The 72,089-nt window shown below is 32.4% G+C and overlaps 6 protein-coding genes across 7 annotated transcripts; 2 read left to right on the top strand and 4 right to left on the bottom strand.

Moving 5' to 3' along the window:
• Nucleotides 1-8,173: 8,173 nt before the first annotated feature.
• On the bottom strand, nucleotides 8,174-11,984 carry LOC114409297 (TPR repeat-containing thioredoxin TTL1-like). The gene is made up of 7 exons (XM_028372705.1): nucleotides 10,818-11,984; nucleotides 10,493-10,685; nucleotides 10,081-10,253; nucleotides 9,282-9,615; nucleotides 9,000-9,204; nucleotides 8,811-8,911; nucleotides 8,174-8,732 (listed from the first exon to the last, which is right to left on the bottom strand). Exons 1-7 carry the CDS (start codon nucleotides 11,621-11,623, stop codon nucleotides 8,580-8,582), a joined length of 1,965 nt encoding a protein of 654 aa, XP_028228506.1. The 5' UTR covers nucleotides 11,624-11,984; the 3' UTR covers nucleotides 8,174-8,579.
• A 10,639-nt stretch (nucleotides 11,985-22,623) lies between these two features.
• LOC114409296 (beta-glucosidase 13-like) lies at nucleotides 22,624-25,337 on the bottom strand. 2 transcript variants are annotated; one of them, XR_003666018.1, is made up of 4 exons: nucleotides 24,984-25,337; nucleotides 24,050-24,279; nucleotides 23,816-23,931; nucleotides 22,624-22,977 (listed from the first exon to the last, which is right to left on the bottom strand). XR_003666018.1 is itself a non-coding variant. In XM_028372703.1 (4 exons), the coding sequence occupies exons 2-4, from the start codon at nucleotides 24,173-24,175 to the stop codon at nucleotides 22,997-22,999; spliced, it is 312 nt and encodes a 103-aa protein (XP_028228504.1). In that variant the 5' UTR covers nucleotides 24,176-24,279; nucleotides 24,984-25,337; the 3' UTR covers nucleotides 22,624-22,996. The 2 variants fall into 2 exon arrangements, 1 of the variants encoding a protein (XP_028228504.1); XM_028372703.1 differs by having other exon boundaries at nucleotides 22,624-23,066.
• A 2,965-nt stretch (nucleotides 25,338-28,302) lies between these two features.
• On the top strand, nucleotides 28,303-28,966 carry LOC114410528 (protein MAIN-LIKE 1-like). The gene is made up of 2 exons (XM_028374513.1): nucleotides 28,303-28,479; nucleotides 28,574-28,966. Exons 1-2 carry the CDS (start codon nucleotides 28,303-28,305, stop codon nucleotides 28,964-28,966), a joined length of 570 nt encoding a protein of 189 aa, XP_028230314.1.
• A 22,466-nt stretch (nucleotides 28,967-51,432) lies between these two features.
• LOC114410527 lies at nucleotides 51,433-52,491 on the top strand. The gene has a single exon (XM_028374512.1). The coding sequence runs from the start codon at nucleotides 51,433-51,435 to the stop codon at nucleotides 52,489-52,491; it is 1,059 nt and encodes a 352-aa protein (XP_028230313.1).
• Nucleotides 52,492-53,996: 1,505 nt separating this feature from the next.
• LOC114409295 lies at nucleotides 53,997-55,779 on the bottom strand. Its single transcript, XM_028372702.1, has one exon. The coding sequence runs from the start codon at nucleotides 55,345-55,347 to the stop codon at nucleotides 54,439-54,441; it is 909 nt and encodes a 302-aa protein (XP_028228503.1). The 5' UTR covers nucleotides 55,348-55,779; the 3' UTR covers nucleotides 53,997-54,438.
• Nucleotides 55,780-63,675: 7,896 nt separating this feature from the next.
• On the bottom strand, nucleotides 63,676-67,368 carry LOC114409294 (uncharacterized methyltransferase At1g78140, chloroplastic-like). The gene is made up of 8 exons (XM_028372701.1): nucleotides 67,093-67,368; nucleotides 66,874-66,986; nucleotides 66,625-66,765; nucleotides 66,294-66,378; nucleotides 65,481-65,674; nucleotides 65,233-65,344; nucleotides 64,754-64,861; nucleotides 63,676-64,169 (listed from the first exon to the last, which is right to left on the bottom strand). Exons 1-8 carry the CDS (start codon nucleotides 67,255-67,257, stop codon nucleotides 64,029-64,031), a joined length of 1,059 nt encoding a protein of 352 aa, XP_028228502.1. The 5' UTR covers nucleotides 67,258-67,368; the 3' UTR covers nucleotides 63,676-64,028.
• Nucleotides 67,369-72,089: the final 4,721 nt, after the last annotated feature.

Raw genomic sequence — 72,089 nt, 5'->3', positions numbered from 1 at the left:
CTTTCTCATAGTTTTGCGGTTCATTAATAATAAAGAGACTGGAAAATCGGGATTCTGCATATGCTAATGGAAGGTCCAGTCATCTTGATGAGTCGACTTGAATGAAGATCCTCGATTTACAAAAGAGTCAAGACAAATTGACTGATGTGGGTACATGACATCTTTGAATGTCCAATTTCCATATCCATTTTCAATAGATATAGACATGAGACAGTTAACTACTTAATTATTTCTTTTACTACTACTAAATATTAAGACTGGAAGAGTATAGCATTGAAAATACACTCACTCAAAATAAAAGACAACATGGTTTAATATATTAGGTAGACATAGACATTTAAAACAATGTGAGGCAACTGCTGAGTGTTAGTATCATTTAGAAACTGCTATTTATGAGTGTTCAATGTATGTGGCTGTTGAAGTGTGTGTATACTAAAAAAAGAAAAGAAAAAAGAAGGGGGATTACTGATTCATGTGTGGGGTGGCCCCGGTTCTGAATGTTGTGGTGATGCTTTTAATTATGAGGCAGGAGGGCCTATTAACAACATCTTTCTTTCTTTCTACATGCAAAAAGAGGTGTCAGCTGGAGAATATTTGTTGGACACTTGAGACTCCTCTCAAATGTGTTGAAGCCTGACACTAGTGTCAATGTTATCTAATTCCAAACCATTCCTGCAAACACAAATCCCCTGACCTTTTCAGTAACCTTCTCTAATGGCTTAGGCACATGTGATATATGAAGCTGGCAGGGTATTTTTGTCTCTCTAGTGTACCCTTTGTCTTTTCCTTTGTATCTCAGTGTGTGTTTGAATACCACAAGTAATCGATTTTGAGTGCAAAAATTATAGTGTCACCGTGAATTTTTAGAAGTAACGTGTTGCTTTAGTTCCACCGTGGAATTGGTCACGATTTTGCTTCACTCAATCCTCTGACTCTACATTGTGAATGGCCAAGGGTTTATTTACTTCTTTTTCTCCACTGAAAGAGGCCTAAGGATCATTGTAGTTTCAATTAAAAATATCCATGGTCACATTTCATCTATCGTAGTGAAACAAAGAAAGAGAAGAGAGAAAAATACAAGTGTTTGAAGCGAAAAACAATTCCATATATTATATTTTTTTGACAAAAAAAAGATGAATAGAGGAGTTACCTCCGCAAAATCTTGTAGTCTTTACTCCTCTCTTCCTGCCTCAAGTGATATATATGGTTGCTGACAAGTCACTACAATCACAAAATGGAATCACTGCATTTGTAAATTTGTCTGCTATATAAAAACCTAGCCCGTGGCTGTCTTAAAACTGTTTAAAAATTGATTTTAAATTAAATTGTTTTTTTATTTATTAAAATTGATTTAAAGTGAACCGATTTATATTTGAATTGAAAGAAGTTCGCAATATAACTTGGTGTAATTTTTTAACATGCAAAAATTACTTTTTATTACTTTTAGCAAACCAAGATTTAGTTTCAAAATCAATTTTACCTAACAATAACTAAACATTTCTCTGGATTTTTACAAAGACAAATTATCTTTGGTACGAATTTTAGTACACAAATGTTATGCACGAAGAACATGGGATATTTTTGTCAACTTTCCTAATTTTATTTATGTTTTAAATTGCATATATAATTATCCAATAAAATCAAGATAAGTAGGATTCCTACAGAATTTCGCAAAATACTTTGGTACAGAATATCAATACTCTTTTACAAAACCATGTTTGACTGAAGTTAAAATTAATTCTCATAATTCCCACCATGAAACAAAATTAAACGCGTTCCAAAACATACTACTAGCATGCTTAGTTTGCCTTTACATTTTATTAAAATTAATTCAGACTTTTTTTTATGTTGAAGGCAAAATAATACAGATTACTTCCAATTTTGGATTTTCATCATGTCACCACATGATATGATTTTAAGTCTTTTACCACCAATCCAAATACACAATACATTAAAGTAATTGAAGTGAACAATTTTGTTAAATTAATATCATATATCATATTTGTAAGTTTAAGGAATCAATAATATATAATTTAATTATTTAGCAATATGATGTGATAAATTTTTGGACTTATGTTTTTAGTCTTTTAAATAGGGGATATATTTTTTTTAGTCCCTAAAATTAAATTATTTTTAGTCCCTCAATCAATGTATTTTTTAGTCTTTTCCTTAAAGTGTCTTAATGGAATCTATAATATTTTGTAATTTAATCTTTAAATACAATTTTTTACTGTGTTTAATTGTTAGAAGACGTCAAAATTAAATGAAAAAAATTGAGTGTTTCTAAACATCAAAACTCATTATTCAAAAATCCTCATGTCCAAAACAATTAGATTAAAAGAACAACTCTCCCTCCTCAAAATAATAAGATACATTGAATTCAAGAACAAGGCACATATGTTTTGCCAACATTTGAACCCTTACAACTTACATTCAAAGCTCTCCTTCCTCAAAACAATTGAACACAAAACAAATCATAACAACACTAGCATAAAAAAACCAGTCAACATGATCCAAACCACAACATGCACATTAGCCCCTTCCCCTAAATCAACATTTTCCTCAGATTCAAAAGATAAACCAAGCAAAAGCTGATAAAATGATGTGAAGGGATTATCTAAAATGATTTTCACTGACAAGATTTAATCTTGATGAATGCAATGAAATATGTATTTCCTAAAGCTAGTAGTTTATTGTGTCAATTTCACATTGGAAAAAATATGAAAGCGAAATGCAAGACTTACGTTGCTCCTAAAGAGGCATGTTATTAACTCATTGGCAAGTACACCAATTTATCCCAAGTAGTAAAGTAAAATGGAAGTCCGAGTCGAGTCCACAGGAACTTTGTTTGTACTCAGAGTTATGCCTATCCAATTTCCAAGCAATTAATGAATTGGTTCACTTAATTTATGCTATGGAACATTAAAAATAAGTTGACATAAAATTAAACTAATTATCTAACACATGCAAGAAAAGAAAAACAAACACTCAGAGCGAAGAAGCGACGATTGATTCAGAATATAGATATGTTGGAATTTAGCCTACCAAAACTACGTTTGATGCACTATTAATGATTTTTCTCTATTTAATATTAGTCCAATTATCACCCACATCAACTCATATACTCTAGTTATAATTCCTCACATGAAAAAACCTAATTTACCTAATTTCTCTCCTAATCACTTAAGAGATAAACTCGTTAAACTACATTATTAATGGAGATGCGTATAACAGGCTAAATAACACCATTCTATCCTTAAAGATGAATTATTTAGATGTCATTTTCCAGTTCTTAAGAGATAAACATTTTTCAATGTCTAAACCCTAAAACACATACATGAATATGGGTGATCAAACCACAAACATGAAATTAAGTACATAAAATAGACAATAAAATTGAAATAACATTAAATAGATAGTAAGGGTCTTTACATCAAGAGTATTTGGTTTCTAAACTCCCAATAATGGGTGATTTAGCCTTTCATTGTTATGAAAGACTTTACAATTGCAAGAGGGTGATGGGGAGTGAAGAAGAATGGAGATGGAGGGACAGAATGGATCCTAATGGTTAATTTCCCTTATTCCTGCACGAACCCTAGTCTTTGCTCTCTTTGGGATGCTCTATAATTTCTTAAAATACTGAATCAATGAATAAATTATCAATTCCCCCTTCCTTTTTTTTCTTTAAAACACAAGTTTGTTCTATTATTTTTCACGATCTCGTGCTAAGCGCGTCTTCACGTGATATAAGGTTTTCCATGTGACTTCTTCGTGCTAAGAGAGTGTTGTTCGCTGAGCGACTGCGTTGTGCTAGGCATGTATGGCGTGCTGAGCGAGAGTCTTCAGACTTGCAATTTCTCTTCCAAGCTTTATTTTATGTTTCTGCAATAAATACACCACCAAAATAGTATAACTTTACCAGTTTAATCACCTACTGGGCAGAAATTCAAATGGTGTCAAATTCCTAACAATTTACACAAAAAGAAGCAATAAAAGAGACAAAATCTGACACTTTTTCTATAACTTAATTACAAATTATACCTATGCACAACAGTTATCACATTCACATAGGACCAAATCATGGATGCATGGGGTAATGTGAAAGATTGTCGTACTCAATTTGAGTATAAGGGGCAAGTCAAGATGTTTGAAATCGTATGTTCACCATAAGAATACTTGGTCAAGAATGTAAAGAATACATGGTTGATCCCTCAAGAGGAATGTTTCGTAAAAGCATGAACATATAAAGTTATGCACTTAGGGAACAAAACAAGCAACATGTATCTTTAACATAAATTAACTTATTTTGAAAAAGTGTAATATATTGAAAATAATGTTTGGGAGTTGGTTGATTAACAGGGTTGAGTCTGCGCATTGGAGCTTAAAGAGATTGATTCAGAATAGCAAGGGGGAATTGTGTAAATGTTGGGATGCCATGAACAACTTGATCACATTGCAGCATACTGAAATTAAAGTCTCATTTGGGAAGAGTATTCATTTTGTGGGTCACAGTCATAATGTAACATTGTATAAGAGATTGCGTGAATTTGTTTCAAGGTTTGCTCTTAATCATATTGAAGATGAATTGGATCGAGTTAAGTTTGTTGATGTTGACAACAATCGTTGTGGATGCATCATAAGATATACACATGGTCTCCTTTGTGCATGTGAACTAGCTAGGTATATCATGGGTAGCATAACACTTGATGCAATGAATGTTTTTTTTGGACTAGATTAAGCTTTTCCATATATGGGTTCAAACGAGCCATATGCAGATATGTCCGTGCAACAAGAGTTTGATGTTATATTAAAATGCTTTGCAAAGGTTGACATAGCTGGGAAAGTTACTATAAAAAGTAAACTTCATGAAATAGAATACCCTGACATGACTTCCATGTGTCTACCGTTTGATAAGGTAAAAACTAAGGGATCACAAAAAGGGCGTACTAGTAAATTGGAAAGGTTAACTAAATGTGATTCTTCATACTTTGAACATGTTGATGCATTATATTCTGTGAATGACAACTCACCAAGTTGGAAGTCATCCAAGGCATTAGGTCAAAATGTGAAGTTGACAAAGATTCACAAAAGAAATATTCTCATGCTAGATCAATTTCATGTTAACCTTCACACATATATTTTGGACATTGCTGATATAAAGGTCGATGGCCATTGTGGATATCGTGCAATTGCTGCCTTACTAGTTATGGGTGAAGACACTTGACCTATAGTGCATAACAATTTTCTTAAAGAACTTGGTCAGTGGCGGGATGAGTATGTCATTAATTTGGTAGTTATGAGCGTTACGATGTCATAAAGAGATTTTTACTAGTCTATAATGTCAACTTGTTATTTGTATGTGTTAAATTTTATATAATTATGCTTACTAACTTCATTCTTTATCAGGCATCTATGGATGAATGGATGGCAATATCAAACACGGGATATGTTATTGCGTCTAGATACAATGTCATATTTGTATGTTTATCAGCAAAACAATGTTTAACCATGTTTCCATTTAGATCCCAAGCTCCTGCTAATACATCAGTTCACCGTTTGATTTGTGTGGGTCATGTCAATGACAATTATTTTGTTTAGGAATAACACATTCTTCCCAATCACAATTACATTTTTTATTATAATCTTTAATTGGTTATTAAAATTTCTATGCAAGTGTTCTTAAAGGATCGTTGTACAATACCAAATCTCAATGTGATATGGTCTACACACTGTCATCTTGTAGCAAAACAGTGGCTGATTCCCTACATTGACAGAATGCAAGAATTTTCACAATTAATTGGTGTCACACGCAGTTTTGTCACCTTGTAGAAGACTGATTAGACTAATTGTGATATTTTTCTATTTTTAGCATATACTTTTCTAATTGTGTTTGTGAGACCCTAAGTGTGATATTTGTTATTTTAGTATGGTTACAATTTTCTAACAAAATTTTGGCATAACCTTCACTAATTTATTGTAATGTTACAAATTAGTCAATTTGGAATATATTTCTGGATTGATTTACATTATTTTGGAATAATCAATCCGTAATTGGACAAGACAATTTGGAAATGTATTTTGGGTTGCATGATCCGTAAAATTCCAAATGTTACGAATCATGCAATCTGGAATACATTTATGGATTGCTTTGTCCAAATATGGATAGCTTCATTTGAACACCACCAAACAACAATTTGGATCAAGCTATCAAATGTATTACAAAAAATATACAAAAAGAGGAAAAATGAAGATTCTTGTTACAGATAGCTCGATCGGGATACAACAAATCACAATCTGAATCAAGCTATCCAAAAATATTACAAAAATAAAAAAAAGGGAAAAACGATCTTGAACTTACCCCTTGGATCCTTGTCGAAGTGGGTGAATATTCACTCCTTCTACTCATGAACACAGAAGAAAATGGAAATCAAGAAGCCAATGGAGGGGGGAAAAGGAGGTGTCGCATGGCACAGAAGAAATCTAGAAAAGAAAGAAGAAGCCCTGGTTAAGTTAAAAGGGTGAGGGGCAAATTTATCTGTCCACCTATTTTTTTTTTCAAATAATGCGAGGTGCAGGAAGCAACATGGGGGACAGGAAGCAATATCCTTGTACAATTGGACCCTTAGCTCAAATGTTCTGGTCCAAGATCCAAATGGAACAAATAAATATCGAGAAAAATTTAGGTAATTACCATTTATACCCCTTGTTTTCTTAATACAACCCTCTCGTATTTTTATAATATATGTTTTTCAAAATTATCCCGCTTTGAAAATTAGCTTCCATTAAATTTTTCACACTTTCTAGAATTAAATTCCAAAAAGCGTTACACTTCCTTCAACATAAAAACAAAGTATTAACGTCACCCGCTTTTATCAATCAATATTTCAAAAGTAGGCCAGACTCCCACACACGAGGCGTTAATTAGAATAATCACGGTATAATATCATATCCACGGCGCAATCTGTGATCAATCTTTCACTCATCTTTTTCATACGTCCCCCACCCACACTCATCATGTTACTTTGACTCTCATTTTTTTTTTTGGTAGATTTCTGTCTCACCCTTCTTACCGATTAAGGGTATCCGAATTTGGATTAAAGTTTCTTTAAAATTAGTCTAACATGAAATTATATTACTTAAAAGTGAGTCAGTAAAAATATTTTATATTTGAACATTTTAATTTTGAAATTGAGCATATAATAACTTTCAATACACTGTCAAAATGAAAAAAAAAAAATCAATACGGAAATCCGAAATTTTGTTATCAAGTATATCTACTCTTAGAAACAAAATAATTTTTCCTAAAAGCAATCAAGCATTAAGATAATTTTCATAATGACGATTCTTTTAATTAAACGGGAATTTGGATGTGATAACGAAAATACAGACATGCTATTTTGTTCTCAGACCCAAGAGAATAATAAGTTGTCCGCAAACTTGACAAACTTTAGGTTAAACTGTAAAACAAATGCTCCTTTCCCTTCTTCCAAAATAGATTTCATCTCTGGTCCGTAATAGATTTCTCGATTTGCAAGAGTGCTTAACAGTGAAAGAAATAGAAAAAATAATCATAAAAACAAGCATTTGACCGCTTCAACAATAAATATTATATACTGCATAGATTGGCTATTTTGGCTGAGACATACACTTCCCTAATTTACACAATCGGCTAAGAATGGCTTTGAAACCATTAGTCCATAAAGCATGGAAGAAACCTACTCCTAAGCACGCTCTGGGTGGTGCCCTGTTTATGTGGAAAAACTCAAACACTCGAAGAGTTACATAATACTACACACTAATCAATTTTACTCCATAAACTTACCTGATACCATGAAACAGTATAGATAATTATTTGTTACTTTACTTTTAACACAAAAAAAATGATTATTTCTCCAAAGCTAATCCAAAACGCATTAGAAGAATGTTTCAACTTCTTTCTTTGTTCAAGCAAATAATCCGTGCCGGCAAAAAAGAAAGCAAATAATCAGTAATTTAGGGTTAATTACCCTGGCGGAGTGGACACTGGACAGTCTCTTTTATACCACTAACCGTTTTGAAGTTTGAACCAACTTCCACTCGATTTTAAAGTTGGCTTGACTTAAAGCAATATATATCTTTGAACTTTGAACCATGAAGCTTGAAAGATCTAATAGAAAACAGAGTTTTTGTAATGTAAAACAATCGTGTTTCTTTGACTATATTGCTCATAACTTAGAATGACAGCCTAAATAATCACTCCTGTAAAGAATATATAACTTATCAACCAAAAAAAAAAAGTTTAGGTTTTTCCAAACCAATATGCACTGAATATGAAGAATTAAAGACTGCTCAAACATCCAAAGTATCAAAAAAAATCAATTACTAACACAAAGAATCACTTTTCTATACATTTTTCTACAGGTTTTAACAATGGTATGCTTCGTCTTTGGTTTCCTCTGCCTTGTAATTCAGGTGACTAAATTTATGAAGGAAATATAATCAGCTTGATTTATTTTGGGCATCTTCATTTCCATTCTGAAAAATCTAATCTTCATCATTTCTTGCGCCATATGTTGTGATTCGAAGAAGTGCGATCACCATCAGTTGCTATATAATTTAACTAATTTTTCCAACAAGTCGTGGTTGCTGCCTGGAATTTCTTTAACCCTTGATCCATTCTTGTATATTTTAAAAGCTGGGATGCAGTTCACACCTTCTGATTTTGCCAAGTAAGGGTGGTCTTCAATCTCAACCTAATATTGTAAATCAATTATAAGAGACAGTGTAACTAGTTTTTATTAAGAATATTATGGCACTTCAAAATTGCTAACCTTAAGAAAATTAACTGATGGAAATCTCTTGCAGGTTTGCTCCAACACCAATAACACTTGTTTGTGGGTTGCCTTGTTACAGAAAAGCACCACAGACATCCCTGTTCAAATTGTTCACAACTGGTCAGTGTTTGTTATTTTGTAATACCAAATAGAATAGCATAAAAGACACAATCAAATGTGACTTACCAGGTGATGTTACATAATGTCTAAACCGATCATTGCTTGAGATGAAAAACAAATTTGAGCCAAATTTCAAGTCCTTAATATCTTCACCACGCAACGTCTTGAGTTGGAGCTGGGTCTCAAACAGGGCCCTGGCCACCTCCTCATCTCCTGGCTTTTCTCTTAACAGCATTTCATAATCTTGAATCGCAGCTTCCCATCTTTCCAACTATTATATGTTCAAAAAAATAATTATTAACTGAAAAAACAAGTATAATAATAGTATGGAAGTAGAAATTAAAGCACCTTGGCATTGCAATCTGCCCTCCTCAACCTTGCCTTGCTATAACTTGGCTGAACTATAAGTGCCACATTACAATCTTCAATTGCTTTCTCGAATTGACCTAGCTTAGAACGACATGCTGCTCTATTGCATAGCAGAACTGAGTTGTATGGATCATGCTCTAGTCCTTCATTGTATACAGCATATGCTTCCGTGAATTTTGATGCCTTGAAGAGTAAGTTACCACTCATTCTGGCTGATGCCACTGCTCTGGCCCTCCTTACCACTGCATTCACCTCAAAGCTACTTGGATCTAACTTAGATGCTTGCTGAGATGCTATCACTGCATCCTCAAACCTGGCAGCACACAAAAAAGCAGAGTAAACTTAGGGTCATTCATTTATTACTAATTAGACTCAGGTAATATATCACCTTCCATCATTGAATACAAACCAACAATAGCAGGGGGAAGATATAATTTACTTTGCTTGTTTGGTGAACAATATATAAAATTTGGTCAAGTGAGACAGCAATATAAATACTAAGTACCAACTGATACAATATCTATGCCCCATTGTTATCACCCTTAAGTTTATAAAATGAATTATAGAGTGGGAAACCCGATTGCTGGCACTTCTCATTATTTATACTGCTTTAAACCCGAAGCAAAAAAAAAAAAACAAATAAATAAACTGCTTTAAACATATCTATAGGTCCCATTTTAACTAAATCGGTGGTCTTCGTTTGCAAATCATACAAAATAGAGAAACCATGTTTGAATAATTTGTTAAACATCATAAAAAAAAAAGCATTTTCACCTACCTGCCGGTTGCCAAGTAAATGTGTGTGCCTATCATCAATAGGTAAGCACTACGAACCGGGCCAAATAATTTGTTAGAATAATCAAGGTCAAATTTTGGCATTTTCTCGTAGGTAGCGTGTGCCTCTTGATGTCTTAGGAGCTTCAGCAAGGCTTCAGTATGTAAACAATAGACCTGGTATATACAAAATCTTTTTTTAATCAGCGAAAGGCATACCATAGCCGCTTATTCATCAATCAATCACTATGGCACTTATATTATATAAAAACAAAGTGGAATAATAGGATTCCCATTTGGGAGTGTTATCTATTATGGAACATTAGGTGAAATTCAATGCAAAAATGATAAAAAAAAATGTTGGAGTACAAAAAGTTTAGGCGTAGGAAAGAAACCGTTAAACCAAGGAAACTAACCAGTGGAGCTGAATCAGCACCCAAGGATATTGCAGCCTGTGATTCCTTTAATATAACTTTCCAATCTTTGACTTTCCGAGCTTCAGTGCATTTGCTAAGGTGATTTTGAAGAGCCTGAGCTTGGAAAGCAAGTACGGAATCAACACATGGGCTTGTTTCATTGCAATTCAGTGCCTTTTCAGCCTCTCCCAATCTACAATCAAAAAATTATCAATTTTGTAATAAATAACAAAACAAACATCACAGCATATAGTCCCCTTTTGTTTATACTAGTCCATGGCAAATTGAATGAAGCATACACATGATAATTATTATTGTTGAGTACCTGAAATAAATTGTTGCTAAACGGGTGTGGGCTCTGCCATACGAAGGCTCCAACCTGATAGCTTCCTCACACTCAACAATTGCCTGCAGAAACCTTCCCAAGCTTATCAAAGCCGCGCTCTTGTTGCAATGATATGTTGCTTTCTTGGAGTCAACAGCAATGGCTCGGTCATACAAAGCCAAAGCCTCTTCAAATCTTCCCTGCTTGTACGCTTCATTCCCCATGGACTTCAACACCTCAGGGTCCACTCTGCTGTTCCTCAGACTCCGAAATTGCCCAAGCTCATCGCTGTTCTTCCTCATGATGTTCCCCATCATGCCTTTGTTAGTACTATTACTGTTGTAAGAACAGGAACCGGACAAAGAGTTCAACTCTTTGCTCTTTGTGACACTAGTTCTTGGGCTGCTATTCACAAGCAAATTCCCAGTGATTGGTAACACAAATTCTTTGGCCGGGGATTTCGTCCCGTAGTTTTGATGATGACTGGTACTAGTACTTATCCTGGCAAGTTCCAGAGAGTTAACAACAGGGTGATCTTTCTGTTGTTGTCTACTCTTTCTTGCTGGATTCTGCTCCCCTTTCAGTGTAGGAATGGTTTCAATGGAGCTATCTTTTGGTTCATGGTTTGGAGGGGCTTTGGATTCGTTTTTGCCCTGATCCCTCTGTTGTGCAGTGTTGCAAGGCTTCAGGGGTAGTGAATGAACAGAGGATTTTCTAGGCCTATTATTGGTTTTGAGATGGAAAATTCTCCCCACCAAACCGCAACCCAATTGAACCTCCACTTTGTTCTTGGTTTTCCCTGCCATGCTTCAAGATCAGTGTAATAGAGAAACAACTAGAAGTGTGTTTTTATTTGTTGAAGCCACTATGACACAAACTGGGTGTACTTGGAGAGAAAAGTAAAATAAAAGAAACTCAGCCAAGGAAGAATATGCAAAGAAGCTGAGGGAATTTTGAGAATTTATGAAAATGAAACCTTCAAGTGGTGGCTTCAATGTGATGGAGTTTATGTAAGAAGTGTCGTTTGTGTGTGGATATATATAAAAGGTCGCAGTAGTCTTCAAGAGTGGCTTCCAAGAAACCTACTTGAGCTCTTTTTGAGGCTTTAGAAAGACACTGCCAAGTGTCGACGATTCAAATGAATAGTAACACGCATGAATTTGTATCATTACAATTTTGTTGATGGTATGTTGAAGTGCTATAAAAAATATATAAAGGCACAAATTCGTGCTTAGATCTCCGGCCTGTTGTTAATAGGATATGATCCTGCTAGGAAAAGAGACAAATTTTTTTTTTTTTAACTATAACTAGTTTGCCTCATGATTAATTATTGTGGTTCTTTATATGATAAAATTGAGCTTTAAAGTGAGTTCTATTAACAAAATTCATAACGGCTTGTTTAAGGGCTTTTTTTAATAAAAAAAACAATGTTTAATATATTTAAATTTAAATACACTTTTTGTTTAATATAGTATTTTTATTTTTGAACTTTTAATTCGTTAACATTTACCTTTAAAAATGAGAGATCATAGAAATTCCTAAAATTTTCTTATATGAAAAAAATACTATTCTTTTATTTATTTATTTGTTGAAAAAAAGGTAATAAAATAGGAAGGTATCCTCAATACTATTAGCCAGATTGTTCATGACATGTTGAGACCGTTAGCATACACTTATTCAAGTAGTTATTGTATAGATAAGAGGGTTATCCACTAAATAAAATTTTAGAAACATTATAAATTGAACTTATGTTTATAAATAAATAAAAAAGAGAGAAAATATATTATTTACTCACAGTACAAAATTTTTACACGATTATTCGATCACAATTTATCATGTATAATAAATTTGTTAATTTTTAAAACAATTATCTTTAAAGTAATTCAAATAATAATTTATGATTAAATAAAAATATAAAATTATTCTAAGTGCATAGATATTAAACTCTAAAAATTATTTCTTCTATCCCTAATTATAAGACTCTTTAAACTAATTTACTTCCTTAAGAAAAATATTTAATTTAGTTAATCTTATTAAATCTATTAATTATTTGTATTATTATTCTTAAATTATCATTTTTTTTATTTTTTTACACATTTAATTATTTCTTATTAATGTCTAGAGAGAGAATAATTAAAAATATGTAAAGCAAACATTAATATTAATACACCTAAATATTAAAAAAAAATCTTAAAATCTTATAATTAGAGACTGAGGAAATAAGAGTCAATTCTACTTTTTATTTAACAAGTTTTAGCCGTTATAAATTCATAATGCACATTTTTTTAATATATGCATATTTTCAAACAGGATTAAAATAGAAAAGGAAAGTCCAATCAGACGTGCCCGAAAGTTAAACAGCTTAAAAATTTACAGCTCATAGTATTGCATCGCAGGATTTAAATGCTGTCTTTGGTCCATGACAATCCATAATTACTTGTCTATTTTAACACAAAGCAGATAACTTTTAATCACCACGTAAGTATGTGTCTGTGATGTCACTAATATAGAAAATTATTATTTCAAGAGTTGATTTGGGCTTCTATTATCTATTAGAATCAATCGGTTAAAATGTACCCTCAATCCATCTCAAGGGCCCAAGCTAACTTAATTTAATTCAAAATTAAGAGAAATGTTTATTGGATGATAATAATCGAGTCTAATACCGCTATCATTAGGGACCAAATAGAAGCGTATTTGACGTTTTATACAAAGGTTCATAAAAAATATGAACAGAGTATAATTAATCGTTTTGTCAAGTGGCAGTGGCAGTGGCAGCTAGTTTTCTCGGAACATTCTTTTATATAAAAGAAATAGCAAGTATTTCGTGCGTGTATTTGTAATAAATTTGGATAAAATGTAAAAAAATTCTTTTATATAAAACTCAATTAATTAAATAATTAATACAGTTAATTAAGATTTAGTGGGTAAAATTTAAAAGAGAATATATTTTTTAAAAAGGAATTTTTGATTAAAAAATATATAGCATTCATTTGAAATGAAAAGAACATTTAATATAAATATAAAAAAATAAAAATAGTTAAAATTGATATTTGAGTGGAAGAAAGAAATCTTTATATTAAATGAAATTGAAAAAAAATATTTTGATGATTAAAAATATATAAGAGATTGAACAATATGTAAGAAGTTGCATATTAATTTAACTTCCCCGACACCTTTTTGGATGACCTAAATATTAGTTGCTTTTAATAAAGTTATATATATATATATATATATATATATATATATATATATATATGCTTGGAGTTAAAAAAAAGTTTTAATTTATGATATATATCATTTTTATCCTAAAAATTAATTAAAAAATATTTAAATTTATAATATAGAGTTGACACACCAAGCATTTTTAGAAGTATTTAACTTAATTAATTTATTGACATCTCACAACAAGCAGGAATATTCCTTAAAAATGCTGTGGTTTAAGTAGTTTGCTAGTTCCTCTCTCATGGAAGAAAAACCATATTAAAAAAACCACATTAAAAAACCACGAGATATATATAGGACTTGTTTGCTTTGAAATTGAATAAATTAATTTTGATAGAATTAATTTTAAATTACTAAATATGATTGATGGTTGGTATGTGTATTAATTTCAATATATTAAAAATATCTTTTTATTAAAAAGTGCAAGAAATTAATTAATTTTCTAACGATTAAGAAAGGCAATCTTAGGCGCCTCACCACAATTGAAAATTTAGACGTGTTTGCTTTATTGAAAGGATAATCTCTCCCCCCTGGATTACAAGTTTCGAATCTTAAAACATCCACTATTTTAATTATCTTTTATAAAATAATACTTAAAACATGCTGATTAAATAAATTGCAGTATGTGGTTTCGTTTTAGTTATATATGCTAGAACCATGCTGATTTTTTAAAACATCTGTTAATGATTAATGATTTGTCCTAACGTTGAAATAGAAAGAACCTTACTTTAATAACCATAAACTATGGACATAAAAAAAAAGGAGAACCTCACGTTGGTTCCTTAATAAACAATTATAGCTATCACGGTTTCTTTAATTACTAAATGCTTTTGTGTGTTGGGTTTTTGACGTTGTGAAACAATTGGTCCAATTAGAAGCTACTACATGTAATTTTTGTGTTTTTCAATTAATTTGACATGAAAAATAAAAAATAAAAAATATGTATACTGCATGAAAACGTGAATCCAGACACACGGTCAATTTAGAGGAAGAGTAATCAGTTGTGACCATACATTTTTCAATATTAGTTACGCTAATTTAAAATTTCTTGTGTGCTTAATCGATCATCTTTCTCTAAGTCCTTGTTAAGTTGATTAAAATAAATTAAAGTGGTGAAAAACTAATGTGTGGTATACGTTTGGTAGGTATATATATATCCACTGACTTTGAAACAGTCATATATAGTAGATGCTAGGTATGAAACTTCAATTTGAAGCATGAAGAACTTGGGTGTGATCTGTTGCATAATTCTGTGCATTTGACAAAGCTTTGTTCTTTTCTTTAGTATACTCTTACTTAACACACATATAAGTAATTATGTATTATATGTATTAATACATGGATTAAAAAAATAGGTTTACGTGTAAGTTAGGAGACAACACTTTTTGACCAAAAATAAAGCATCGAAAAGCAAATATATGATTCTCCTAATCACGGAAAACAATTAATTAGTTAACATACTAAAGTGACCTCTTTTCATTTTGTTGTGAAAAATAGCAGAGCCATCCATTTCGAAAATCTGGGTTAGTTGTGGGAAGAATATTGAATTGATATAATGAACACGTTGGCCGAACCATCATATATAAGAATTGATGACAAACTTTGTTATAATAGCTGGTAACAACTTCCCCATATTGAAAAAAGCTCAAGGGTTTGGTAACATCGCTGAATATGATGGCTCTATTGATTTGTTGCCAAGGCACAACTACAGTACCCTTTTTTCAAATTCAACTTTTACATACATTCTTTCTTAATCTATTTGCGCAACAACTTTGTTTTTTGTTTTTTTGTTTTTTTTACTTTTCTTTTCATTCCACTGAATTTGGCAAGCAAATAATTTTTGTTTGGCCCTGAAGACCCCACCAAAATTGGAAGAGGGTCTAAAGGTGCATCCACATATTAATTCAAATACAAAACCATATTAGTAACTTTTTGCCACCTTCCTATCTATTCCAATATTTGGGAGGTTGGTAAGGATTCTTTCTTTGTTAGTTCATTCGTTTTCATTAGTTAGAAAGTAGTATTTGGGACCAACCAATTAGAGACAATTGAGATCTTATCTGAAGGGATTGTTATAGGGTTTACCCACATCCTGTCTCGTTTATTGTTCGTCGGTGCCGGCTTCTAAATGCTTGGCACCACCCCGCAACAGACGGCACACCATATATTATCAAGATTTTTCCTACACTGCACTATGACTAAAATCCAACCATGCATTATTCCTTTGGTTCACCAAATTTCAGAGTGTAATGATAAAAAGGTTACAAACTTCTTCAAATTATGAAATGCTGAACGGATGTTACACTAGCTAGTAACTATTAGTTATTACTTTAAGAGAAAAAATATTATAAATCGATGTAAAAAATTTTATATAATTATTTCATCATAGTTTATTATATATGATAAATTTATTAACTTTTAAAATAATTATTTTAAAATAATTCAAAAAATAATTTATAATTAAATAATAATATAAAATAATTTTACATTTTATATATATATATATATATATGAGGGCGAGCCCTGATACAGCGGTAAAGTTGTGCCTTAGTGACTTATTGGTCATGGGTTCGAATCCGGAAACAGCCTCTTTGCATATGCAAGGGTAAGGTTGCGTACAACATTCCTCCCCCATACCTTCGCATAGCGAAGAGCCTCTGGACAATGGGGTACGAAGTTTATATATATATATATAAAAGAGAATGGACCTGGGAAAGGGGGAAGTGAGATTTGAGTTCTCTAATTGAATTATGACGTGTAGGTACGTTTTGGTGGCTCATTATTCATGTTGAATTTAGGGATGGATTTAACAAGAACGGACAATATTATTATACCAAAAATGTGTCAAAATTGTGTTCACGTTGATTGATTGAAGTGGCTGCATTTTTATCCTTTTTTATGATTTAACTAAATGAGTTATGGTTAAAATCAATTATAAGACGTACCAAACGTACTCCTGAGAATCTGATAGTGCTTCTCATTTATAACGCGGCTTGAATTTAAATATTTGTTGAAACTCTTGGGTTGTACGAGATGAAAGCCAGAATTGAATGCTTGAAGACCTTATGCTTCTCAGAATCTTGATTTTAAATTAGTTCTTCTGATGATATTGGGGGGGAATATAGAGACACAATGGGACAAACTGATTCAGTGAACAATACGTATCCACATAAGGATCACGTGTGCATACACTCCGATCCCTTCAACAGAGTAATTAAGTAGTCAAAGTTCTACGACGATCGTATATATGTCCATCTTCAAGATTTTGTCATTTGTTTAAAGGAAAATGTTTTGTGAAATGATAAAAATGACAAAGTTATCTATTATTTGATTTTTAGATATACTTTTTTATGTGTATATGAAAAACATAAAATAAATAAAAATATACAATATCACATGAAGTGTTAATTTTATATATTCAAATTAACTATAGGATATGTTTGTTTAAAATAAGAGAAATATTAATAGTAGTAATTAACATTATACTCAATATTTTACACAATTTAATTAACAAACAGAATTATATAGTGATTATACGTATAATATAAAATTTCACTTAATGAAAAAATAAAACCTATATGTTATAATATCGTTCTTGAAGCAAAAACAAAGTGAGAAATTTATGGATAAATTTTAGGGCAGTTCCTTGTTCAAACCTAACATATACACGGTAAGCAACAAAACGACACAAGAATATTGCAGTGTCGTCGGTGGCCATCATAATAATTGTGGTGGGTCTATTTGTAAACAGAAAGGGGTGGGGGAGGAAAAGACACGAGTGATTAGAATATATGAAGGTGAAGGTTTTGTTTCTATTTGTTTAGTCTAATACACAAAGTCATTGAACTAATCAACAACTCACTTAATGCATTTGCTGAGACCCTCTAAACCTCTTAATTCTTCTTCCTATCTCTTTCTATAAATCAATTCTGTTGAGGTGTCCAACACCAAAGTCCTATTATACAGAGAGTTAGCAGTGCAATCACAACGCTCAATTGCAATATAATCATAAAAACTGGATATCGATTTCTGAACCATATAAACTATAAAGACGTTCAGTCGATCTCTCCTTTGCGTTATCATCATATATAATTACAAATAAATAAATAAAATGCACGTGTCAATATTCACTAACTAAATAATTAATCAAGACCTGAGACATCAAGACGTCATTAAGGTGTTTCGATTAAAAATCGCTATTAAATTCAAAACTCCTTATGTTTATAGTAACTAAATATGTTAACCTTTCGTCACTCTGAGTTTATTACGTGGACTAGCTAGCAGCTAGCTAATATTAAAATATGTGTGTTTTCATGAAATTCCACATGTTATACACATCAATTCGCTATTCCCAATCACGTATTCGTGCCAGTATACATCAAATTAATCTTTATGATTATCATACACCTCACAATTTGGTTTATTATCATATACATCAATTTTTTATTTATCATTTTATTCATGACTACAAAATATCATGTCTCACTTGATATTTGGTTTTAAAAAATTTTGTATGACTAAAAAAAATAATAAATTAGTAATCAAATTTAGTGATTGAATTTTTTTCAGTCGCTAATTTGTGTGTGTGTTTTTCAAACCAAACAGGTCTTTTAATTTTCAAAATAAATTAATTCTTGACATGCATTGTCTGTGTCATGTGTGTGTATGTAGTACGTATGATGATATTGATTAATTTAATTAAGACATATAAAACAATTTTGTGAAATCAATTATGTTATTTTTCTTTTGGTGAACGTGGAATGCGATGCTCCACGAAAAAAAAGAGGGTAAAATATGTATATAACGTGATCGTCATTTGAGTGGAATTTCTCAATACAATGTAAATTTTAAATTTAATTAGAATGCACTAATAATATAAATAATTTTTACAATTTAAATTATTTATTATAAATCTAAAATATAGTTTATATAATCAAATATATTTTTTTATTATAATTTATATTTATAATATAATTTGTATATTAAAATATTTATTTATCATAAACTTTTATTATGCAAAAATAAACATTTATCAAGTACAATTCGAGAAACTAAAATACAAAAGTCGTATAAAAGCAAAGTAAAAATTTAACAAACAGCAAACATATATGAACCTAAGTATAACAGATAAATTTTGTTTGCTTTCAATTCGATATTAGAAGATTACATTCAAATTGAAACAAATCCACATATATTATTTTTATATTTTATTTGGACGACATTTTGTCCAAAATTGAAGAGAACCAAATAATGATGAAGATTTTAAGATTTCAATCTATATATACATGCATTTTTAACGAAATGACAAATTTTGCAGGTAAAGATTTATCTTTTCACTTCTATGTATGCGTTGAATTAATTTATTTTCTATATAAAATAACCTAGAATTTAAATTTTATTTAAAATTAAATAAATGATCTATTTGAATCGATGTAATCCAAGCATGTATTACTTAATAAGGAAATGCGAAATTGTATTACTACAAAAAAGTTTATATAAAAAATCATACAACTATTTCTAAAGCGAAAATTAATAGAAAGAGAAGAGAAGATGTTTATGATATAACTATTTATGTTCAATGCCAGTTCAAGAGGGTGGAATATTCGAATTCTATTGATGTAAACCCCAACATTCAAGTCAGCGTATGCAAGAGGAGAATAATAATATGTAAAAGTTAGAGAATGTACCTATATATCCTATAGGCGGATCCATGTTGAAGGCTATGGGGGCAATTGACCCCACAACATTTTCTTTTTCACATAAATATATATAATAATTTATATATTTGTTCCCATAAAAAATTAGTATTACCCTCATAAGTTAATTTTTCTTTAAATGAATATAAAATATTATAAGAGATAAAAGAGAAAAAAAATATTAACTTCTTTACCATTTTATTTTTCTAAATTTTTATTGGATTGACGATAAAAAAATCATACAACAATTTTAAAATATGAAAATGTGTAAAAGATAATTATAATTTAATTATAAAAGTTTAATTATTCTAGTTTTTTTGTCTTGACATTATTTATTTTGTAAAAATTTATGGTATTTTTTTATAAAAATATTATAAATTATTTTTTTACTCCCACTAAATAAAATTCATGGATCCACCACAATATATTTATATTATTCACCAACATGTTATAGTAGTAACTCTTACGTGATGATGAGGTATAAGAAACACCTATAGGCGATGAATCGTGTGGTTTTTATTGTGTTTGGTTAATGAATTTTGACATCATATTCAATGATTGATAACTGTGTTGAGATTGGTGTAGTATCAAAAGATTCTTGTTCTTGGTTCTTATGGTTCTTATGAATTAATTGTTGAATTTGATATAAGTAAGAATTGAAGATGATATCAAGAGATTTATAATAATTCATGCACGTTATTCAATTAATTAAGCTTGATGCTATTAAGCTTAAGGTATTATGAATGTGTTATTATATAAATAAGTAATCTAAGAAAAATACATCCAAAGAATCCGAATAACCAGGAGATATCCTTTCGAGATCTTAAAAAAAGCCTAAACTTTTGGCTAATGATTAATGAAAATTGGATTTGTTTGCAATACACGTTGGAATCCCATAAAGAAGTAGATGGTTACATTGGGCTGACACTTGTTACCCTGGGAGCATAGCATAGCTTGAGATCCAAGTTACGCTCGAACTTTGGAGGGTATGAAAAGAAGCAAGGTAAGGCTTTGGATTGAAGTCTTATAACTTTATTACATAGTGTACGGGTTGCAGAGACGCACATGCAATATTTTACGTAAAGAAAACCAAGGTGGTCACGTGATCCAAGGCCACTGGAAAAATGCTCATGCTTCCAGACTTCCACTTTAAGCTTTAGGTAGGTGTGTATTTCAGTTCATATTTGGATAAATATCTCAATTTTTTCTAGCTAGTTACACTTATATATTTTTCTTATCAGCAATAATAGATATTATATTAAAAATAAGACAACCAGGTACCAGCAGTAGCAGGAAGCAAGGACAAAGTTAAATACTCACAAAAGAGTCATGAATTTGACTGTAGAGAATGGTCACTGATTGTTTATGATAAGTTGCACTTATATATGACATCCTTCTCGAGGTAATTCCATCTTATATTATTAAGTATTCCTAATCAACAACTATTGTCAAATGAAATGAATTTCTTTTAATACAGAAATAAGAACAATTTTATCAGACAGACTTGATTCTGCAGCTAATCAGATTACTTTATTTTTTATGTTTTACGCTCGATTTCTGCTCACCAGCATTTCCTTTTTTTATTGACCATGTGTTTTATTATTTACGTCTTTGTTAAGTTAAAGTTAGTATCATGTTTGATCTTGGAATGAGTAATTACTTTCTCTCTATACTATTACATTGATCCAAACACTTGCATGAATTCGTTATCTTTCGATCACCATTAGATCACTAGATCAGTGTGGAAGAAAGCTTATGAGATATCCCTGAAAAAGAATTTTTAAAAGAAACGTAATTCTATTTTAAGCAGAAAAAGTAAAACATATGATCAAGATGAAGCAAATGGAAATATGTAGAAAAAAAATGCATTAAACGTTGATACATATGCAGCTAGCCATGACCTTGTTTTATTATACATTGTACAGTCCCAAAATAAATGTTATATTTTAAAATATGTATTATGTTAGTTTTTAACGTAATATTAATTTGTTTTATTAATATTTTTAATAAATATCATTTTAGTTTTTCAATGTAATATTAATATTAAAGTTAATTTTATAAAATTATTTTTTTAGTTATTAGTTTTTTTTTGTGTAAAATAGCCTAATAGATAGATTTAAGCGGTTCTGTGAAAAATAGACTTAAGCTGCATTCCAAAATATAAATGATATTTATGAAATTGTGTACCCTAAATGCTAAAATTAGTTACAGGGGTAATGAGAAAGCGGTACGGAAAGAGCAAACAAACCTTCGTGACACTATCCGAATAACAGACAATAATGATTGAGCTATAGTATATACTGGTTTTTGTTTCTATTTATTTCTGCGTCATTAACTGATGTAATGCCGCGTCTCATGTATCACATGCAGAGGATTACATATGAAGCCTTTTACGATATTTTTGCAAAGTTGTGCTGCGGCTGAGGGGCGTTATTCAGTGTAAATATTGGTCTCTTACTGTTTCGGGTTAACATAAATGTCATGTATAAATATCAAGTAAGCAGAACTTAAAAAACTATAGAAAAAACATCAATAAAAGAATAGTGTTGACACCACTAAAGTAAAGATTTTTTTTAGAACGGTTAAAAATAACTTTTAAAAACAACTGTACGGATATTCATAAAAAGTCATAATTTCTTAAAATAGTTGAAAATCGTTTTAAAAAATTATTTTTAGAACGGTTTTTATGGCAACTGTTCTAAAATATTGTCGTTTTAGATTTATTTGTTTAAATAACCGCTCTAAAAAATATCTTTTTAGAATGGTGATTGAGATAATTATTCAGAAAAGTTAATCTTCTGGATGGGTTAATTTTTTTTAATAAAAAACAAACCATTGAAACTTTATAAGGAAGTTTATTACACGGTGATCATCTCCATTTGCAATTTATCAAACACGACAAGCAAATTACTATATTAACAGAACAGTCAAATTAAGTTGGACAAAAAAGAATAGAGCTAAAGAACTTTCTCCTCTATACACATTTTAAAAGAAAGTTAATAACAGAGAACACTTATAATACATCAAAGATGCTAATTCATCCTCACTGCCAATTCTCAACTGACCCCATTGCTCGAGGAGAATATTTGCGAGGCAATTAAGAGGCTGTCCGTATATTTGCTTCATGGATCTGCTTAATCCCATCCATGAGGTAAATGGGATCATAGTGCCTCAATGATTTGGGATTGGGATCTGCTTCATGTAATCCTGATATATTTCTGCCCGTCTGATGAGTGCATCTGCGTGCAAGCACGACCCTTAAAGTAAGTGCATCCATAAGAAAGGCAAGCAACCTAAGATTAAGAAAGACCCATACTGGCCATACAAGCTATCCACAAACCAAAGTACAAACGAGTTCAGGGTGAATGCCACAATATTAATAATTTATCAAAATGATAACAGCAATAAGAATCCTAAAACAGAATGACACAGGCATCCCATTTCCCATGTGACTAGAAATAAAATAATTCAAATAGTTTTTTCTTATTCAAGGTTAAATACATCATACTACATGCTATTGACATTATAAAGCAAAATTGACCTCTCACTAACAATTAACATCGAATAAGAACAAAACAATATGCTTTAAGACAGAACTATAAATCACAGATAGTGTTCAACATTCTGACCATTTACCGCTTTAACATCACACCTCTGACTACACTGATCTAAGCATGGAAAAAAAAATGCAATAAGAAGCCATAAAACAGAAGCACTAATACTGGATTCCTATTCCCACTAAAATAAAATATGAAAAAAATAAAGAAATATGATATCTAAAAACCACTCCTTTTAGGATAAGGCAAAGGAAATAGAGAAAAGAGAAGAATGATTTTATTGTTTGATTGAAAAATGAAAATGAACAGAATAGGAGAAAGATTTCTCCTTCCAAGGGATTCTCCTTTTTCACAATTGAACCACTGCTCTGTTTTCCCAGACTAATGTAAATGAATGCCTCTACCTTATAAATTTTGGAAAAGATAATTACTCTGGTTCTCTGCTCATTTCACAATTGAAGCTTCATGTCTTATAAATGAAGTGGAAAATAGAGTGTTTCTAAGAGGCAAAGACACTTACCAGTCATACATAAAAGCAAGACCTCGATATGCAGCTTCTCTGTCCTCTTTTGATTGAACAAGTGGCACAACCCAGGCAGAATTCAGTGTTACCCCAATTTGACCTTTCTGAGAAGCCTATTAAAAAATCATTCACTGTCAATTAATTCTGTACTGACCTTATATTGCATGATTTGTCTTAAATGCTAACCAATTTTGTATGCTGTTATATTTAAAATAATATTACTGCATTAACCTGGAACTTCTCCCTGTATACTTTTACTACTGCAACATGAGCAAGAATGAGGTGGTGTGTAACTACATAGGGTTCGGTAGTAGAATCACCAGCAGTGCAGTTAGCAAAACACTTGGAGCATCTCATAACCTCCGGAGTTATATAGCACTGGCTCGTTTAATGTAATCCAGTGCTTAAGCCTGTCACCAAATTCCCTGAAGCATACTTCTGCATAATTTGCCAAATCTTGCCTGTTTGCAAAATCAAAGGACCAATTCTTCATCAGTTGGGAGTGAATAATAAGGACAAGTCCAATTCAATCTATTCTAGATAACATATTTCACTATTGCTTACTCAATTTTGGGACTTAAAACCACCATATTCACCTTAGTTGCATTATGGACACACACCAATATCTATGTGCAATTCAAAGTGCTAATAATTCCCTTAAAATCATGCAAACTAATGATCCAAAAATCTAAAGAATAATTAACTATTTATCAAACAACTAATCCACTCATTTCACAATTACATCTATGGAGAAATGAATTAACTAAGATGCAGAGAGTTGCCCGGAAAATAGAGGCCAGTTTAAAGAGCAATACATTCTACTCCAAAGCCCTTCCCTCCTTAACTAGATTTAATTGGAGACTATGATATGTCATATTATCTCGGTTCTTTGGAGATATGAATAACAATGTTATTGCTCCCTAAGATATATAGAGCCTGTACTATGAAATTTAACATGAGAATATGTTGTCTAATATGAACCATACCTCTACCAAGTGGTTCCAACTGAACAATTTGCTACGCAGAATAACCTAGCTAATCTTACGGAGTATCAATAAAACTAACTGGAATTGATTCTACTACACTTTCGCAAGATTAAAAAAGAAAATTAAAGCCACGCGAATTTGTGCATTATTAAGAGCTACAGCAAGAGAAGCGAATGTACCTGATTGAGCGCAAGTCAAAATCAAAATGGAAGCTCCAAAATCGTTACGTTCGAAACCCTAATCCTGTGCGTGCGCGCTCTTTTGCTTATGATGGCCATGCGAATTTGTTTATTATTAAGAGGGATTTGATTCAGACGTTCGCTGAGGGACGAAGGCGGAGCCGCTGCCGCGGAGGAGTGGACTCGCGCCGCCATGGAGAAAGGGAAACGCCGCCGCCGTGGAAGATTCAGAAGCGCGGCAACGAGTTCTGCAACGATGTTGAAGTCGCGAGGGAGCTTGAGGGTTTTGGAGTCTGATAGTGCTAGAGAGGGTTCTGGGTTTTGTGGAGCAGAGTTTTTACACAACAGTTGTAAGTACAAGGGATTTAAAAAGTTAATCTTTAAGTGTCATTTAATTTACAATTGTTCTAAATAAAAAATTTTAGAACTGTTTAAATTAAAATCATTATTCTAAAAGATCATTTTTATAATGGTTTTTTATGATATTTTAAAAACTTTGACTTTATTTATAAAAATGTCGTTGTACTTTTTTTTAATCGGATATTTTTACAACTGTTCTGAAAAACTGTTCAAAAAAGTAAAAAAAAAAAAAAATTCACTTGTCTGAGGAAAAAAGAAGCATAAGCATGTGAGCTTTATTATTTTCATTCAAAAGCTATTGTAATGACTGGATTGGTTGCAGAACTCTGATACAACTAAACACGTAAATGAATAGGTGTGTAGTTATTTTAATTTAACTCATAGTTTCAAGTTTAAGTTTTAAACATGTTTTATTATTCATAGTGATTAAAATCCCGTTTGAATAATATTACTTTTTAATAAATATATTTTTGATTTGTAAAAAAAAAAAAGAAAAAAAACTCCCACAAGCATATGAATTTGAATTGAGATTTAAATAAAATACGTTCAAATTTTAGTTAACCACTATAAAAAAAATTATATACCAAAAACTATTAATGGTTAGGTTCAATTTGGTTGGTATAAACTTTATCATAGTAAAATTTCAAACATTGTAAACTCTTGCTACATTATTATATTGGTATACCAAATGTCATTGGAACCACCATAACTGCTATCTAGGTAATATAATGTTGGGTTCTTTTGTAATATGAGGCACTTATGTTGAGTTGGGACTTATTGTCACATCTAGTGAGATAAATCACATCATGTTATTAATAAATAAAAAATTCTGTGAAAAAAAATAATATTAGTGTGTCATTGGTTATGGTTATAGTGTAGTTGATTTTGAATAAATAAAATTTTAAATAATTTTTAGAAAATAAAAAAAATGATTAAGAGAATAGACCTTATTTATTCGTTTGATTTTCAAATAAAAGTTAATTATCAATAAAATTAATCAACAGCATTAATAATTAATATAGTATTAAAAAACCATATAACAAATTTAGTATGATAAAAAGAAAAGTATCGTACTAAAAAATAATATTTATTTGCCATATGAAATTGATATTATATTGTTTACTTCGATTCCTAATACATTTCCATTAGTATAAGTGACGCTTTTTGTAATGAACAAATAGCTTTATCTGTGATATCGATACATTTCCCTCGATGTGTGTTAGGAAACAAGTTTAGCTTGGTCCAAAGCTAGCAAAATATTGGTCTAAAAAATAAAACTTTTGCCGAAAAAATCAGTAACCCAAACACATCGATGCTGCTCGACCACCAATAAACTGATCGCATACGAATGGATGCGATGAATTTGACCTATGGAATAAAAATAATAACTATGATCTTTGCCTTGGTGAAATGAATATCGTTCATATATGGACGTTTCAAGTTGAATGATTATGAAAGTGTTTAGTATCTAGGTGTGGCCTAAAATAGCCAGCCTATTTTTAGGCCCGCCCAAGAAACTTAGGTGCTAACGAACCCCACAAATATCGGATTTTTTACAACAAGAACATTACCATAAAAGCTTAACTAAAAAAATTATCATAAAAGGATTGTCTAGATATATACAAGTATTTTTGAAGCCCGAAATAGAAAGTAATGTCCTCCATTACACTGTAACTATGGGCTTCAAGCCCTAAATGTAATCAAGAAAGTCTCTTTAACCTGGTCAACATGCACATATAATTATGGGCTGAACAACGAATCTAAAGGGACATGCGGACATGCTAGGTGCACCCGCAACATTGCTGGTGCACCCAGCAATTATGTGAATGGATAAAATTGTCCTTGTTTAAAATTTTAAGAATGAAGTGCACCCAGCAGTCCCCACCTTCCCGCCTTCTTGCTTTTATTCTTTTCCTTCTTCCTCCACGCGTCTCTTCCCTCTGGCTGCCATTTTCGTTCGTCTTCGAAGCTTCTTGTGGTGTCATTGTTGCGTTTCCGCCTCAAGGTTAGTATCTCCCCTCCCCTCCCCTCCTAGGTTGTTTATTTAGTTTAGGAGAAGTTGGATTTAGGGTAGAAGACGAAGTGAACTCTAGGGTAGAAGACTCATTTGGAACCTGTAACGGTTTGGTTGTCCGGAACAAGTTCTTTCGGATGGTTCTCCGGAAGAACTTCTTCCGTAATAAGAAACTGAACATTCTGGAAGAAGTTCTTTCGGAAATGTTTCTAGAAGAATCTCCTTCCGGATGAACAAAATATTCTATTGGAAGAAGGTTCTTCCTGAGACACTTCCGGAAGAACTTCTTCCGGAAAGGTTTCTGGAAGAACATTCTACCGGATGAACAAAATGTTCTACCGGAAGTTCTTCCGAAAACAAGAATTTTTTTTAAATTAGTTTTTTTTTTATTTTTTTAATGAATGAAGTTGTTATTTTTTTTTTATAAATTAAGTTGTGTATGTTTAATGATAGAAATATTTATGCTTGCATGGTGGTATGCAAAAAAATTACTTAAAATATTATATATTAGGTTAAATTTTTGTTTATTATATTTTTTTTTATATTTTTGTTTAGTGGTTGAGTGTATAGGGTTTAGTTTAAGGTAGTCAACAATGCTTAGGGTAGTGTGATTAGGGTTTATAATGTAAGGCTGAAGATTTATGTAAATATATGTAGGCTTTTAATTATATGAATAGTTTATTTGACCCAAAAAAAATATGTGTTCTTCATGATTTGCAGATCATGGTTAGAACACGAGGTTTAGGTCGTGCTTTAGCTAGGGTTATAGGGCGAGGTAGACAGGATGAGCATGATGCAGTTGATGTTCCCCGAAGGCGTAGGCCTACTACATCAGCCCGTAGGCAACGGGTACATATTGCGATTGATGAGGGTGTTCCTTAGGTGACTTAGGATGTTCCTCAGATGACTGAGGTTGTCCCTCATATGGCTGACGATGTTCCTTAGATGAGTGAAGATGCGCCTCAGATGACTGCGGACGTAGATGCGACTGTTGCAGAGGACTTAGGTCGTGATGGTGCTGAAGGGTCACATGCTGATGAGAGATTCCCTGGTGGGCCCCGTGACCCATCAGTTCTGACTTCATTTGTAGAGCATGTCGCACATGCCATTTGGACTAAACAGGTATTATAATTTGTTAATTTTTTCTTCTTGATTTGTTTGTCATAAATTTTTTTTTGATATTTGTGTATTTGGAATGATTTGTACTTCAATTCAGGAGCGTCCTGAGTTGAAGTTGGTGTCGCACGGGAGGAAGGTGGCATTAATTGGGAGGCCAGTGCCTGAGATTGAAGGGCTGGTTGTCGCCACAGGATTAAGTCCATTGATCGGGTGTTCAATTGTAACCGGCGATCCTGGACTTATATCCGCATTTGTGGAGAAGTGGCACAAGGAGACCAGCACCTTCCACCTTCCAGTAGGAGAGTTGATGATCACACTAGATGATGTGTCATCACTCCTCCATCGCCCTATCAGTGGCGCCTTCCACAGCTTCGAGGCTCTTTCCGTGGACGAGACAGTATTTTTGTTGATGGAGTTTCTTGAGGTGTTCGGTGAGGAGGGTAGAGCCGAGACAGTACGAACGCGCGGGGCATATGTACGCCTCTCATGAGTTCAGAAGATCTATGAGATGAGATGCCAGACACGACGATGGATTGTAGCAGCTCGTACTTATCTCCTGCACCTGGTCGGTTGCACTGTTTTTTCTAACAAGAGTGCAACATATGTTCATGTGGTGCATCTAAAGGCTTTTCGTGACCTGGGTCAGAGTAGGGGCTATGCCTGGGGAGCTGCGGCCCTGGTTCATATGTATGACCAGTTAGATGAAGCTTCTAGGACCACGACACGGCAGATTGGGGGGTACCTTACTTTCTTACAGGTAAATTTTGTGTTCGTAATATGTTACATTGGATTATGATGTAAACATGTTTTTATGTTATGGTAACCTATTTTTTTTTTGTAGTGCTGGATCTATGAGCACTTTTCGAGTATTCATCAGTGCGTCACCGATGATGCATACGAGGAGGCGTCCCCTCGTGCCTCCCGGTGGCTGACGATGAAGGCTTATATGAAGGGAATTACAGGAGCGCCGCACCGGGCATGTTCTGATGCTTTGACAGTCACAGACGTGTGCTGGTTGCCTTACAGTGACCATCGAGGGGTTAGGGGGTTTGAGCTGATTTCATCGTTCCAGGGTCAGTTGAGATGAGGTCCTTTGATGGTCACAGTTCGACCGGAGAGGGTGCTACGCTAGTTTGGGTACATTCAGAGCATCCCTCTGCCACCTGTTAGCGCTTCGTTGTCATATGATGATATAGATGACAGGTGGATGCATTTCTCGAACCACGTAGTAGCTGTGGGTGAGCTTTGTGTAGTGCTTGGGCAGGTATCTGCGGATTACATGGAGTGGTTTTTCCAGAAATCTCACCCATTCATGATACCGACCCAGGCAGGTGACCAGCCCAGACATGCACCTGCCCCAGACCATGAGGACTACATGCAGCCGGACATCCCACAGGTTCCAGTGGCATTTGACCCCCCTCAACATGCAACGGTAAGATTATTTGCGTATTTAATATTTGATGAATTGTTATTTATTTTAAATTTTGTAATAAATTTTTTTTATGACTGTCACAGGATGAATACGAAGGCTATAAGATGATCGCAGAAAGGTTAGAATGTGTGCTCAACCTTAGGATGGTCATTGCAGGGATAGAGTTACATGATATCATGCAAGATTGCCTGAGGATCGCCAGGGGGGTGCCAGCGCAGATGAAAGTGTTAGGGCTCTACAAAGACGGTGCACAGAGCATTGATGATGTTTTTTATGTTTTGTAGTTGACATCATTTTTTGTATTTGTTACACTTTTTTGTTTAATATAGTTTACTTTTTTGCACTCTATATGACACACCGATTCCGATTCTGATTTTGATTCCGATTTTGATTAACTGACGTTCTGATTCCGATTTCGAAAATCATGACTTTCCTTCATAAGAATGAGATTAAAATTATAAATTTTTAAAAATAAGATAACTAAATGTTTATGTTTTAAAGTAAGAAGATCAAAATTAAAAAAAAATTAAAAAATAAGATTTTGAGCCTTCAAACATGTTCAAGTACCCATGTTCGGGGGTTTTTTAAAATTATGCTTGAGTCGCCTAAGATATTTGTGGGGCGCTGTTTCTCATGTTTGGACATCAAAGAAGCCAAATAAAATAATATCGTCAGCAGGTTCCACCGAATAACACCTCAAAAAACAAGCATGAAATTAAAAAAAAAAAAAACAGGATTTTCACCCTTCAAAGTATGCTTAAGGTCTGAAGGTGGAACAATAAAAATAAATTATATTTGGACCATTCAAACAACACATTCAATTTTATTATGGAATTCAAACACGCTGTAAACAAACAGATAAAAGTTACATGAGAAACAAAAAAAAGAAACGTTGCATTCAGTCGTTTAGCGACGTGGCATCCACATCGTCTTCAAATTCCATACCATGTTTAGTAAAAACAACTAAAATTTCTATTGGCCCATATTTTTTCTAGTAGTTAGGTTGTACTAATACCTTCAGCACTTCATCGTTGGTTTTCAGCTCATTAATTTCATATTTTACAACTTTATCTGAATACTCAAAACGTTCTGGTTGCCGAAAAAACAATCTTCTTACCGCTTGTGATTCGTGAATTCCATGAGGGGGAATCCCTTTAGGTGCAACTTGTTTTATCAAATCCTTCAGTTCATCAAGGATACATCCTGAAGGAATTTCAAATTTCTTTGGATTTTTTCCTATGAACGCGCATCCTACAAATTTGTTCTGGGGTGGCATGTTCCATCTCCCGTTGTAATACAAGAGCGCGTCATGAGTAGGGGTCGTAGTGCGTTCAAGTAAGTTTATTACTTCATCTGGTGTTCTTCCAACGGTGCATAATAACTCAATCGGACCAACACACGAAAATTGATCATTACACATTAACATTGTGTTGACATCGTCATCATTTATCAATTGCATACATTGAAAATGAATTTGGTTACCTGTATGGGTGAATGGCTGGCGGTAGTGAATTTCATCCAAAAATTGTTTGTCGGTTAAGCTTAAGGGTATTATTGTGTATTCTGGTTTTTAGGCTTGCAAAATCACAGCTGTTTGGTACTCGAATGGGCACCGGAGTGGAAGTTTGAAAGTAAACCCCACTATCATTGTAAATAATCGATCCATTTGGAAAAATGAAACTCAACCTTGAGTTGACAATCGTCTGACTACTAATTTCTCCTAAAAATGCCATACTTTGTGTACCAATTGGGAGAGTATGTGAAAGCAAGATAATGTGTGATTTATTAGCGTTTGTCGTGTCTCATATATATACATGGTTCTCACCGACAGATTGCTTCACTTTTTTTTACAAAAGAACACGCGTGAACATGTTTCGTGTTTATGTTTCCTACTAAACCAATGTTGTGCATCAGAATGTGTTGTCAAGTCAGTCAATGTCGTGTCACGCTCAAACTGTAATACACATGCATATCATTATGTGTTGTCAATTATGACAACGATGTATCGTATATGCGTAATTGATTTTGGTTGCACCAACTAATTTTTTTCTTAATGCAACGAGTACTTAATAATTATCCTTTAATGGCTTACAACAAATTATATCGTATAATGAATACAATTAGATAAACAATGCATGTTCAGTTTTCATTTAGGTCGACATAGTCTCTTTTGAATGACACCATGCTTGTGTACTGCTGCATTCTACTAATATATGGAGTTGGCCACTGCTTTGCCTGAGAATAACAATTTGTTGACCACAACAACGCTAGAGGCGGTAAAGGACAATGGTCTTTCAAATAAACCTATTGTGCGTGAACAAACATTATTAACTCAAATGAACCAGGGAAGTGATTGCATAATTCTTAGACTAACTACCTTCAATATACCTGAACAAAATGATTTCCAAACACGTGACCGACACATATCATGCGGTGCACAGAAGAATCGGGTGGTGGTTGACTTCTAAGAGGAAAAAATGTCATGCTTTGTTGTCGGGACAACGACATAAGGATTATGTTTTACCGTGATGCAATGACATATCCCATCTCCGTTATATCCATCCACTTGTCCACACTAACCTGAATCAAGCAAACATACACACCTAAGTTATTTAAAGTTTGTTCTTTAAAAAAATAACCTAAAAACATACCTTGGAAAATCCATCAACAAGTAGGGACAGCCTTAATTGTTCAAATCTCTCTGTGTCACCGAAGAGGTTGGTGTAGTCATGCGACCATCTGCCAAGTTCTTTAATCAATTCGTTGGCACCAACGGTCAAGAATCTTCCCCCATACCTAATAAAGCGGTAATGAACCGATATCCACAATTACTGTCCGCTTTCACATCCACAATGTTGTGAATGAAACCTTGTATAAATGGTGCAAATTGATCCAACATCGGGATGATCCTTGTTGGCTTCGGCAGTTCAGAAGATGATGCACTATGTTTCACTGAAGAGTTGCTGCTTTGAACAGAATGAAAAACATCAACATACTCTCAGTAAGACTAATCACGCTTTGTGGATCTTTGACTTCTTTTCATCGGTTTCTTCGATGCACCTTTAGTGTTGACCTTTGACGGAGTAGGGCACATAAAGTTATGATCAGGTTATGCAATATCTTGAAGTTTACTCTTGAGAGTTAGTTTGCCACACACATCAAGTTCCTCAAATCTTTTAGATATGGTCTCAATCTCTTCCTTGATGTTGACTTCGGCCTCACATAACCCTTGGTCTGAAAAGCAAAGTCTCCTCCAGAACATATGGACTGAATCCACTGGGATGTTGTCAGCAGTATACCTAGAAAGGTCACATGCACAAGGAAGACCGATCGTGCTTCTCATCACACAACCACAAGAAGAGGGATCGTTGCCGAGATAACATAGACGCTCAACCTCGGCAGCAATCTCATTTAAAGCGTTCCTTGAAACCATTCCAACAAGCCTCTTGTATAATGTTTTTTTAAATACATGTCCAACCACATTTGTACTGGTTTCAAAGGATGCTTTAATTTCAACGTGTTGCAGCGTGATCATGTTGTTCATGGCATCCCAAACACTACACAGGTTTCCAAGGCTATTTTGTAATACTATTTTTAGAGCCCAATGAGCTGATTCAACCCTACATTTAAAATACACAACAAACATGAAAAATATACAACAATTAAATACCATTTATTAATAATCCTTACTATAAAAAAATAAGATTTTAATACCTGTTTGTTGTTGTGTTGCCTAGGTGCATGACCTTATTCGTCCAGGTTGTAATAAATTTTTCCTTATGGGGGATAATCCATGTGTCGTTAACATAGTCAACGAACATTGACCAAGGTGAACAAGCAATTTGAAACTTCTGAAGGGACTCAGCGAATTGTTGTTTGGACGGACAATTAACCAAAGTACCCCAGTTATCCATCACATAGTCCCAGACATTTTTTTGACCGATTAAACATTTGCACTTTGCCTTGACATTCTTATCGATGTGAAACCTGCACAACAAGTTTGTACACTTCGGGAACACATTTTTCATTGCATTCATCAGTGCTTGGTCTCTGTCAGTGACAATAACAACAGGGAGACGATCGTTTCTTAAAAATAGACCTCGAAATCGTTCCAAAGCCCATCCAATATTATTAACACGCTCACCCTCCAGATATGCAAACCCAGCAGAGAATGTCATCGCCGTTGGTGTCACCCCAACAAAGTCAAGTAGTGGGAGTCTGTACTTATTTGTTTTGTAGGTACTATCTATAAAAAACATCAGATGACATGCATTGCATAACTTTACTGCATCTAGGTGACACTAAAACAGATCATGCACCACAACTTCATCCTTCAATCTATGCCAATGAATGTATTGATCACGTTCGAGAAACTTCATCAGATGTTGCATTTCGGTATCAGCTCCTCTTATTGAAGAACGATATGCACTTCTTGCATTGTAAATTTGCTTGATCGTGGTGCAACTGTTGGCATTGTGCTCCTTCAACGTTAGCAACATGTTTTTTGGTTTCACCATCGACTTTGTCATATCAGCAATAATTTTCTTTTCATCTTTAGTCAATCGCCCAGCGTATGGATGTCCAACTAAGGACTTGGTCAATTCATGATTGTGAATCCCACAGATCAACTTCACCATCCAACCTTCCCCTCCATGCACTGGTTTCCCACGAAGCCTGAAGGGACAACCACATTTTCTACTCCCAGTGTCTCTTCTAACGAATTCTTTATTCCTACACTTGTACAGACCACTCCTTTCACACCCAATTAACACAAATGAACTTCTTCCTCTGCTACCAGTATCTGTGTCAGACATCATAATCACTGCAACAAATTCGTTTTCATGGGCAATTGTTCGAGCCCACTGCAAAACATCATCTCAAGTAGCAAAGACCTACAACGCAACTCCGACATATTAATTTTTATACGAAACATACGTTCAATCAAATGACTCAAACTAATGAACATGATTACCTGACAGGTATTAAAAGCATTTGAACAATCAGCATGTGGTTCATTCACACCACATTCTTCTTCATTATCATAATCCATATGAACTTCTTGTGACATCGTATAGTCATACGTCCATTGATCTTCCTCCATCTTAACGACATATTATTAAATTATGCATCATACACAAGTAATACAAAATTTAAAACTAAATTAAAACTAAATTATTTACTTAAACTAAAGTTAACACTATAACTAACAACTAATAAAACATTTTACTACTACAACAAAATACAATTATTTTACCTAAATCATTTAATAATATACCTAAATTATTATACCTAATTAAACCAATTATCCATAATTTCAAAAATATGAAATACAAATATTATAAATTATAATATTCATATATATTAATTTTTTCACAAATTTAAAAACACAATTCTAAAAAAATTAAAAAAATGCAGTTTTCGGAAGAAGCACTTCCGGAAGAAGTTCTTCCGGAAGCTGACACACCTTATTACGGAAGAACTTCACGTTTCCGAAAGTGCTTCTTCCAGTAGAAGGAACTTCTTCCGGAATAAGTTTACGGAAGAAGTTTTTACTGGATAACCTTCCTCAACATTTTATTGCTTCTGTAATAGATGAACACAAAAAAAAACCATAAAATGCGTACCTCCGACGAAATAAGAAGAACAACTACGATAGAAACCACCAATATTTAACCTTCACCGAACAACTACTTCCAACAAACTTGCAAAAACCACTCAGCACATAGACAAAAGTGAAAGTGAAACAAAGGAAACGTAAAACCGGAAGCAAGCAGAGTAAATTTAAAGAAAAACGAGACAGGGGCAAAATTGTCATTAAATATGCATTAAATATTTTTTTAATTCGAGTTATTATTATAAAATTTAATGCATATTTAATTCACGTTGTTATTAAATAAATAATATACGGATTACATGTAAAATGTTGTGATAGTAAATATTTTTTATTTTTTAAAAAATATACGGATTATATAATTTGTATGATTTAAATTAAATTCAATTGTCACAAAATTTATTATTCAAATTTACATGCGCATTAAATATGCATTAAAAATGTTAGTGATAATTATGTATAGTAATAATTTATGTATACTAATATTATTTATTTTATAACGTAATTGATTTATTAGCTTAGTTGGTTAAAGCATTGTGATAATAACCCCAAAATCTTGGGTTTGAGCCTTGGCCATTAATTTTTTTAGAAAAATTTTCCTATAAAAAACACACCTTTCGGAAGAACCTTCTTCCGAATGAACAGCTTCTTATTCCGGAAGAACTTTCTTTCGAAACAGATTGGCACAAGGGCAATTTTGCCCATTCAAAAAATTGTTGGGTGCACCAGCAATGTTGTTGGGTGCACCTAGCATATCCCGAATCTAAACCTTCGCACTTCTTGTAGCATAGCTCCCGTCAATTGCCTTATGTTTTCTAGGAGATGTTTGCTATTAGGAAATTACAATGAAAAATGATCAATTATTTTATATTAGTTTAAATATATTATTAGTCCCTCAAATATATGATTTATCTTTTTTAGTTTTTAAAATTAAAAACTTTTTTTAGTCCTTCAAACATGAAAAATATTTTTTTAGTCCTTTTTCCCATATGCCATTAGTATGTTCCAAAGAAGGAATATGAAATTTGTAATTTGTGACACTTTTAAGCCTCTAGAATAAGTCAAGTAAAAAAAGAGTTAAAATGCTCCCCAAAATCTCAAGAATAACCTCTTCAAGAAAATTATAAAGGTCCAATTTCCAATAGAGGAAAAAACAAGCATCCATTTGGAAAACAAAATGTCTCTTAGAAAAGGATCTCTTCCTTTCAACCCCAGGCAAGTTTAAAATAAGAATTTAGATCCATTCCTTCAATTGATTTCAACTCATTAAGAAAAACATGAACCACACAAATAGCAAATGATGTCATCATGAAAAACTTATGTCGCGCCATATGTGGCTTTCATTAATTCACTTTCACATTGGAAGTGAGTTACATGTTGCCTTACACTTGGGTTGGAAACTCCAAAAAATAGTTTCAGTGTTCCCCTTCATTGTCTCAGGTTACATGGGCGATGACAACCTTGACCACCACACGTCATCAAACGGCAACGTTGACGACATGGTAAGTGTGATCAAGCTAGTGGAGCTCTCCTTAAACCTTCTTATGAATGCATGGTATGCCAACGAGGACCTTCTCCAAAGTCAAAATAACCATCCCTCTGACCAATCCCTTTTCTTTGACCCTCCTGACGTCATCACCATTTAAGCCACCATGCTCTGCGGGGTGTTTGTTGGAATGCTCCAAAGTCAAGTGTGCAAGGGACAAGGTGGGGAAAACCGTGTTTTTTGTTGCGGAGAGGATTAAGGAGTGGAACACTCACATTCACACTCCCAGGGAGGCTAATTATTTTTGTTCATTTGGTGTGTGTTGCTTTAAATGTTGAATAGCCATGGATTTGGTTAAATGTTCAACGTGGAGTATTTTCTAGTGATTTGGTTATTGATTCTAATTTACAGTGATTTTTTATCGTCAAAAAATATATTTAAGTAAAAACTGTCACAAATTGCATATTCATAATTCCTTGTTTGACACATACTAATGAGATCTAAAAAAATGACTAAACAAAACATTTTTCAAGTTTGAGAGACTAAAAAAATAATTTTTAATTTGAAGGACTAAAAAAATAAATTTTATATCAAAAAATTAAATATATTTGAGGTGAAAAAATAAATTTAAATTTTTTCATGTTTGAGGGACTTAAAAACATATTAAAAAATTAAACAACAAATATTGAAAACTAAATTTGGAAAAATATCAAGCACTCCTACACAATATAAATTTCATAATTTTGTCATGTTACTAAGATAACTATAAGTTAGTCCTTCCTAAAAAAAAGACATAAGTTAGTCCGTAAATATTAAAGAAGGGAAATTAGATAGTACTACTACTGAGTACTGACTACTGTGGGCCTGTGGCAAACTTAGTACGGAGTATGCCCGGGGTTTTATTGGTAATCTTGTGGACCAATTATTGAAATTTGAAAAGCATGAGTTGTCCTCATTATTGATAACTTGACTTTTGGAAAGGGATGTTTATTGTCACTAGCTTATTTTTCATGTTATGCAACATTTGATAAGTTATCAATTATTAAATATTTAATAAAAGTTATTTATAGAGGAATGTGTTTTATTTGTAGTGTTTATGCAATGTTTAACTGATTTTAAAATTATGATATTATCACAACTATTTTTCACATAATATTTAAACCAATAAAAGAAAATAAAACTGAAACTATTACACCGTCAGAAATTATCATGCAAAATAAAATTATCAGTTGAAAAAACTTTAATCATCGCATGTAACACCCACATTAAATTTTTTAAAAATTGGATCACTGAGTTTATATTTAATTTTTAATTAGGTCTTTGTGAGACTTAATTAAAATCTATTAAAAATGAAAAATTATTCAAAGAACTAATTAAAAAATTAGTATTTTCACCCCGTCAGTTCTAAATTGATTGAAGAACCTAATCATATTGAACATAAAACGTGCAAAAGTGAGAATAGTGAAATACTGGAATGCAAAGGTTGGTATTTTTTTTAATTAGATACTTGAATTATTTGTCTTTTTAAATAGGCCCTTAACTAATTTTGGTTTCAATTATGTCACTAAACTTCTATTTTTTTTTAATTAGGCCTCTATTGGACCTAGCACCAGCAGGAACTTAATTAAAAATTTAGTAAAAGTTTAAAGACCTGCAAACTGGTTGGAGCTTAAGTTTTAAAGTCATTAACAAAAAAAATTATTTGTTTTTTAGGTTTTATAAAATAAAAAAGATCTAATATGTTGATCAAATGATCACATATGTTAAGAAAAAAGACTCAATATATTTTTTTATTTAAATTAATAACTTTTTTCTTAAAATTTATTTTAAGCATCATTTATCATTAGACCAACCTTGCCCACAAAGTAGACCTAAAAAATAACACAAATTCAATTAACATAATTCTTTTTTATAAATTCAATAAACAAAATTTGAACACCAATAATGGTATAAAAAATAACATCGTTGGGATTTTTTTAGATGTTTCAATATTATACGAATGTAAATTCAGATTAATGTTAAAATATTATACATTTTTTATTCATAAAAATTGGAAGACAGTATGAGATTAATGTTAAAATATTACACGAATTTAAACCTTCATTTCTATTGTACATATAAAATATTGATCGATGAGTAAGTATCTCAACACTATTTAATCACTCCGAAGAATATTCTAATTTAACGTATAATAATAAATTTGGTATATTAACTCAATCATCCCCTCATATATAATGCTAAAAGTTAATCATTCATTCACCATGCCAAGTGGGGATTGCTTTTACAATGTATACTTTCTTCTCCACCTACCCATACCAAATCAGATAAAGAGAGGAAGTATTTAGAGTATTTTTAATAGGAGATCTCATTTTAAGATCTTAATCACATTTTTGGTGAATCTTGGAGTATTATATATTATTTTCAGATTTCTTAAATTCTTTATTTTAATAGTAGATTTTATTTTGAGATCTTAAATTATTTTTTTAGATCTCACGAGAGATCCACCTTTTAATATTTATTTACAATTTATTTTAAAATAATTAATTATATCTTTTTAATTTTGAAAAAATTTATAATGAAAATACAAAATTTATTAATAATTAAAATATTTATTTATTAATATAATTTAAACTTAAGATAATACATAAAATTGATCGAAAAAAATACAAACATCGACATTGAACAACAAAAATTAAATTTCTTCTTTATTGTGACCAAAACGTTCCCAAATATATTCTACCAAATTTGCTTGAAGTTGTTGGTAAACTCCTCATGTATGCTCATAACATCTTGTTTACAGGTATGCAACAAAGTCAAGATGAACACTATGAGATACGTCAATATTTGAAATCTCTTCGCCAATATGATCATAATCAACATCAATGTTACCATTGTACGTATCTCGTTCGTTTTCAACAATCATGTTATGTAATATAATGCATATCAAGATTATGTTCTTCATGGTACCTATTTGTCAATTACATGATGGACCACATATAATTCAGAAACGAGATTTGAGCACACTAAGTGCTCTCTCCATATCCTTTCTTGTCACTTCTTGACATTTTGTAAATAACTTTATTTTCTCTCCTGTGTGGCATGAGGATGGTCTTCACTAATGTGGCCCAATCCGAATAAATGTCATCTACAAGATAGTACCCCATATTGTGTGTGGTTCAATTCCATTAATTGTAAATTATAATGGAGGAACTCGACCTTGCATAACGTCATTAAACACGGGAGATTGATTTAACACATTAATGTCATTGTTTGAACTTGCAACTCCAAAATAGGCATGTCAAATCCACAAGTCTTCTTATGCGACAACCTCAAGTATTAATGTGGATTTCCGATGTTTATCTCTATGAATTGCCTTTGCCGTGTAACTGGACAATTTTTCCATTCACAATGCATGCAATCAATAGAAGCCAACATACCTAGAAACCCACGTGCCTCCCCAATTTGCATTAGGCAATTGATGTCATTGTTGTTAGGCTTTCTCAGATACTCATTTCCAAATATCCCGTTCACCCCCTTCATAAAAGCTTATAAGCATTCAACTGCAAAGCTTTTGTCGATTTTGACATACTCATCCACGCTATCGACAGGTGATCCATATGTCAATATACAAATTACTGCAATGCACTTTGAAAAAGATGATTCCCTATCTCTAACACACTTCTGCAAAGGTGAAAGACCCCTTTTATAATTCGAAGGAACAACTGTTTTCGCATTTGGAACCTCCATTGAAATTGACTCTATGCATATATGCAATTTTCAGAGAAATAGTCATTCATTAAGAGACTATGTCCGTCTTCACGGTTCTGGTTTATGTTTCTTCTTGTCCATTTGGGCCGACTGCTACTATTTGCTTGTTGTTGCAACTGGCATAAATATCTCATGATTTCTTCAACAATGTTGTCTTCAAGTGCTTCATCAACAATTTGTTGCCAAACTCTATCGAAGCCAGAGTTTCGAGCCATTTTATGACTGAGTGGGGATAGAAAAAAACACAAGAATTTTGAAGAAGAAGGTATGTGCATGAACGAAAGGAAACTAAACAATTAAATAGCATCATCAACAATGATTAATTTTTATAACGACTAATTTTAATAACGGCTTGTTTTTAACGACTATTTTTCATAACGATTAGTTTTTATAATGGCTAATTTTTATGACGGCTTAAAAGTTACGCATTAACAAATAACTTACATAATTAAAAACAAACTTCATCATTCATCTAATTGAAAATATGTTACAACATAATCACTAATAACTTAACACAAAAAAAACAACTAAACTAATAAAAAAACTAATTAAAAACAAACATAAACATACAACTAATTAACGATAACTTAAGGCATAAACACTAACTACTAACCTTTAAAATATATTTACAAGTGATTTCGTATTGCTTGTGTTGATCTTCAATCATGTTAGACTTTTCTTTCGTAAGAATATCGTACATCTTCACGACATTATCTAACTCCACTACCTTTGTTATTTGTTTTTGGACAACATTTCTTTCCTTCATTTCTTTTTCAATGCTAAACAAGTTCACAAGCAGTGTAGAAGAAGATGCTCCTATAACTTTGACCTTCCTTTTGGTTGCCTTTTGTCCCATTGGGCGAGCCAGTGGTGTAGGAATGTCACTTTCAGAAACATCAATCGGTGTTTCCATATTAGATGACAATGAGTAATTCCAATTTTCATTCAACTTTGTTCTTTTTGAAGGAACTTCTTTGCATTGTTCTAACCATCTAAGTTAATCTTTTAACAACCACCATGCATGCTCTAATGCGAAATCCATTTTTTTTGTCATCCTTCCAAGTAGCACATTTGTTACCCATCACATCATTCTCCGTGTAACCACTTTTCTTCAAAGCAGTAGCTTGCTTGTAACAACCATTGAACTTTTGAACGACATAGTGAATTTTTGGTCATCGGGATTTCAGTTGATTGATGGATCTATCACTTAGATTGCCACAATGGATCTAATTTTTTACCATCATCGATGATTGAATCGAGTGAGACATTAAGTCACAAACTAATGAGAAGTTTATCTTCTTCAATTGAAAAAAATATTTGTGTGCCCTTTTTCTTCCTTGTAGAACTCTGTCCTTCCTCTACTGTAATATTTTCTAATTCATTTTGAATGGAAAATTGTGTAGTAACTTCTTCATTTGAAGGAGTTTGTGCACAACTACAATGATTTGGATCCATATGGCAAGGAACAAATAAAATAAGATTTAAATTGGAATTGGAGAATCTAAGAATGACAATGGGAATAAGAATGAGAATGTGAAAACGGTGTGCAAATTGCTTCCTATAGGACCCAATTTTTACAAAAGTTCATTGTAATTTTTTTTAAAAAATAACATGCTAAAGTAACGTTAAAAAATTAAAAAGATAAAATAATGTAAAAAAAATTGGCAAGGTACAATAGTGTTAAAAAAATGGCAAGCTATAGTATCGTTAAAAAAAATTGACAAGTTATAAAAATAGCTTTTGTATTGTTTCTTCGGTTTTTCTTCTTTCTTTTTTTCTCTTTTTCCTTCCCCACCCCTTTCTTCTTCCCCCACCCACCCTCTTCGCTTTGACCCTCTCCGCTTTCCCCACTCACCCCCTCCAGCCCTCTTCTTTTCTCTTCTTCCCCCACCCACCCCTTCTGTCCAACCTCTCTTCTCCCATGTGCCCGTGCAAGTAGAGCAACACACATACACGTGCTGCAACGGTTCAGGAACTGGAGAACCTCAACATGATCCAGATTCTTGCAGTGCGGGAATGACTCCATCAATAGAAGTGTCGTCGCCTCCTGCTTCACCACCTTGCACGACATCAGGGACGAAGGGAAGAACGCCAGCTTCGCCGCACGAGCCTCTAATTTGGGCCCCACGACCGTGTGAGGCACCAATCTAAGTGCCATGGCCGCACAAGCCTCCAATTTGGCCCCATGCATGTCATCAACCATCACACGTCGACCACCGTGTCTCTCCGCACGGACCTTGTATTTTGTAATTGATTTTATTTATTTTATTTGTTTTAAAATTATATTGCTATGTATTTGTTGTGTTATTGTTCTAATCTATGGCAAATTTGTTGTTGTTGGTTGATTTATTCTTCTTCTTCCTTTCTCTTTTACTACTTTTTGTTGCTTTTTTTATATTAAAAAATCCCAATTATTTATTTTTATACATGCATTTTATATCTCCCTCTATCTCGCTTTTCAAAAAAATAAAAGTCTTCCTCTACATGTCTTTCTTCTTGTTCTTTTATCTTTTTATTATTTTTAGTAATTTTCCTCCTATTATATCTTATATTTATTTTTTTTTCTCATTTTTCTTTTGTATCTATTTCTAAGGTGACGCATTCACCTCAATTAATTAATGCGTTGTTAAATGATATTTTTTTCATTAATAAAGATAATTTTGCATTCTTCTTGAGCCTAGTAGTTGTAGTAGTAGTAGTAGTAGTAGTAATAATAATAATAATAATAATAATAATAATAATAATAATAATAATAATAAAAAATAGATATAGAGAGTAAAATAATTAACTTGACATTTTAATGGATTTAATTAGAATATTCATTATCATTCAATCAAATCTTGACCAATAAGTCGTTGATCCGAATAGTCGTATGCTTGGTTTTTAAAAACAAGATTTTGGATTGGAGTCTTGTTAATGGAAAAAACGTAGTTGGAAGAGGATATCTTATTAAAGATAGTCAGCCAAGTTCCCGAGAGGAGATTAGTCATTAGCAAAACTGATAGATACTCCATATTAATGACATGGTAACAAAAAAAATTCAATCACATATTGTAATATAATTTTAAGTTTTACTTTTATAATAACTACTTTAAAGTTATATAATAATTTCTAATTAGTTTATTAAGCGTGTATTAAAACTAAATTATATTTTGTTAAGAAAGGCTAGTAACATATTAATTCTTTAACATGTTATTTTCTATTATAATCATAACTATTGATTGAAATTTATTAAAAATTATGTAATCATGTCGCCTCATTTTTTTTTAATAAACCTCATTTATAATTTTATTTTTTATTAAGTTTTAACTGATAGAATGTGTATTAGTATCTTCTATTTTATTTTTCAATTGCTTTAAATAATTATAAATCCTCTTACTTCCTTTCTAAGTGTTTTGGTACACACAACAAATTTGACAATGTTTAATAATTGAGATCATTAATGGTAATTTATAAACATTCTTCTTTTTTAGTTAACTTGTTGAGATATCTTTTAAGGACAAAATTGTAAAATCAATACTAGAGCCAAAAACAAACAAATACTTCAAATGTAATAAGGCTAACAATGCAAAACTTGAGGTCAAAATATTAGTGTTAGAAGAAGGCCTCATATAAGGGCCACCAAGTTCTTTCAGCCTTAACTAAGGCTATTTTGGGTGTTGCTAGGTGCACCCAACATTCCTATAAAATGCCAAAAATGCCCCTGGTTCCTTGCACACTTGCGGATCAAGTTGATCCGTAAGTGTGCACAAGATAATTTTTTAAAAATTGAAGACCATTTTTTTACAATTTGAAGCTTTATTTATTTTTTTACAATTTGAAGCTTTATTTATTTGAGTCATGACCAATCAAAAAAATATTTACAAACTAAAATCCATTTGAAAAAATAATTAATTTTATTTTATGTCTCTTTTGTTTATGTAAATAAAATATTATCCTAATGAATGTTTAGTTAAACGTAACATTCATACTATTTCAACGAAATTCAAATGAATTTGGAATCAAGTAATTTAAAAATAACACTTAAACGTTAACACTAATATTATAAATAAAAATAACTTTAAATACACAAAATGTTAAGTAAAAAACAAAAATGTGGTCAAGTACAAGAAATTTATATACATTGAATATCAATATGAAATGTGTAAAGAAACTACAGCTGATCTATGCGACGCCTACGTTGAGACCTCACGTACACAATGCGGTCTTGGGTGACACTCCTGACAATCTTGAGGCATTCTTCGATGACCTCATGTGTCGATGTGCCTGGCGTGACGACCCCTAGGCTGAGGTCACACTCCAACCTCTCGGTGATTGCATCGCAAGCCTCCTATTAAATAGAAAAAAAGCAAATTAGTATTAAAAAATTGATGTAAATGACATTTCATACGTCTAACCATATAGTAACACTTACCATTGCATGTCTGGGCTTGTCGACATCGGACTTGGTTGGATCATCCAGGACCTGAGGGATATCTGACTCTGGGACATGTCTGGGCTGCACAACAGGTGCATCTGCCGGAGGATATGATGGTTGTTCCGTGGTCATGAATGGATGAGAAATACGGAAGAACCAATCTATGTAGTCAGGCGCACACTGACCTGACACAACACATAGATCACTTACTGCCGCCAGATGGTCTGAGTAGTGCGTCTACGTATCGTCTATGTCATCATATGACACCAATGGATGGACAGGGTGTGTAAGAATGCACTGGACGTAGTCAAACTGGCGCATAACCCTCTCCACTCTGTATCTGACAACAATAGGCCCCCAACGGAGTTGTCCCGAGAAGCACGAAATCAGATGAAAGTCCTGTACAGGTCGGTGCTCTGAATATGGAATCCAGCAGACATCTGGGATCCTCAAACAATCCAGGCACTGCCTGTACATCGCTGTAGATAGCTTCTTCACAGTCTTCTTTGTCGCAATCCATCGACACGCACGTGGTGACACCTCATCATAATCCGGATCAGCATTGCACTCCGCAATTGACGGAAAGTGCTCGTATATCCAACACTACAGGGTTTACACGAAAATCATACATGTTAACCAAATATACACTTATTAAAACATTGTTGTAATTAAATTATGAAATACATGTTAATTACCTGTAACAAGGTGATGTAACCAGCAAGCTGTCGGCTGGTGCTGAGACTAGCATCGTTAAGCTGATCGTACATATGGACGAGCCCAGCAGCTCCCCATGCATACCGCCCAGCAAGAGTGAGGTCACGCAGGGCCTGTAAGTGTATGACATGAACATGGGTTGCACTCTTATTAGCAAAGAGAGTGCAACCCAAAAGATGCAGAAGATAAGCGCGAGCGGCAACTGTCCAGTGATGCGTATGACATCTACACTGGTATATGTCTCACAGCCACTGCAGGCATACGTATGGTCTGCCACATTGGTCTGTCTCGGCCTTGGCCACCTCTGGTGAGACCATCAGTAACTCACCCAAGAGCCGCGACATCGTCTAGCGTGATCGAAATCTCCCCCACAAGAAGTGGAAACTAGAAGTCTCCCGGTGCCACCTCTCGACAAAGGAGGATATAAGTCTCCGATCGCCAGTGTCAATAGAACACGCGATCAAAGTACTTAATCCTGTCCCAGCAACCATGTCCTCAATTGTAGGAACAGGCCTGCCTAAGTTATGCACCTTCCTCCCATGGGAGGATAACTTCAACTCAGGACATTCCTAAATTGAAGTACAAAGGAACACAATTTGTTCATAAAACGTGAATCAGTAACCAATAAATCCAAAAAAATAAAAGTTAACTAACTTTAATATTATAAATACTTGTCCAGACCATACGTTGGCCGCAACATGGTCAGCATACTCTGTAAGCACTGATGGGTCCCTGGGTCCACTAGGAAATCCCTCAGGCTCGTCCCCAATATCTTGTGCACCGGTATCTTGTGCGTCAATCTCTGCACCGGTGTCCTGTGTGGCAGCATCTACCATGGGCTCATCCCCAGCTACAGCAGCCTCTGCCTCTGGTACCGCAGGCAAGTCTACAGGTACCGCAAGCACATCATCGTCAACAATGACTAGTACCCGTCACCTGCGTGCCGATGCGGTCGGCCTTCGACGTTGGGGAGCACCGTCAGTATCATCACCATCCCCTCCTCTCCCCAGACCTCTGGCAACAACCCTACCTAACGCACGGACTAATCCTCTAGTCTTAACCATGATCTACAAATGTCTACCACAAATTCCATCACTAAACCACACAAAGGCTATAGAGTTAACATATATGTAATACTGAGTAGCCTAGCAGGTTATTCTACACTCCAATTCACATTGTTGTTGTATTGATTAGAGTTTTAATACATCTATCAATATTGGTATAAATCATAAACCTTGCACCAAAGAGATCTTTACACAACTTCATAAGTATTATTATCGATCAAAATCATTACAAATAAGGATGTAACAAAAATGTTTGCTTATTTGCAATATTGGATAATGTTTTCAGTTTCAATATGTGATTTGCTATAATGTTTACACATCTATCATGTGATTTCTCACATGATGCCTTAATTTTTGTGACATTGTCTTGGTCCAAATGTCCAATGTTTATGATTCATTCTCTCTATTGTAGATTGGTTTAACATTAAAGAAGTTATTTGAAGAGGGTGTAGTCAAGCGAGAAGATTTATGGATTACCTCTAAACTCTGGTTTTATTTGAGTTCCAAATTAATTATCTTCCTGATTAAAATTAAAGTGATGGTAGTAGAATCATGCATTAAGTTAGTCTTTAATATCTAGAACTAAAGGATTCTCTACACCTGAAGTTAAGATGATGGACAGGTGTCCAGATCATGCTCCAAAAGATGTACCAGAAGCTCTAGACAGAACACTAAGAGACTTGCAACTTGATTATATAGATTTATACCTTGTATGTGTTACAACTTGATATCTATATAATGTTCTATAAATGTTTAGTATGTGGGTTATGTATGGATTTAATTAGTGTCAAAATCTACAATGATAAACAATATCTGAGATATAAATTCAGATAAAGTTTTGAATTTCGGATATAACTTCAAAATCTACTCAGTATTACCTATATTTATTGGAGTGTAGAATTGGAGTTATGTTTGGTTGGTCCCAACAAAGGCTATAGAGTAGTAGCCATTTGTGGCATGGGGGGTTTGGGGAAAATAACATTGGCAAAAAAGGATACAATAAACAAAATACGAGCTCTCCATTACTCTAAGCCAACTAAATTAAATTTAACCTATGATATTTTCCTAAGCTTCTCACATGTACCTATATATATGTTTATGTTATCTCTAACTTGATTGCCCTCATATTAATAAGTATAGAGTATCAAAACCAAAGGGCCAAGGAGGGTAGATTCTGTGAGAAACTCAAGATCAAGAATAAACCAAAGTTTGTAGGAGTGAGACAAAGGGCTTCAGGGAAATGGGCAGCAGATATCAAACACACATCAAAGAAGATTAGGCTTTGGCTTGGAACTTATCAAACTGCTGAGGAAGCTGCGCGACCTTATGATGAAGATGCATGCCCCCTTCAAGGTTCAAACACAGCTACTAAAGGCTTTGTTCTCTTTTTAGTTATTTGATAATTATCCAATTTGAGTTATGGAGTTATTAATATGAGGAGTTTTTTTTTTCAAAAAGAAAATACGATACTACTACTTGGATCTGAAACCTACATGTTGACGCTCATGATTTTGATAGCCATACTAATGATTTAGAGGATATTTCCCGAAAATTTTTTAGTGCCCATTTCGGCCAACTCTCTATCATCTTTCTTTGACTGAGTGGCATGTATTTTCATGGTGCTCGTTTTTCCAATTATCAATTTTTCTACTCAAGGGTGTGGCATTGCTACAAATTCTAATTTGTTTTCAGCATCCTTTTGGGATTCTAATCAATGACTAAATTTGAGGGCTTCAAACACATAAGTAGGATATAAATAGTTTGTGTTCAAAGTAAAGCTACAAACCAAAAAGTCACAAAACCAAATTTCAGAACAGGATATAAATAGTTACAATTGCATATTCAGTACCATACAGAATATAAATAAAGTAAAAAAAAACCACTGAAACCTTCAAAATAAGAATGCACACCAACCACAAAATCTTAAATAACCATTATAAAACATCATACTCCAGGCTAAAAGCTTCAAAATTAACCCTAAACTCTTATTAAAAACCATTTTTCATTAATTAAAACATAATTCTAATTTTTAAAAAATTTAAAACAAGCCTGCGGATCAAGTTAATCCGCATACTTCATGCAAATCAAGTTGATCTGCAGGCTTCACGCGAATCAACTTGATTTGCAGGCTTTACGCGGATCAAGTTGATCCGCGTGAAGCTTGCGGATCAAGTTGATACCCACGAAGGTTGCGGATCAAGTTGATCCCCACGAAACTACGCAGCCAAAAACGCATGCAGATCTACTTTTCCCTACTGCGGATCATATCAATCCTAACCTACACCACCTACGGAAGACCTAAATCCCTATGCGAATCAATACTTGCCTACACTACAATACCAAAAATGCAGTAGAAACAACATAGAAGAATAAGAATGCACTTACCTCAATTTTTGCCAACAATGGTGAGCAGCAAAACGAAGAAGAAGAACGCGCCGCAAGGTGAACACGAACGGACGCCGAGGTCGCGCAGGAGGAGAAAGAAGCAACGCGCGAAAGTGGAAGAAGGAAGAAGAAACCGAAGGAATGCGTGGAAGTGGAAGAAGGAAGAAGAAGCTGAAGGAACGCGCGGAACAGGTGCTGGGTGTATAAGGAAAAAGGTCGCGGAACAAGAAGAAGGAATGCGGAAAAAGATGAAAAGCTGGGTGCAAAACTTTTTAAAAAATAAGTAGGGGTAATTTTGACTTTTACCCTTAAGTGCTAGGTGCAGTTAGCAACACTCAGCTATTTTTGGTACATAAAAAGTATCACTTTGCTTAGGAATCACAATCATAAATAGTTTCAAATAATATCCACATTTAAATTGAAGTGTTTTTTTAAAAGAAAACTATAAAGCCTTACATAAGAGTCCAAATAAGTAATACTTCAAATGTGGTGAGACTAGCATTATAACTCACTTCATCTAACCGTTAACTTTCGTCTATTAACATTAGGGAATTCGCCTACGTAGCACAAGAACGAAAGTGTCACCAAATAATTGCTCACATGGTATTCATTGGTTGATAGTGAGGTGATGACTCATAGAGACCAAAATGTCAGTATAATTTTTGCCTTTGTTACTACTTTAGTCAGACCCAAACACAAGGTCATTTTTCCTTTGTTACTTCTTCTCTTTTCACCTTCATCTTCACGCCTTTTGAGACTTTCAACGACCTTCATAGCCACCATGAAGGAGCATTGTTCTTCTGTTGTTGAAGATAAAGTCATTGTTTCCTGTTCTATTGTGATACGTAAGGTAAAAAAGCAACCCCTTATTGTGAACATGCCTTAAATGAGTGGAGGTGAGATAAAACAAAACAAAAAACAAAAAACACCGAAGGAGGAAGAACAAGAAGTTGGACCCTTCATTTATGGAGAACAATATATAAGATGAAAGAAAAAATAATCATTGCAAGTCTAACAATCAAAAGGAGAAGAGATAAAAAGTCATTACTGACAAATTAATCTCTATGTCCACATGAGTAATTTTTTCGTGACATTTTTATCCCTACGTGTCACGTAGGTAGACGAACTAATGTTAACGGATGAAATTTAATGGAAGGATGGATTTGTTTCACTTTTATACTTTTGAGGACTAATTTTTAATTTTTCATCTTTTAAAAATGAATTTATTAACCCCGCACACTTTCAGAAATAAAAATGACTATTTATTCCTACATATATTCATACATTTACTTTCTCTGTACAGCTCATTTATCTTCTTTTTTTTTTATCACATCACCTATTATATCTATCATTTTTTATTTCTTTTTTTTTTTACTCTCTTTCTTTCTTCTCTTTTCTTCCTAATACCCCAAATTTGAGATATATGAATACTACTGCCTATATTTTAAGAGATTAAATATATGGCTTGTGGAGTAAAAGTCAACATAGTTCCATTTCACATCACATGTCCACATCTTTTTCGTTTTTTTTTTTTTACATTTACAGCCCCCCTTCCGATCCCTCTCTTTCTCTCACTGTCCCTCTCACATTCACATCGAGTTTGACCTGGCCAGCCACCGGAAACTCTTTTATCTCTACTCCAATGGCGAACCCACCCACCCTGCACTCTCTTGAGGATCTTTTAAAGCCTCTTTTTTTTTCTGAGCACAAAGGTTAAATAACCTTTCCTCTCTATTCATCTTCTTCTTTTTCCTTCCCTCAAACCCTAATTCACGCAAACAGCTAACGAGATCTACTCCTTACTGAGTACCTCCTCGTAATTCACGCCTCACTCTTCCCTCAATCCTTTCCCACTCACATCTCACTCCCCACCCAATTATGCATCATAATTAAGATCTATATGCATAGTTTCCTTTTCACAGAAGGCTGGTTACACATGTACAATTGGATTTCATGGAAACATGATAACCAAACACGTAATTCGATTCTCAATTCCACACACTTTTTCTTACTACTTTCAAATCCCTTATAGTAACCGTACCACCTAAGCTTTCTCTTGTTTCCTTTTTTGCTTATGCAATGGATTCTGGCAACAGTGGAAGCATCTCTTCTAGCGATGATGAATACGATTCATCATCACACGCTCATCCATCGTTCCTCAATCATTTTGGTTCCATCTCCGACCCGCAACAACCATCTCTTGTTCCTTCTCATCCCTCAATGTTTGATCTTTCCTCAAACTATCTCCACTCTCTCTCACAATCCCACCCAAACCCCCATAATTCCTTCTTAAACTTAGACTCTCAAGGCCAAAGATCTGAACCCAATTGCACCCTCCATGAAAGCCTCCCATCTTCATCAGCAATACCAACAACAACAAATCAATACTTGTTGGGCCACGACAACGTTAATAATAATGCAAGACAACAACTCCCATCATCCCCACAGACCAACAACCTCATACGCAACTCGAAGAAACGAAGCAGAGCTTCAAGGCGTGCACCCACCACCGTTCTCACCACCGACACCAACAACTTCAGATCCATGGTTCAAGAGTTCACCGGAATCCCTGCACCCCCTTTCTCACCTTCCTTCTCTCGCCGCATCCCTCTTCGCCCAAACCCTTTGCTTTCAACAACTTCATCAAGGACTTTGTTACATAACAACAGCATCTATGTTTCTCCTAATAATAACTCCCTTAATTACCAACTACTTCCCGATCTATCTTTACCCTATCAGCCCCCACCACAGAATCTCATGCAAAATATTCACCCTATTCCCTCATTCCACCCCTCTTCTTCTCTTCATACTCTTGTCCCTACAGGGTTTGGTGCAAAGTCTTTATCCACCATGCCCACGCTTGATGCGCATGATCTGGTGGGTGCACATGTACAAGGTCATCATGAGCATGTGGTTTCTGAGGGCATGTTTCTGAGGAGTGACGGCGGTGGAACTGGAGGAGGGAGAAGAGATCCGTTTAGGTGCTTAGATAATGAGAATAATAATAATTATGGCGGTTGCAAGCTCAACATCTCGGTTTCTGCATCGAGCAACTTGAACCATGAGAAGAACTTGGAAAATGGAAATTCCCCTAGGGAAGGAGCTGTCGAAGCGTGGATTTGTTCTTCTGATCAATAGGATCATCTCGCGTGTGGTGTGAGAGAGAGTAAACAGTATTCTCAACTTGTGAATCATTGCAGCGTGGAATTTCAGATAGAGTCTATTGATCTTTTTCCTTTCAGATACTGCAATGAATTAATAGCGTCATCATGATGATGTTGATCATAGTGGTCTAGTGTTAGTGGTTAGCATTTGCAGCTATCATTTCTTTTTTGTTTTAAAATTCTTATACGAGTAATGTTGAGACTATTAAATTACTAGATAGCTAGAGTAAGATTAATTTAATTATGTAGTATATGCTCCTTTTATTTGCACTTGATGATCTTATTATCTTTTTCTTTAGTGTTAGGATCTAAAATGGATATTATTACAGGAATTTTAATTAGGTAAAGTGATTTTATGAGGCTTCTATATGTTTTTTGTTTTTAATTATAAAATTCCTAAAATTTGAATTTCATTGTTGCAAAAATTTTTGTCCGTTATTCGTTCTCTTATAAAGTTATTTTATTTTATTTTCTAGAGATCGAGATAATAAATTAACTATATGGGAGATCATGAAAAGTGTGAATGTCGGACACTAAAAATTTGTGTATGCATGTTATTATTTGCGTAATAAGGTGGATTTTTAGGGGTAGTGTGATATTGTCAGTATGATGTTTGCTTGTGGTAGTTCCACACACTTAATCAATGATTCGTTTTTTCATTTATTATTATTATTATTCCTATATCAGATAATTTCAGGGAAAAATTTAAAATTGATTGAGTCTAGAATTCATTCTAAGTTAAAATAATTTTAAATAATTTATATGTTGGATAAAAAAATTATATTAAATTTTACTTCAAAATAATCTTAACAAAAATTATCCAAACATAAATCATATTACTTCAAAATCAATTTCACTAATAATGTTCTTTCAATACACACTTAGTATGACTTAAGCATTTCTGGTACTAAGGTTTATTCTATTTTTTTTTATAATAAAACTCACTTAGAAAAGAAAGACGTGATTTATAACTTTTTTTATACCGTATCATTTAGTTATTAACTATCATAAAAACTCATTTTACCAAGTGAAACCACTTTTTTTTTTTTTACTTTAGTCTCTAACATTTGCGGAGTACATTTTTTCCCTTATCATTTGAATTTAGTACTAGTTCTCTTTGCGACACTATCGAAAAAAATGGTTCCCTACATGCTATAGCGATGATAATAAAAAGAGTGGAAATATAAGATTCATCTTATGGTTTGAATTAAAAAGCTCAAGAATAAGAAAAGGAGAGAGTGAGATCACCAACTTGAATTCTCTTATTGAGATTTTTAATAAAACTAACAAAATAATAATTGTAAATAAAAAAGAAATAATAATAATAATAATAATAATTATTATTAGAATTGATTCATTATTAAATAATCAGATCTAATCATGCGTACGATCATCATGTGGGGGAAACTAAAGTTCCTGTAATAATATTCATTTTAGATCCCAACCATAAAGAAGAAAAGGGATAATAAGATCATCAAGTACAAATAAAAGTAGTATATATATAACTATATAATTAAATTAATCTCATTCTAGCTATCTACTAAATAACAGTCTCTACAATACTCGTATAAAAAAATTTAGAACAAAATAAAAAAAAAAAAAAAAAACAAATGGAGCTGCAAATGCTAACCACCAAACACTAGACCACTATGATCAACATCATCATGATGATGACGCTCTTAATTCATTGCAGTATCTGAAATTCCACGCTGCAATGATTCACAAGTTGAGAATACTGTTTACTCTCTCTCACACCACACGCGAGATTATCCTATTGATCAGAAGAGCAAATCCACGCTTCGACAGCTCCTTCCCTAGGGGAATTTCCATTCTCCAAGTTCTTCTCATGGTTCAAGTTGCTCGATGCAGAAACCGAGATGTTGAGCTTGCAACCGCCATAATTATTATTATTCTCATTATCTCAGCACCTAAACGGGTCTCTTCTCCCTCCTCCAGTTCCACCGCCGTCACTCCTCAGAAACATGCCCTCAGAAACCACATTCTCATGATGACCTTGTACATGTGCACCCACCAGATCATGCGCATCAAGCGTGGGCATGGTGGATAAAGACTTTGCACCAAACCCTGTAGGGACAAGAGTATGAAGAGAAGAAGAGGGGTGGAATGAGGGAATAGGGTGAATATTTTGCATGAGATTCTGTGGTGGGGGCTGATAGGGTAAAGATAGATCGGGAAGTAGTTGGTAATTAAGGGAGTTATTATTAGGAGAAACATAGATGCTGTTGTTATGTAACAAAGTCCTTGATGAAGTTGTTGAAAGCAAAGGGTTTGGGCGAAGAGGGATGCGGCGAGAGAAGGAAGGTGAGAAAGGGGGTGCAGGGATTCCGGTGAACTCTTGAACCATGGATCTGAAGTTGTTGGTGTCGGTGGTGAGAACGGTGGTGGGTGCACGCCTTGAAGCTCTGCTTCGTTTCTTCGAGTTGCGTATGAGGTTGTTGGTCTGTGGGGATGATGGGAGTTGTTGTCTTGCATTATTATTAACGTTGTCGTGGCCCAACAAGTATTGATTTGTTGTTGTTGGTATTGCTGATGAAGATGGGAGGCTTTCATGGAGGGTGCAATTGGGTTCAGATCTTTGGCCTTGAGAGTCTAAGTTTAAGAAGGAATTATGGGGGTTTGGGTGGGATTGTGAGAGAGAGTGGAGATAGTTTGAGGAAAGATCAAACATTGAGGGATGAGAAGGAACAAGAGATGGTTGTTGCGGGTCGGAGATGGAACCAAAATGATTGAGGAACGATGGATGAGCGTGTGATGATGAATCGTATTCATCATCGCTAGAAGAGATGCTTCCACTGTTGCCAGAATCCATTGCTTAAGCAAAAAAGAAAACTAGAGAGAAAGCTTAGGTAGTAAGAAAAGCTTGTGGAATTGAGAACCGAATTACGTGTTTGGTGATCACTGATCAAGTTTCCAGGACGTGAAACCGACTTTCTTGAAAAAGGAAATTATGCATATAGATCTTAATTGGGTGGGGAGTGAGATGAGAGTGTTAAAGGATGCAGAGAAGGGCAAGGCGTCAATTACGAGAGGTACTCACAGAGGAATAGATCTCGTGGCTTTTTGCGTTAATTAGGGTTTGTGCTCAGAAAAAGAAAAAAAAAAAAAAAAAGAGAGAGAGCTTTAGAAGATCCTCAAGAGAGTGAAGGGGTTGGTGGGGTCGTCATTGGAGTAGAGAAAAAAGAGTTGGCGGTGGCTGGTCAGAGGTCAAGCTCCATGTGAATGTGAGAGGGACAGTGAGAGAAAGAGAGGGAGGGGGTTGTAAATGTTAAAAAAAGCCAAAAAGGATGTGGACATGCGGTGTGAAATGGAACTATATATGTTGATATATGTTGACGATCATGTTTTTTTTCACTAGAAATTAATAAAGTTTGAATTTGACTCTTATAAAAAATATTTTTTTATTAATTATGTATATAATTAATGTAAATGTAATATTTTTTATATCAGTTATGATGCAAAAATATTATACATATATGAATCTTATTTTGAATAAAAAAAATGCTATTATATAATTTCATGTGGATAAATAAAAAATATTATATGAACCAAATTTGAACTTTGGAAATTTTATAATGATGAAAAATATATTTGAATCTTTTAATTAAGGTGTAAATGGTTTGATGAATTGAATTTTATCTATTTTTAATCAAATTCAAATTCAGTTAAATTTAATTGAGTTAGATTGGATTGAATTTTTTTTTTTTGAGATCCATGTCACCTTAGATCTTGGAAAAAAATTTAAAAAAATCATCAAGCTAAAATAATAGTGAGATATTTTATTTGACAAAAAATGAAAAAATATTATTAATAGAAAGCAAAATTGTAAATTTGGTCTCCCAATTTATCTTGAGTTTCGGACTTGGTCTCCCAATCATTTAATTCACAAATTTGGTCCCATATTTTATAAAATTGTGCTTGGTCCCTAGGTCACAATTGGACGTTGATCATTAATAAGTGACATTGATGGCCAAGTGTCACATTCTTATTGGATGATGACTGTTACGTGTCATGTTCTGATTGGATGTCAACTCCATGAAAGATGAAATGAATTGTTGTTTTCATTTACCAATCAGAACATGACACGTGACAATTATCATTCAATAAGAACGTGACACGTGACAGTCAACATCACTTGTTAACGGTCAACGTCCAATTGTGCCATGAGGATCAACATCGCACGATTTTACAAAATAGGGAGACTAAAGTTGTGAATTAAATTACTGGGGAATCAAATCCGAAACTGGAGATAAACTGAGAGACTAAAAATGCAATTTTGCCTTAATAGAATTCAATAATCACAAAGATAACATTGTTTTACAATTCAAAATACTTACATCATTGACAATAATCATAAAATATAATAATATTGTGTTAGATTGAATTGAATTGAATTTTGGTCAAATCTAAAACTCCAAATCCATCACCCAAGTCAATTATAATCAGTTTCATTAAATTAAAACAAAAAAAATCCAATAACTCAATTCAACCCATAAAAATCTAATTGGATTGGGCGGGTTCCTTAATTGGGTTCGATTAGAAAAAATTAGAAAGTATTATGTGAAAGAAGGTATTAACTATAAATAAACATAATAGAATTAAATACTTAAGATAAAGCACACCATACCAGTTCAGCCAAGTTGTTAATATGTTAACAAGATTAAATCATTCGGGTATTGTCCGAGCTCGATTTTTGATAAAAATATTTTTTTATCAGACTTTACTTATCTCTCAGTCGAACACTAAATTAGTCAAAATATTTCTCCTTGATGAACCAAAAAGTTAAAACCAAGCAAAATTATACAAGTTAACGAGAATGAGAATAGTTACTAAAAATATTTTCATTAAAAAATAATCACATATAATAAAATGGTGGATAACATAAAGAGTTTAATAATTATGTAAAATGATTTTACAATCTCATTTAGTTATAAATTATTATTTATATGACTTTTAAAATAACTATTTTAAAAATTAACAAATTAGTCATACATAATTATTACGATTAAATGATTATTTAGAATTATTTATTTTACACTAATTTGCATATTTTTTTTCTCAGAAATAAAATCTTATCATTTATACATCTTAAACGATTGTTGTTGTGATTGCTTTGGGAAAACATCAAAATTTAGGAAGCCTACTTGTGTGTAAACAAATAAATGGTTGAGTGGATGAGTTCTGCACTTCTGCTATATGACTCTTAATTAGCTGCGAAGCATCTATCAACGGAAGGGGAGGGAATGAGTAGGGGTGTTTGCACGTATTTATCATTTATAAATTTAAATTGATTGAAATCAAGTCAAACTGATTAAGTTAGATATTTTCTGTATTTGAGTTAAATTTGATCCAATGCATTTATGTCCATCAAATTCTTCATTGGGTCACAGTTTTAATATCCGAATCTGTTGGTTAATTTGTAATATTATATATATATATATATATATATATATATATATATATATATAAATTTATATAGATTAATTACTATTATTATCATGTTTAGTAACTAAGAGTAATATCATCTTTTCTTTTCTTAGTTTTAATAATTTTACTCGATTATTCTCATTAAGACTTCAACTCTCAACTAATTATAAAATATTTATTTTGTTTTTTAATTTATTTTGAATTATTTTAGATTTAATTAAAGTTTCCACGGCATTACTCTTTGACTATTTAAGAACATTAGAATTTTCAAATTGTTATAATAGTTTTAGTTTTTGATTTTTTAGGCTTTGTAAGTATAGTTTTTGAACTTGTTTATTATATTTTAATTTTTAAATCATGTTTAACACAGTATGTTAGTCTATGTAATGATGATGATAATAATAATATAATTCCTCCCTTGATTTTTTCTTTTACGATTTGACTACACATAACAATTATAAATAATATATTTAATATTTTATTTAATAAAAAATTTAACTTATAAAAGATATTATTTAAAAAAATAATAGACGAATTAAAATATTTTAATCCTTTGAAATAATCTAACTCAAACCATTTACAAATAGATTAGTTTAGGTTGAATTTTATTTTTATTTTTTTATTAAAAATCAACCTAAACCAATCCATTTAAATTTAATTGGATTAGATTACAAGTTTAATCAAATTCAACTCAAATGGATTCACATACACCTTTTGAAATGATAATAATTTTGATATTTGGAGATATAAGTAGCACATTTTCTAAATGTGTTATTTTTTTTTCAAAAAAAATTCTAACACACTGTCACTAATAATATCTGTTAATGACTAAAATTTATTTTAAAAATATAAATTATATATGTTTCAGCTCTTATTTAATAAATTATATTCATAATTTATAATTTTAAATAAATTTTAATTAATAATAAATAATATATTAAAATAAATACGTTAAATAATGTGCTACATACATCTATTATATTTGCTAGCTGAAAATTCTTGCGGCAGCCGCAACTTGCAAATTGCCGCTAACCTAGTAACACTATTCGTCTGTGTGGTCCATATGGCTACCTAAAAGTTTGACTTCAGCTATAGACACCTTCTCGTTGTTTTATGACATTGGGAGATTAAAGAAAAGAAAGAAAGAAATAAATAAAAAATGTGTATAAATATCCTAAATGAAATGAATGTATTTTTTCTCTCTGATTCTATTACATCTTACGTTACCCTTGAGGCCTTGAATATGACCTCCAATTCTAGGTAATGTTAATCATGCATAAATTTATTAAATCAGAAATAAATGTCTTAGTTTTTTTTTTAAATTACAAATATTTTTTATTAAATACAGTCATGTTTGATTTGATTAAAATTATTATTAGTAGTAAAACTCTCTTCTAAATATTTAATATAGCTACATAGCCATAAACATCTTAATTTGATGTAGCTCAATGAAAATAAATAATTATAATAAAAAATAGGTTTTATGAATAATATTATTTATACAAAATATTATCTCGTGTCCAGCTTAGGGCTATAGTCATATAGATGTTTAGAGTTAGTTATTCTGTTGAGTATGTATAGGATTGTAATGATTATTTTTAGTTGTTTATGGAAAGTAATTTCTTTTAGAGAATATGAAGACACTTAAAAAAGTGATTTTTTTTAAACTATATCTTTTACACTCAAGAGTTACACTTTGAATTCCAAACCACTTATTTTGGGAATCCAAATATATCACCACTCGAATCAATCACTTGGTTAATCGCTTTTAATACAAATAGTTAATTGTAAACTCCGAAGTGTACTAAGGCCTAACGTCATTTGTCCATTTTAGTGGTGTGAATAAAATTCTAAAAGAGTAAAGGCCGGCCGTATTCATTATGCCAAAACACTTGTCAAACTCAACTCAATTATAATTTTATGGATTGAATTCAGTCATTGAATTAAGTTGGAAGTTCTTTTTTACACTCAATTTATAATTTGGTTTGGGTAACGGATTCATGTGTTTCAAACCCAATAAACATGACTACATAATGAATATATAAAAAAAACTAAATATCTAATTGTATGGTTTCTTTTAGATTGTGAGTTTAAAAAAATAAAAATAATATAATTATTATTATCCAATATAAAGTAAATTCACACAAACTAATGTGTTGTTGATCCAAGTGGAATTCTCTTCTTAAGTTAGATCTCAAGTTTAAATTTCATAGATAAAAAAAATTATTAAGAGAAAAAACTTATTAAAGATAATCAACTAAGTTACTTAATGTAATTTTGTCAAAAAAAAATCTGATGAATACTTCATACTAATTTTATGGTGGCCTAAAAACAATTTGTATAAATAAAAAAATAAAGTTAAAGTACACTTTTGATCTCTAATATCTTATCTGCAATTTCGATCATTTTTTATTAATTGTGTAGTTTTAATCTTAAATAAAATTTATAATTTAGAAAATGATAAAATTAATTGACGGAAAATTTAAATCCATGACGTTCTCCTTTTCTTTCACTGCATAAACCACCAATCCACTTATTATTTAATTCATAATATAAATACTATATTATGTATAACAAAAGTATATATATATATATATCAAAATACTTAATTCAATGTTAAATCCACTTTAAAAATAATAAGTTTAAATAATAAAATAAATATAATTTATTAATAAATAAATTATATAATTTATTATTTAATGCATTTTTCATATAATAAATATAAACATACAATCATTTTGGCATTTCATCTCCTTACCTCGTTTTCTTCTGATTTTTTTTCCACACATAACTAATATTATATTATTTATTTAATATTATACTATTTATATTATTTTAATATAGTATATGTGATGTAATAGAAAAATAATAGAAAGATAGGAAGAGAAAATATTATTTTCTTTTTCATAAAATAATAAATATAAACATACAATTACATTTCTCTTCTTATTTTTTTTATTATTTTTCTCCTACATCACTTAGTCGCTTACTATATTAGAACAATATCAAAATTGAGTATATGTTTGTATTTATTGTATAAAAATAAATTAAATAATAAATTCTATAATTTATTTATTAAATTTTCTTATGTTTAAATTTTTATATAAAGTGTAGTTTATATACTATGATTCAAGCATGTTAAGTGGGTGTATGGATTAAGATTGATAAAATTAATTTTAAATGAAATTAATTTTATAAAATTGATTTTGGTTAAAATTAATTTGAAAATAATATCATTTATGTTTAAATTATTTTATTATAAAAACAACTTAAGAATAAAATTCAACCCAAATTTTTGAATAAATACAAAAATTATTCAATATTATTTCAATTTAAAATTAATTTTAAACAAAAAAAAAACAATTTTCACCCAACATATTAAGATATATTCAAAATTAATTTTAGAATACCCAATCAATTTTTCAACTTAAAATCAAGAGTAGAGCATACATCATCTTCTTTCATCACCTGAAGTCCAGACTACTAAATCACTTAGTGCGTGACATGTGTAAATAAAAGAAGAGGACACACACTGAGAGGACGTGGTGACATGTGAGTCTCACCCAATTGGAATCACTATGGCCCATGCCAGAGAAATAAAGAATAATCTGTTCTCTAGTAAGGATATCACCCTCCCCCCTCCAACTTTCTCGCTCAATTTCTCCTCTGCGCTACTTTGTTTTCTCAGTTTTCAGTGTCATGCTATACATGTATAAGAGTAAGTGACACAGCCATTAAAAATTGTTGAACTGCTATTTATTATCGCACTTCGATCTTTTCCCCCCTCTCTGTGCCTCCCTTCGGCATGAAGAATAAGCATAAGGAGCTGTGGAGTATAAGTAGGCATAACTTCTCTTCACTTTTGCTTTTGTCCTATTCTTCTGATTTTTAATGATACTCATTCTATTAATCTCAAAATCCATATCTCTGCCTTTTTTTCTTCTTTCTATTTTTCATTCTCTTCCATGGTTGCGACTTTAATATTGTCCTTTTTGGTTAGTAAAACAAATGGAACAAGTTCGGGAATTGTGTCACTTATTTCTCCCCATGTTATTATTGCTCTCTAGTTTTTATATTATTATTATTGTACACAAATACAAACACAAAGGAGTAAATGTATTACTAAGATATTTAGATAAAATAATTTTTAACATATATATGTATGACAATAGTATTTTTAACATATATATGTATGAAAATAATTTTTAACCTGTCCGTATACAAGTAAAGAATACCTAAATTTTTTAAACATCAATGCTCTTTATCTTAAAAAGTATTTTTTTTTATAAAAATAGGAAGAGAAGAATATTAGAAGAAAATATTATTATTTGTAGTGACTAGCGAAAATACTTTTTTGTTTGTGTCCTTTTTTCTAAAGAAGGAGAGACATATATATCAACACAACTCAACGTGTAGTATCTTAAAAAACAAAAAAACTACAGCACACTCCGTGAAATTACATGCGGGAGAAATACGAGCTTACCAAACCGATTAAAGTTAAAACTAATCATTAAGCTTAAAAAAAATCTTTTAACGTTAAAAAAATCAAAACAGAATAAAACAACTCTCCTTCACTTATAAAACTGCTAATGTTAATAAAATAAAATATTCACCTAATATTCAATCCCAAAAGGAGTTTAATGGATTACGAAAAGATTGAGTTGGGGAGCAGAATATATTTAGAAAAATTGCTTAAGAAAAGGATAATATATTTAAAATATTAAATTACAAATAAGATATTTACCAACATTCACTACTCGATATAATTAATATAACTAATGAAACACAATAATTGCATCAATAATTACTACATAAATGAATAAATCAATCTATAAATTTATTAAAAATAAATTTAATAAGAATAACTAAATATAAGTTATACTACTATATAAATAATGTTTATGAGATTTACTGACATGCATCTACTTATTTTTTAAGAGTTTAAAAGGAGAAGGCTAGTAAGTTACACCTTAGTGTATTTTAAGAATTTTATAGTAAATATTATTTTAAATTTACTTAATTTCTATAAATTACATAAAATATTTTTTTAAAATAGTATATATATTAGTTTATGATTTTTTTTAAATCACAATAAAATATGAACGATTTTTTATATATAATAATTTATGAATTTATATTAAAATAAAATTTTATAATAAAAAATACATGTAAAATTAAATATTAAAGATTAAAGATTTTATTTTAATTTATAAATTTTTATAATTCAAAAAAATTAATAACTTTTGACTAATGATATATATAAACTAATATTCATAAAATTAACTAAAAAAATAAATGTCTTAATAATTTATTGTTTTATCTTTAAATAAAAGGTCATGAGTTCAACTCTCTAATATATCACATCAAAGTCAATATTTGACTTTAGATGCTTAACAAACAGTCAACTAACGACAGAACTAAAATTGTTTATTTTAAAAAATAAAAAAAAATTAAATATCTTGGTTTATAAATATAAGAACCAAAATCATAGATTTAAAATTATAAAAAAAATTAAAATTACAATTCAGCCTTAAATTTTAGTGAATATTATGACCCATAATGGTCAATCAAACTATGAATCACACGAGCAGGGTGACAAAAGAGACTCCCTTGGCCTTGGTTTTAGCTTACCTTCCTTTGAGGGAAAAAGTTCCCTTGTTTAAATGCAATATAATCAAGTACAGATCATCTGAAGTTTAAAAACATTGAATAGTAAAGAATATCCTTATTACTCCGATCTCCAGTGACAGAACTGTAATATTTTGTGTTATATGAATCAAATCCTAAAAGAAGTTAAAAAAAATTTGAAGAAAGAGTAACGATATTTACATATATCTTTATGACTTGGACACCCCATATGAGAACGATGTAATGCAGAAATTTATGTATAAATATCATTTCTCTAAGTGAAGCCTACTTTATATTACCAAGTCAAACTACAAATTTGAACAGATCAACATGCAGCATTTTTATCTGCTAACGATTCAAAATGATTAAGTAAAGAAATGTAGGCTTCAGCAAAATGTGTTTAGAAGGCAGCAAAGAGAGCACCAGGAAACTCAAACCTTAACTGGGCTTTGTAGCAGAGATCATCACAAAAAGCCCATTTCTAATGCATTTAAATCCAACTAGCCCACATGCCCTGCAGAGATCTTCAAGTTCACGTTCAGAGAGAAAGATGTAGCTCCCAGACACTTGCCTTACATTCTAAAACGTGAACAAATTTCCATTATTCAAAACTTACAGAAATAAAAAAAGATGATATGAAAGTTTCTAGAATAAACATTCATTTTTGTGACTGAAAGATTGAGTTGAGATTTGAGAATACTGTAATCCCTCAGTCGTGGAAATTGAAATCAAAATCATGCTTCCAGGAAATTGAAATCAAAATCATTCTTCCATGCACAAACGCAATACTGAGACTAAATTGATTTCTTTTTATGATATGGAGAAACTAAAATAATGCTAACTTCCATTGATAAACTGAATCGAACCTAGCATATCCAAATTAAGAAAAAAGCAACAAAAAACAACTGAACAAAGTAAATCTTGTTACTCTCACTGAGTTTATCAATTCAGATAGAGCATGCCAACACTTATACAAGAATTCCAAGCAATTTTTTTTATTATACAACAAACTTATACAATTTGTTTTACAACAAAGACAAAACAGACAAGTGTGGAATAAAACGATAGATGTAATGGAGATAGATATAAAAAATAATACCGTAGAAAGTGTCATAAAAAAATGTATTTATAAATAATAAATAATATAATTCAAAGTTTTATACCTGCCGCAGGGAACTTAAAAATGGGATAACAGAAAAAGGCCCATCAAGTATGTAAGTGGTTGCGACAAATACACCTCCAGGTCGTAAAACACGACTTATTTCAGCTACCTGTTAAAATATATGACACAAATTACGGACAAACAGAATGAAGTTACAGACTAAGCAGAGTGATGCAAGGCACGACCAGATGACTAAACTATGCGTACTGCAAAGTGACAAATCAACAGAAGAAATTTATCCACCTTGCAGAAGAAGCTTATTTTTAAAATCAGCTAGCATCATTAAAAGTATGAAATACGTTCTTAGTTGATGCTGACACAATACTGCATAAATCTTTAGGGATTGCATTTATAAAAACTTTGTAAACATCTCATAAACCACGGCTAAATGATTTTCCCTAAGCCACTGCCACAGATATTTTAAACAAATGAAACATTTTTCTGCAAAATCAAGACATTAATGAATAATTATTCACTTACAGCAGCTAATGGTGAAGGCCAACAGTGGAGAGCTGCGCCTGCATGTACAGCATCAACAGAACTGGAAACAAAGGGGAGCCTAGATATGTCTGCTCTAACCAAGATGAAGTTCCTAAAAACAGAAATATTAATTATAGTTGTGATTGTAATATGAATAAAAGAATGAGTTAAATAGTTGCAATAGAACTTTGAATTCAAAAGTTAGATATAATAATGTTCTAATTAATTTAGAAATATAAACTGTGTACTCTTTTGGAAAGTTTTCTTCCTGCTGAATGAATTCATAACATTGCTGCAACATGTTTTCTGAGTAGTCTAGAGCAACAATGAAAGAAAACAGTCCACTTTTTGCAAATAATCTTGAAAATAATCCACTTGCACAACTAGCATCAATGATATTTCCTCCCAATATTGGCTTTAAGAAACCCTTCATCAATTCAAACTGCAGTCAAATTCAGTAGAAGGCATGATTGACTGTTAAATCACATCAAAAGAAAATGAACATAAAGTAGTCACACATCTACAAGTTAATTCTAATATAAAAGTATATAACACAATAGAAGACAGATTCATTAGTATTTCAAAGAATTTCATCTTATATATTTGCAGCACCATATCCAAATTCATAATTCTTTTCACCAATCGCGCAAAGGTAAATAAGACAAACTGAATGATAAAGGTTTCAGGACATTGAACCTAATGGAGGTGACATCAGTGAATAAATTTTGCTTCCTCATGGAGGCGAGTTAACGATCTGAGGTTCACAAGCTAAAGTCCTTATTTCAATTATTAGGATATGTAGCTTTTATTTGCAAATAATTAAGTTTTAACTTTGCATTTACTACTTAAGTACTTATATATAGTCGATGATGCTCCAGTAAACTCTAAATGAAGAATGACTATTATTCCAATTGGATAGTAGCTTATTGAAGAAAAAATAAGCTAAAGGATAAACAACAGGACTTGTCAATGAGAAACCATTAATTAAATTAAAAAAATATATATATAACGTGGGTTCATCAAGAGGGAATTATTATTAGGAAGAGGGACATTTGGTTAACCTCTTTCTCAGGACCAGGAAAACCACCCCACACAGAAAAGGTTTGACGCCAGCCCCTCTCATAGAGAAATGATATCAATGGCACCCTGATTCAACAAACAATCAGTATGCATAATAAAAGTGGCAAATTTAGTTTCAAATTCAACTCCATAGGATTTAGACAACAAATTAGACATTATTAGCACTAGTTTGTTCATATCCATGCGACATCTATGTCCAGTGGTACCTAAATTCGCTAAAACTGAAAAATGATATATCAAATAGTGTAGGAACACGATTAAAAGGAAGACAAAAGCATTTTAAATCAAGTAAAAGAAAGGGAACTAGAATGCCTGAAAAGCTCTGTGGAAGCTGGCATCGATTCACCATAGCTCTTAGCTCCACCTGTAGCGGTGAGATCGAGATGCGTTTGGTTACCAATATATGTTTTCTGACAGGTGCTGCATTGAAAACTAGATCCAGTGATAGTATCTCTGCGTCAAAAAATCATCCACAGCAACCAGTGAATACAAATAAACATATGTGGCCAAATTCATAATACATATAATGAAAGGAAACAATCGATTGTTGAATTAACTCACACGGAGAAACCAGGATCACCGTTCCATGTCAAGGAATCGTAACATACGGGACAAGCCAACGAATTGCTGCTTCTACTGCTTACGTCCTTTTCAACTACTACTACGTTGGATTCCTAAGCACAAAATTACGTTCCTCACGCAAGTGTTTGATAAAATGTGTAAATGAGAAATAGTATGTGTGTAATAAGGGCACTGGATTGGAGGGAGAAGAAGTGTTACTCTTGGATTGGTTTCGGTGTCGATGAAGGACGTTGAAGAAGCTCGAAATTGAAGTGGAAGCTTTGCAGTGAAAGCAGCGCGTGAGAAGAGGCGCGTGGGGTGCTTGAATGAAGAGAGAGTTGGAGTGAGCGTGTACATACCGGAAACTGCTACGCCTATAGCCATCACCGGTGAGGTGGCAACCGGAAATTGGAGTCTCTGCGGATTGGTATGTCGTAATGTCAAACGGCTTCAAGTTTCCAGGATGTGGACCGTGACCATCTGACGTGTGCCAACTTATCACCTGAAATATTTTATTTTATTTTTTAACCAACGGTCGCTTTATAAAGGTTTAATTCTGTTTTTTTTTATTTCCTTCATAAAAATAAGAATTTAAATAGAATATATTGAGATTTTTTTTCCCCGATGATTGTACTGATATTAGACCTTTTGACTTCATGTTAGACTACCTTAAAAAAAACTTCAAACTAGACCAATGAATAAAGAAAATAAAATAAACTTTATGATTGACATCACAATGTAACCAAAAAATGACATGGCAATGACTCAAGCAATTATTGTATTCAAACTAAATATTTTTAAGCTATTTTTTTTTGGCAAACTTAATCAAACAAAAATTGAGAAATGTTGAGTGTTACAATAACCAATGGAACCAAATGTGTTTGACAAATTTGTCGTTGTTGTTAATATAAGAGAAAAAAAAACAAGTGAAAGAGTTAGATAAAATAATAAATTTTAGAACTATTAAGTGGACATATGAAAGAAATAAAAGTTAGTAAGAGCCTAAAACTATTTTCTATCTCATTTTTTTATAACCTTTATAGTGTGTTTGGATGAAGTAATTTAGTAGGAGAAATTATTTTTTCAAAAAATTTAAAATGATTTATGATAAAATAATTTGTTTTGATAAAGTATTTGAAATGAGATTTAATTTTTGATATTTTTATGAATCATTTTGATTGACTAAAACAGTAGGATTTCAAATTCTCTAAAAAAATATAGAATTTGAAATTCTTTTTTCAGAGATGCTTACTCTAACTTACGTTCTTACTTGCGACTCTTTTTCGCTCAGCACTCACAACTATGGGTGACCAAAGTTTTTACGGTCGATTATCGATATAAGTTATTTTTCACTGACGTTGACCGAGATTTTTTCGGTCAGAATTATTTTTTATGATGTCAACCAAAACTATTTTTTTACCAATATTGACTAAGATTTTTTTTAGATGATGTTGGTTAGGGTTATTTTCTCACTAACGTCAGTCATGAGAAATTTTTGCTAACGTCGGCCAAAGATTTTTTTGGCCGTTGTCATCCAGGATTTTTCAGTTGATGTTGACCAATGATTTTTTTTTGCTAACATTGGCTAGATTTTTTCTACTGACATCGGTCATGACTAACTTTTAAGTAAACACCTGTTAGGGTTTTTCAGCCAAAACTATTTTTTAGCCAATATTGGCTAAGGTTATTTTTTAGCCGATGTTAACTAGGGTGTTTTGGCTTATGTCAACTAGATTTTCTTAGCCGACGTCGGTTATGATTTTTTTTGCTGACATCGACTAAGGTTTTCTAGCTAACATCAGCCAGAGTTATTTCTTAACCACATTAGCTAAGTTTTTTGGTTGATGTTGGTTAGGGTTTTTTTCTGCTAACACCAGCTAGGTATTTTTTACCGACATTAGACATGATTATTTTTAGTCAACATCGACTAGGTTCTTACGGTCGACATCCACTAGGGTTTTTTCCGTCGACATTGGTCAGAGCTATTTTTTAACCAACATCAGCCAATGTTATTTTATAGTCAATGTTGGATAGGATTTTTTGTCCAACATTGGTTAGGGTTATATTTTTTAGTCACATTTGACTAGGGATTTTTCGGCCAAAGTTGACCAATGATATTTTTCAGCTGACATCAGGTAGGTTCACTACTACAAATACAAGATTCTAAGTCAATTCTATATGGCATTCTACGACGATTTTGAACCGTCTTAAAAAGCGGTGTCGTAATATTGCACATAATTTATAATGACGATTTTGCAACCGTCTTAAAATATAGAGATTTGGAATCAGAATCTTTCCTTTTCGAAAGTAACTTGTCTTAGTATGATTGACTTTCTAAGACGGTTATTCAATAATCGTCTTAAAATGTAATAGATACTAAGATGGTTTTTATGACAAATGTCTTAATAAGTCTTCAACAACATGCGAAATCTAAGACGATTAATTGAATAACCGTCTTAAAATGTAATAGATACTAAGACGGTTATTGGATAACCGTCTTAATATGTTATCATCATCATGTGAAATCTAAGACGGTTCTTGAATAACCATCATAGAATGTCTAACTTTCTAAGACAGTTATTTAAGAACTGTCGTAGTATCTTTTTTTTTCCTGTTATTAACTTTTTTTTGGCGTTCTTTTTTTTTGTGATCTCTAGTAGCTTTAAGCAAAACACAATACATTGATGGAAAGAAAGCAAAAGTAGTATAATCATCAATTTCAACAATTATAAAATCATTTAGTTACATAAATAATTCAACAATTATAGGACTATTGTACAATTTGTAAGCTTCATGGCATGTATGTAATCTATACAGCCCAGTAGCACTTACAATATGATTTTACTTCTAATTCTTAACACGAAAATGCAATATAAACGATATTTTAACAACACACAATTTACCCAATTTACTCAATATTTGAAATGGTAACCTAACACCCTCAACTAAATTGATGACTGGTTCAAGTTTAATAGCATTGATATTGCCCCTCCCCCCCACACCTCGTACCCTTCTGCCCCAAACAATACTAAGAACAACATAACCAAACATTATGGCACAAGATTGCCACTTCAAAGCACAAAAAGTATAAATGAAGCTTGCAATGAATAAATTTTGGCTTACCTTTCTATTTCATAAAATTTCAAGTAGTCCAATGCTACTTAGCCTTAAGGGATGGCAAACGATCAGTTCTCCTACTTAGCCTTGACCATATCATGTTTAGCAAGAATGATGTCCCTACAACAACAATTAATAGCATTGTCAGATACTCCAACAGTTACAACATGCATGAGGTACGGAAACACCTTATTGTAAAAAATGAATGAAAATTGGAGATTAGTCCCCCACCATCACTTTGGAACCCATGAAGTGTTGTAAGCAAAAGAGAAAAACTGGTGGCTTCACATAAAACCTTCTGAGCATATACATTAACTCCCAAGATCTGCCAATATTCCCATAATCACATTTTGCATCAAGGGAAAGTCGATATTGGGATCCTGAAGCACTAGTACCCATTCCACTTTTCAAAACTTCAACCAACATACCTATATTTAGTATTCATGTCTTGAACAAGATTATTCATTTTATGAAAAAAGGTTAAATAAATTTACTTGCATGCCTCATCAATAAATTCCACGATAAATGATATAAAAGAATTTAGTAATTATTATATGTTAAAATATTTTATTTTGATATAATTAAGATAAGATAAAAAAAATACATCAATATATATCTTATAATAAAAAATAAAAGATAACCCAATAATATTATTTTTTAAAAAAATAAGTTTTTCTATGTAGACATATGTCAATGTCATGTGATAAATTTAATATGTAATACATAATATATCTTTTTTTTATTAGTAATATGCAATAATACATCTAAAATTAAGTATATATTTCTTATATGATAAGGACAAAAAAGTATGATATTTTTTTTCTTATATAAAAAGTAAGAGATAATATAAAACCAGACATTCTTTCTTCTTCATTACTTTTTCCTCTTTGCTTAATGGTTGTTTGAATCCAAGTTCAGCTGTTGCCATCTCTCTCTCTCTCTCTCTCTCTCTCTCTCTCTCTCCTTTGTGCAGCCAAACGCTCTTCAAAACTATAAAAAATTAAAGTTGAAGAGCTCAAGGTCAGAGATTGCAGTAGGTTGCTAACACAACTAATCAGTACAGATATGTATCTCTAAACCATAAAATAAAGGGAAGTAAATATAAACGTAAAATATCAACAAGTAGTCAAAAATTTTCAGTAACAATTTTCAAATAAATATCATTATTCTCTTTTCTTTTGGTAGGAAAAAAAGTTGAGACCTTTTACTCTTTGAGTTAATGCAGTTTGATCCTTACTACTTGAGATAACCCTAATCATGGTTGTTAAACTCGCGATTCTATGTAGAATCGTGAAGGTTCCATAAACTCAACTCGTAGAATTGAATCGTAAACTCGTAAGAGTTTACTCAAAAGGGCAACAACAGAACCCACTACCCAAAAGGCAGCAACAAAACCCACTACCCACCCTTGATGAAGCCAAAATTTCAATTAATAGATAATTTGTCCATGTTCGGAGGACCACCTTAGCGTTGTCAGAATTCAACACTAAGCATCGTTTCAAACTTTCAATTAACAGATACTCCCTTAATTTAACAACAAAATCCAAAACTTAACACTACAATGAAGCTAACAATAGCCTTGCCAGAATTTCAATTAACAGATACTCCCTTAATAAGCATCATTTAAAACTTTCAATTAACAGAGATGAATTAACAAAGAAACTTTGAGAAAGAAAACACCTTAGCGTCGTGGAGCAAAGCTTGGAGCTAGGTCAGGAAATGAGGACTTTCGACGAGTGAGGGCTTTCAAGTTTCAAACAATGACGAGGACCACCATGATGCGATTAGCTCAACAGTCCAACACTCCAGCACGATAGCGATGATGACAACCACCACGACGCGAGTAGCTCAGCGAGAGTCACTTTGGGGGGGGGGGGGTAGTAGCTTGAACAAGGTAGAGTGAGTGAGTAGAGAGAGTCGCGAGAATCAATTTTAGGGGTTGTTGTACGACGCCGTTTCGAGTTTTCATAAACTCGTGGACTCAGAGCAGACTCGCGAGTCTACCCAAACTCGTTTGAGTCTATGCAAAATCGGACGAGTCTACTTCGGTTTCAGTTCTACTTCCGATTTAACTCGCCAACCCTTAGTAGAATCGTAAA

Source organism: Glycine soja, chromosome 4 (genome assembly GCF_004193775.1).
Source record: "Glycine soja cultivar W05 chromosome 4, ASM419377v2, whole genome shotgun sequence".
Taxonomy (NCBI): domain Eukaryota; kingdom Viridiplantae; phylum Streptophyta; class Magnoliopsida; order Fabales; family Fabaceae; genus Glycine; species Glycine soja.
This window is presented reverse-complemented; position numbering and strand designations above follow the sequence as displayed.

Bases quoted from the DNA above. Each gene is read 5' to 3' on its own strand.
- LOC114409297 (XM_028372705.1), bottom strand. From the start codon at position 11,623: ATGGCAGGGAAAACCAAGAACAAAGTGGAGGTTCAATTGGGTTGCGGT. The intron at 9,616-10,080 runs GTAGGTGAAAAT...GTGTGCTGCCAG, and splicing joins ATTTACTTGGCAACCGGCAG to GTTTGAGGATGCAGTGATAG. The intron at 8,912-8,999 runs GTAAGTCACATT...CAATTTGAACAG, and splicing joins ACATTATGTAACATCACCTG to GGATGTCTGTGGTGCTTTTC.
- LOC114409296 (XM_028372703.1), bottom strand. From the start codon at position 24,175: ATGAGATGCTCCAAGTGTTTTGCTAACTGCACTGCTGGTGATTCTACT. The intron at 23,932-24,049 runs GTTAATGCAGTA...ATTTTTTAATAG, and splicing joins TATACAGGGAGAAGTTCCAG to GCTTCTCAGAAAGGTCAAAT. The intron at 23,067-23,815 runs GTAAGTGTCTTT...GTTTGTGGATAG, and splicing joins CTTGCTTTTATGTATGACTG to CTTGTATGGCCAGTATGGGT.
- LOC114410528 (XM_028374513.1), top strand. From the start codon at position 28,303: ATGAGTGAAGATGCGCCTCAGATGACTGCGGACGTAGATGCGACTGTT. The intron at 28,480-28,573 runs GTATTATAATTT...ACTTCAATTCAG, and splicing joins ATGCCATTTGGACTAAACAG to GAGCGTCCTGAGTTGAAGTT.
- LOC114410527 (XM_028374512.1), top strand. From the start codon at position 51,433: ATGGATTCTGGCAACAGTGGAAGCATCTCTTCTAGCGATGATGAATAC.
- LOC114409295 (XM_028372702.1), bottom strand. From the start codon at position 55,347: ATGGATTCTGGCAACAGTGGAAGCATCTCTTCTAGCGATGATGAATAC.
- LOC114409294 (XM_028372701.1), bottom strand. From the start codon at position 67,257: ATGGCTATAGGCGTAGCAGTTTCCGGTATGTACACGCTCACTCCAACT. The intron at 66,766-66,873 runs GTGAGTTAATTC...TTTTTGACGCAG, and splicing joins GGTGATCCTGGTTTCTCCGT to AGATACTATCACTGGATCTA. The intron at 64,862-65,232 runs GTAAGTGAATAA...ATATTTTAACAG, and splicing joins GGCCTTCACCATTAGCTGCT to GTAGCTGAAATAAGTCGTGT.